At 39.4% G+C, this 72,089-nt stretch overlaps 1 protein-coding gene across 1 annotated transcript; it reads right to left on the bottom strand.

Annotated features, from left to right (window-relative positions):
• Positions 1-41,244: 41,244 nt before the first annotated feature.
• ttc17 (tetratricopeptide repeat domain 17) lies at positions 41,245-71,241 on the bottom strand. The gene is made up of 25 exons (XM_066701017.1): positions 71,034-71,241; positions 69,560-69,649; positions 68,706-68,875; positions 68,225-68,336; positions 66,963-67,094; positions 66,556-66,665; positions 65,457-65,604; positions 64,857-64,996; positions 63,999-64,159; positions 63,177-63,289; positions 62,691-62,837; positions 62,032-62,147; positions 60,907-61,060; positions 57,565-57,642; positions 56,045-56,269; positions 55,500-55,686; positions 52,288-52,437; positions 51,505-51,788; positions 50,840-50,996; positions 49,820-49,940; positions 49,094-49,253; positions 48,603-48,686; positions 47,318-47,437; positions 46,838-46,981; positions 41,245-45,356 (listed from the first exon to the last, which is right to left on the bottom strand). The coding sequence occupies exons 1-25, from the start codon at positions 71,199-71,201 to the stop codon at positions 45,225-45,227; spliced, it is 3,603 nt and encodes a 1,200-aa protein (XP_066557114.1). The 5' UTR covers positions 71,202-71,241; the 3' UTR covers positions 41,245-45,224.
• Positions 71,242-72,089: the final 848 nt, after the last annotated feature.

Here is a 72,089-nt window from a genome sequence, read left to right as displayed (position 1 = left end):
TTGTAATTATGAATTGGTGTTGTAAATTTGCAACCTGACATTTTCTCATACCCAATTCAATGAGCTTTATCACCCAATGTACACATATACAACTAGGTTTGTCAAACAGAATACCATCTGTGTAATTTATATAATATACATATGGATTATATTCCAAACAAGTCTACACAATTTCAAAGTTAAGGATAACTAATCACTTTATAAACCGGTTACAGTGTTTCAAATAAATTAAGCTTATAAAGAATTGTTGCTTAAAATAGTCCTTCAGCATATTTATTGGATGGCATTGGACACAATGGGAATACAAAAAGGTATAGAACTTGGTCAGTGAGAGCTTTTTAAACTATACCTTTTAAATATATACTAGTAGTCAGTTACACATTATTTTATATGTGTTCAGAATTACCTGAAGTTATAAGTGATTTTAATCCCCAGAGAATATGTATCAAATTTACTAGGCCTTCTCTGGCAGGTAAGACCCTTTCAATATTAAGATGAAGTGTCATATTCCTGTGGGCTTAGGAGCATTAGAAAAACTATAGGCTTGTAAACAGAGTGTAGTTCTGAAAAAGTTGGGTTACTAACCTGAGTCCACACAGCAGACTGATTCACATATACACAGATGAACTGGAGCCTCATCCAATTGAAGAATAACTATGCCTGAGATTACAGTTTGCGCAGTTTTGCTTAATATGTATATTGTAATAATGATATTGATAATAATAATAATAATGTGATTCCTGAATCATTAACATAATTTCCAAAAAGGCAGTAGCGATTCTCTTTCATTTAACAGATCTTCCTTTATAGTTCACGAGGGAATATATGTACAAAATAATAATCTATATTTCATTTTTAAGCAGTTTGTGAAAATGTATGTATTTTTTCCTTAGTGCATAGTGTATTTTTAAAGAATAACCTGTTTTATTTTTCTGTGTTTTGATCAATATAATTCAATAGCAGTTCCTGAATCCTAGTCATTATGTGTATATTTCAATATCTTACTAGTACTAATTGAGAGGAAAAGAAAACTTCTTACTCACCATCCACAGTTATGAATGAGATTTATAGTGGGTTCGCTTATCGTATGCTATTTTTGTTGATCACCTTTTTTTTTCAAACTGCCATTTGACGTAGAAACAAATATGCTTAACATATTTTCAATTAAACTCAATTCAGTTCCTCTCCCGGTGTCCTAGTCTACTAAAATACAGACTTCAAACAAAAGAACACGCCCTTTTTTCACAATGCAACCAAAAAGGTCTGTCATTTTCAATAGGTTCCCCTAAAGGCTAACTTAAATTACTGTCTGTTTCAGACATACACCTATTTTAGTTTTTACATTGCATATGTAAGTTTGCAAGCCTGAAATTAATTTGACTTCTTGATCACCTTTTTAAATAGAATGATCTTTTAGACATATACCTCAAGTAGATTTCCAATGATAGTGTTTGGATGTGAGTTAAGTTGTTTGTTTTTCACAGTATTTCTTAAACACCCAAGTTTCAGATCTAAAAAAAAATCCTGCATGGCTTCTAGCTTCATTAACAATGTTTGACATCATGTTTTAAGAAGGATCCTAATTTGTGTAAAAATCTCAATTGATAAAATTACAACCTTTGCACCCACCCTCCCCTCATCTCTCCCCCCCTACTTTACATGAGTAAATTCAGTTTGGTTTGAGGAATTTATGTTTTTGAAAGCCTGGAGTTTTAAAGATTTATTTTCCTACAAGAGCAGAAATGGAAATCAAACACAAGGAAAATAAAACACAGATCAAGATATGTCTATATTACAGCAGTGGTAGAGGGACATACGGATTAAAGCAGCTGTGTTCATTTCTCTTGAATGGTGAAGTCTCTTTGTGTCTCATATTTATTTATTGCAGGAAAGCATTCTTGTATAGGTTGCGATTCTGCCACTAATTCTGTATTAAAAAACATCTGTTGCTGTTTTGGTTTAAGTTGTTCTGTCTATACGGGCTGAAATAAAGACCAAGACAATCCCCAGCCACACTGAAACAACTGCAAGACATTCTGACAGTTTGTTATTTTCTTTGTTTTCCCAAATATTCCTGCAATCTAAACCCACTATGTCACCTTTGATAAACATACAAAACTGATTGCAAAGACTGTGCTCCTACTTCTTAATATGCTTTGAAGGCTCAACTGCTACTGATAAAATTAACAGCTATTCATAAAAATAAATAAATAGTTGCTGATTTAGGTTTTACAGCAAAGAAAAATGTCTGTATATCATAGTAGACACTGTTTTACTTTGCCCTGCTTGCATTAGTGGTCAGCTTTAACTCTTCAAAGGTTGAAATTTCAGTATTTATTCATTTAAAATCAGAGACTAGAGAACACAAAGAAATTACATTATATAAAACCCGAAAAAAACAGCTCATATTTAAATAGGAACATTTTCTCTTTTATGCTTAATAGGTGTAACTGTTTGAAATACTATTAAAGATGTAAGAAAAGGTGAAATTGAGAGGTATACAATTTTATCTGGATTCATATCAGACATTCAGATTTACTGATTACAGACTTTCTTTTCCAGATATTTTAATCCAGATATTCTAACAGTTTTAACCTATTTGCACATAAGGGAGATATATATATATATATATATATATATATATATATATATATATTTCTAAAGGGAATATATATAGATATATTCAGAATATATGGTATGTATGTCATATCCGTCAACTTAGATTTATAAAACACAGAGCTTTAGAGAAATTGATCTCTGTAAAAAAACTATTGAAGAGAAATATCTGTTCATTAATTTATTTGTTTGTTTATCTTATGTGACAGGGTACTTTTTAACCACTTCCTAAACACAAGAGCAGGCAGTATTGCTCTTCGTAAAATGCCTTAATTGGACAGTTTTAAGATCCCTCCACTTCTTATCTGGTCCCTTATTTAAACTTCAGGTCTTGAAAACTGTGTGTTTCCCCATCTAACATTTATCTCACAGCCCAGCATAGCTTACCTATACCCATCTCTAGCTCTATTCTGAATGGGCTAGGCCAAAAGCTCCAGTCACTGCCGTACCAGCTTCTGAAATCATTAGGGTGTGTCTTTGACTCGACAAACAAAATAGCACTCTCTGAATATATTGTACGTTTCTCTCAAGCAATAATCTGAAGACTCCGAACAGGGAATCTCAGTTTGAATCATAGATAGCACATGTATTATTATTATTATTATTATTATTATTATTATTATTATTATTATTATTATTATTATTATTATTGTGCATGGCTTTAATAGTCTTATGACATTCTATATTTTGTTTAATTACATAAAAATAAACTTTTTCACTGCTGTGGTACTTGCAATGCCAACAGTTGTAGTTAACACAATCACCAAGTCAACTGCAAGCGATTTCTACTTACCCTTCAAAAAACAGAGCCTGCTCCAACTCTTACAATACAAGCACTAAAATTCACTTGACGTTTAGTTCTGTTATATACATACTTTTTGCACAACTATGTGTAAGCTGCAAATCTGAAATGAGTTTTAAATCTATACCACACACACTCAAACTCAAAAAAGGGGGGTTAAGGTAGGCTTTTCTACAAACCTCTGCAAAGAGTTTCAGAAAATTCATATTTAGAAGTGAGTTTAATTTATATCCTTTTTTATTTTTTTTGCCATGTTTCTATCCCCCAGTAATTCATAAATATAAAAGGTTAAATTTTACCAAAAATATCCTGCACTGCTCCTAGCTTCTTCAGATGCCTTTTACTTGGGTAGACTCATTTGTGTAGTAATCAGTAGAAGTTGAAATCCTTGTACCCCCCCACCACTAGTAGATCTCCTCGAGTTTACATGACTATATTAACCTTGAAAATAAACTCCAATACATCTTAGCCTTGTGTAACCTAATACAGCCTGCTACACATTTTGAATTTCTTTTAACTCACGTGACACTTCATATTTGTGTTGCTCTAAAATGTTGTGTGAAAGACAATTGTCAGTCTATCATTAATCTTTATGCAATTGAGAGCTACATACCTAACACCTGCGTGACTGTTTATGAAATGATTTGGGTCTTTGTTCTCTACTCTTCTGGAAAGCTTTCCTTCATTTTCATGTAAAATAAATACAAATTAAAACTGTAACATTTCTATTTCATGTAGTAAATATAAAATAAACAGTGAAAACGCTGATGTAATCTGCTGTCAAATATTTTTTAAATGTATTTAAAAGTTTTTGTTTATTTTTTAATTTATTGAGGGTCCATTAGTATAGTGTGATTGCAGAAATACTTTCAAAACTAATCTTTGTCTGTATATAGACACCCCAGAAGAAAATGCACTTTGAATTATGACTAGAATTCTTCCCTGTTTAGTGTGTCATCATGACCACATTCAGTATGGCAAGCCAAATTATCATTTAGAGATATCTTTAATTAATTTAAAGATATCTTCAAATTTTTTGAGACATCTCTAATTAATTTAAAGATATCTTCAAATATTTCCAGATATCTTCAAATAATTCCAAATATCTTTAAATATTTCAAGATATCTTCAAATATTTCAAGATATCTCTAAATAATTAAAATATATCTGCAAATCAATTCGAGATATCTAATTTAAAAGTACATTTAGAGATATCTCTAAATTATTTGCAGATATCTGCAAGTCATTTAGAGATATATTTAAAAAGCACCTTATTTAGATAGCTCTAAATGGTTTGCAGATATCTCTAAATCATTTAAAGAAAATATATTTGAAGATATCTCTAAATGATGAATTGGCTTGGCAAACTTTCTGGGTATAATGTACTCCGCACAAGTTAAGTACATGCGAAGAGCACACACATATAGCACTTAATGCCATGCAGAGTTTAAAGCATGACTAATGCATGCAGCATCCGAACACAAAAGAAAACTGTGCCAGTGTCTGTACAAACTCTTACTTTTACCGTGTCTGAAAACATCAATATTGACAACACAAGCTGTGTTCTCTGTGTATTCAGCAAACCTGTCAATGTTTTAGATGAAATGGGTCAAATTAAGGGAACTGGGTAAATTTGCCTTGATATTTTACATATGAAGAATGTGAGCATGTTTAATATCCAGTAAGTGATACAGAATGAAAATGTGACATACCCCTGAAAATACCAGCTGCCTTATACAGACACAGAAAACTACTTTTTTTTTTCACCTCGTCCCAGCCTGAAAAAAGCCAGATAGAAATCAGAAACTAACCAGTAACATGTTTGTTTCCTGATAATAGTATTAATGGTGTTTGTCTGGGATCTCCTGTGTGTTGTGATTGGTTTATGATCCTCAGACCTTTGATACAGATGCTTGTATGTCCTTTGAAAGTGTATTGTGGTGAGGAAAAAAAATATTATCATAGTTTACCACATTGTCATTGCCCAAACTATAATTTTACCATTTACATATTTACAAAAATAAAGTTTATAAATGTCAAAACACCATAGCAATTCTACAGCTATGTCATAGTACACATAGGTTTGTTGTTGACCTGTCACTACTCACAAGTATTATACTTTTGTTGGCTATTTACAGTACCTGTAACTACTCTTTTTTTGTACACAGTCTAATATTTTCCATGCAGCTAATTCCATACTTACCGCTGGATTTGCCTACTTACTGATTAGTACTATTTGCTTTACTTGCTGTGATTAAACTTCACTTAACCGTGTTTGATCTTTGTCTGTGCATATATATACTGTGCATGTGTTTATAATGCTGTCATTTTACTTACAAATAAAAAGTAAATTAGGTTTGTTTTTAGTATCTTTTTTCAATCTTACAAGTAAACTATGTTGCTGATTACAAGAACGGGACATATAACTTTTTCAAAAACGATTCAAAAACTATTAAACTGTTTAAAAAATAGTTTTTAATTGTTTTTTTATGTATGGATTGTTTTATTCATTTAATTGTGGTTTTGGACAACAGTACTACCATCATCATCTTACTACGTTTTCCCTCACTATTATCCCCTGGTGCGCTTACAGTTTCAATCACATACCGGACGTGTCTATTGAAGTGACACATTGTCTAAATTAACCTCTCCAAAGCAAAACATTTTAGGGAGTGAATGCAAAAGCTGCACTGGGATGGGACCAGAAAGTGAGTTCTTACCTGTGTCCTGCCATTGAGTGTTTCTCTCTGGGTCCCAGCTATCCTTTTTGGTCTAGTGAGACCAGGCTGCTTTTGGACACTTCTCCAATGCGCTTTTGCGAACATCTGGGGATACCAGTTCAACGTCGCCTGCTATTTCTTCCCACCTGAAAGAAACATCGAATCGATTCAAGTTAAAACGTCCCGACTCAAAACAAAATGCTCTAACAAAGATACAGTCACTTTTTTTTCCTGCAGAAGGTGATTAGCACTTTTTAATGCCTTATTTTGAACAGTCCGGGAGTGACCCAAGCGCGTAACCCCTTGTGCCTCTCTGGATGAGACTCGCGTAAAGTCGCCTGCTCAATCCCTTAGCTGCCTCCTTAAAAAAAATAAAACGCGCAGATTTAAGAAATATAATAACTTTCAAACAATTATATCACTCCTTGACATTGCAACATTTGCACAACCGAATTTTTAAATGTAAAACAAGTACTTCGCATCCTGTTTAATGTTGTGTGTAGTATTTGTACCACTGAGGTAAAATACTGAATGAAACAAAGGTCGTCCTCTATAATTTGTATTTTTTCAGTACCTGTCAGTGACATATCCCCCATGGCTTCCTTTCTATTTCCAAATGTAGACCACTTAAAATAACCCAGACATCCAGATTCTTGTTCTTGGTTTTTACTTTCTCAACTATTTTTTAAAGTTTGTAACACAATAAATCAATATTCTGACCCCCATTCCAGATCCGTCTGCCTCTAATTCCCACACAATGTGACACCTTCATAGTTTATCAGTCCTTTGGCATGCCAGATATGACCTGTAATTGTGTTCAAACAAAGTCAAACAAGTCAATCAATGTCACAATCTGACATTTGACCGTATGAGAATAAACTACAACTGTATATCCTCCTGATGCCTCGAAAGTTGTCATAAAACCCGAGTCACGACATTACAGGATAGATGGAACAGGCGATGAAAGACAAAAGAGGAGGAGGGAAAAGGGGAGGAAAAAAGGACTGAAGTTCTATCTTTAAAGGCATTAATACCTTTAACCAGGATTGCAAGTATCAATGGAGAAAACATCATCAAAACAGACGCAGCTTGACAAAAGGTTTATGCTTTGTGTGGGATATCCAGAGAATTAAAAGCTCACGCTATGTTTAAAGAAATCAGTCAGGTCTGCACGCCCATATTTAGAATTGAATTGAAATTTCTTTCAAAACATGTGGAGTAACACTTTTTTAGATCTAAGAATATGTAACACTTTTATATTTTGTTTACCCTTGGTTAGGACTACGTCATTCATTAAAGTGAGATATTTGAACAAACTTTCAAGTTGTTGGTCTGTGTTGCTTTCTCAAGCCTACTTCAAGACTGGATCACCTCAGTGTCGGTGATAATAATATTAATCATCATCATAATCATAATACACACACACACACACACACACATATATATATATATATATATATATATATATATATATATATATATATATATATATATATATATATATATATATATATATACCATAAAACTGATGGCACTAGAGTTAACCTGCATTACTGTAAACTGCATAAGTGTGTTGATTAATGACGTCTATTAATTAATGGGACTACTATTACCAATAGTATTATTATTATTATTATTATTATTATTATTATTATTATTATTATTATTATTATTATAGTTGCTAATGTCGTCAGTGTGATTTAATAATGGGCGACCACTGGCAAAGTGTTCTTCAGTGATCCGGATAGTTACTGTAAATAAAAAACTGTAATGCTATATAACACTTTAAAGGGTGGGGGGGGGGGGGGGGGGGGGGGAGGGGGTTAAGGGTTTGGGGGTAATATGCATTTTGCAAGTCATAACAGTGAAGCCAAACATTAGTAATAGTAGTAGTAGTAGTAGTAGTAGTAGTAGTAGTAGTAGTAGTATGTGTTATGTAGTAGGTGTATGTTTAAATGATGAATGCAAATTGTTGTTTCCACTTCATCAGGCTGTTTGAGTTATATGATGGGGTGACGCAGTGCAAATCAAGTCTTAATCCATTATTTGGGGAAAGTGGTGTGTAAGCGAAGATTCAAATAACATCACTCTATTGCGTGCATGTCCACATAACTTGTTTTCAAAATGTCTGCAACCTTGGACCTTTTAGGCAGACGTCTTGAATAGTAACAGCACTGAGCTATTCGATAATTCAGTTAATGATATTTCCAATTTGCCCAATGTATAAAGACTTAACACAAAAAAAAGACCACGTCAGTATGAAATAAAATCCTAAGAGACGTTTCTCCTTTCAAAACAACAGCTGAGAATGTAAAAAAAAGTACAATTATTCAATGTGCTCAATCTCACAACTTAATGACACATGTGTCAGCCTGTGGATCAGTTATGTTTTACGACTTAAGTCTATTGTATTTACTGCTCCACTCATAAATAAAATGTATAGATCCCCTTTTGGTATTCCCTTCAGTGTGTGTGTTTGTGTGTGTGAGTTAACGTGCATAGTACTCAATACTTTTCACAGTTATTAAGTGCGTAGTAAATTGTAAAAACCGTGTGTGTGTGTCTGTGTGTATATTGTTGTTTCTGTGGATACGTAAATAAATATGTATATTGTATCCCTTAACTAATAGTTTACACGTGTTTTATGACTGAACTTTGTTCAGGTACGCACGTTCAGGATATTGGCCTCTCTTACAAGTTGTCACTAATTATATAAACAATAAATATGCTTCATAGAAGAAATATGACAACTATGTATTGATTTATGAAAAGATTTGTATACATCTTTCTGGTGTAAAATAATTGATCAAATCACAGCATATGGCCAGGTATCAGAATAATGTTAACAGGTTTCTATGGGTAGTTTGTCACAATTAATTGTTTTAGTTTTTTTTTTTTTTTTAATCTTGTCTTTGCTTTCAGTGAAAACGTGATAATATGTGTTAGTTATCATTTTACTATTTTGAACTGCACCACAAATGATTATTAATGGGCTTTGTCTTTTGAAAGGAGTGAGCTTGTATACGTCTAGACTGAAGTAATAGGAGAGTAAAATAATCAATGCTGAAAACTTGAGAAGTAAATCCCTGACTGTTTCTTTTGACATTCGGTGGGTGAGGGGAAAACGTCTGTTGTGTTTTGATCATTTATAAAAAATTACCAGTCGTCCCTTCTTCAAATGAAGCTGGCATTACCTGGACTCTTATGTCAGTTTTGAAACCCCAGGTTGCGTACGTTTTTCACCTTTTTGTCTTTTAAGAAATAAAACTCAGAAAAATATTTTAATGACAGAAGCAAACAAACATGTAAGAAGACAAGTGCATGTATAGTGTCATGTACCTAAAGTCCTGTGTGATCATTGTAATTGTAAAAACAGTTTGGAGGGGAAAAAATGCTTTGTTGTAATTCAGTAGTATACTGCGTGCAGTTATGGCAGCACAGCATCTGGATTTATATCCTGCTTTGAATGACAATATTAAGACTTCCTTGATTCATTGTCTGGTTTAGTATTTATTTACCTTCTCAATATGATATGTATATTAATGTATGGAGATTGGGGCCTGGTGTTGACTTTTATCTCCCTCATTCGGCCAGCCAGTTCTTGGTCGGTTGTGCCTGAAAGTTTAACCATGTACAGGTCTGATTTACTGCTGTACGGGGCTCGTCAAAGGACTGCTGTCAATCTGTCAGTCTGTCATTTAGACTGATTCCACGCTCTCCTGTGTTCAGTTGAAACCTTCCGACCGACGTGAGGCCTCCTTTTGTATATCTGCTGGTTTTAGTTTTTTAGTTTTTATGTTTGTTTGTTTTATTTGATTATATTTGCTTTTATTGTATGCCCTTAAAATGCTGCACATCATTTCCCTTGAGAATATTAAAGGGTCATTCTGAAAGCAGTGTGCAAAAGTGCTGACAAGAAGAAAGTTGGGGACGCCAAGAAATACACCGGAGGGAGCAGACTAAGTGGAGGGGTACTAGAGATTGGGAGGGGTGAGGTAGGTGAGGTTTCATCTTGGGCATTTGGTAAAATGGGAAATTGGATAGGCACTAATAATAATAATAATAATAATAATAATAATAATAATAATAATAATAATAATAATAATAATAATAAACAGTAAGTGGTAAAAACAAAACAAAGAAAACAAAACAAACAAAAACCAAAAAAAAAAAAAAATACAAGAAGCCAGTGAAGCGATCACTCTTCGTGTTCACGTTCGAATCGGCGAATGCGCCCTCCGCAAATGCTTTTTGGGGTAAGGGCTTCCCGGCATGATAGTTATAAACAGCAAGCCCAGACCGCAAAAAGATTCGCGAAGGACATTGACAATCCACATCCAGTCCAGTTCCCCAAAATATCCAAAGGGCACAGGTGTCCAGCAGTCTTCAAAAACGCCCCCGACTTCAATCTATCCAACAAGCGGCAGCTGAGGTGCCGAAGCCTTTTTTGCGCTCGAGTCTCTCCAACTCAGCGCCTTCGACTCGATACAGGGGGTTTCCAAAAAGGCCAGATCCCAATCCTGGTAACTAAGCGCTTCTGTCCACGGTGTTTTACTCCTCTGTGTTATTTCTCTTTCTTTCTTTTTCTTTCTTTTGTTTTGTTAACGCTGATGATGTCGTAAAAGGGATGTACTTTTTAAACACCGATTTATTTTTAAACCAACCCTGTTTTATTGTTGTTGTAGTTAGTATTATTATTGTTGTTATTATTATTGTTATTATTAGTAGTATTATTATGATGATGATGATGATGATGATTATATCCTCTTGGTGTGTCTCGCTGGTACTGCTAGGAGCTGCTGCTGCAGCCTGGTAGCTCTGCGTAAAGAGAAGTGCTCCCCCCTTCAACACTCAATAAATAGGCAACAGCAAGGCATCTCATTGGTGCAAACAAAAAATCGTCATCCACCAATCGGGGCCCTCCTCACATCAGGACCCCCCTTTTTGAAAAAAGGGGAAAAATAGAAAAAAAAATGTATGCTACAATTTGCAATACTGATTACATGAGAAGAAAAATACGGTTGACCACCTGATTTTCTTCTGATCTTTCTCCCCAGCTATAGGATGTTATGCTATATCACTATACAAATGCTAAAAGCAATATCATATACATTAATGATACATATAATCATAATAGCACTATTATTATTGGTAGAAGTATGTATAATAATAATAATAATAATAATAGGCTATATCAGTTTACATAAATCATAAATCTAGGGCTTATTTGTTACTGTTGCATGTACATTGAAACCCTCTTAAAAGTCATACCATATCACCAGTCAACAACTGTATTGCAGCGTTACGCGGCTTCAAAACAAAAATAAACAACATAATAAGCAGCACCGTCGATACTCCAAAACCGGTGTCCAGAGTTCATTAAGGGTCACCCCGACGGCGATACAACACTTCAAGAATCACAGCAAGTAGGACGACTTTGGTATTTCTCATCAAAAGCAAGTTTTACATCAACAACATCAAATGCAACGACAAGGAACGCAGGTCCCGTGCACGCGAAAAGCACATCCCAACTTCACCTCAAATCATTGTCACAACTCCTCCAAAAAGTGCACTTCTCATCCGCGTTGGCACAGCATCATTAACAAGCTCCTTCCGAATGAGTCAAAGGGGGTTGTTTTAAATCCCACTTACCATTTCGATCCATTTCCTAGTTCTTCTCCTTGCAAGACCATGCTTTAGTTTGATGTTTTCTTTTAGTCAGAAAACATTACAAAGCCCGGTGTCCCTTTCTGTGCAATTCTATATAAGTTACTGTACTGAGTGGGAGGGTCACGATCTTGGTAATGCTATATTTCTGGATCACTCCCCATATCCCCTTCTACAACTTAGTGCAAGGGCAATAGAAAAAAAAATCCAGCGCAGATGCCACCCTGATGTCGTTTTGATTGGGTGGTCTTTTCATTTACGGATGTCTCAAGTAAGTCACGATTCTCCCCTCTGTTTCGAATACACTGTGACTGGAGCCCCTGACGCAGCCAACGCGCATTACTCACTTTCACAGTCACGACTTGGAAATCCGTGTTGTTTCCACTCAAATTACACCGCCAGCACTGAATTATTTAAACGCATCCTGACCAGTCTGGATTATGCGTTTTGGCAGAATTGTCAAGCGGTTTATGAGAGGTGAAGGTAGAAAAATGTATTTTTGTAGTCAACACACACACACACACACACACACACACACACAGTAATATAGGGACACACAAAGCACAGACACGTATTGTGACAAACACTGCAATTGAAAACCATAATACATAGTAAGAGCGTTAGCCTCCCACCCCAGTCAAAATGTGATGAGTCTGTAAATACGACCACGAAGCTCCGGTTGAAAACACAAGCAAATATTGCGCAAATAATTACAATTGCAATAATTACAATCTTCGTATTATTTTTCTGATTGTATTGTTATTTTTTGCTTCAAGTGTAATACCCGAACCTTTGTGTGGATTCTATTTTTTCGAATAAACAGCTTACTAGTCATTGGTCGGTTTACGTTACCTTCTAGATTGAATTTGCTTCATAAAGAAAACAAAATGTATCAAGCTTTTCCAGGTTTGCAATGCAATCATGCTGTTCCGACCCTGTCCCTATGTTTTAGTTCATATTAAGATCATATTAAGAAATCATCCACAAAAAACGACTTGCCTGCGTGTATGTGTGTTATTTCTGTGCACCTCGCTATAAAGTTATCAAGAAAGTGCTACAAACGCCAATAAACGACCGACTGGAGAAATAAAACACATTAAAAACTGTACGCTATCATGTTTGACTGTTTTCACTTAAGATCTTCAAACTGTTTATCTTCTAACATTTTAGACGTTGCAGGTGACTTTGTATCTCGTTAATCTGTCAAACTGTCCTTGATGTGGTGGAAGACTGGGGGTCATTCTTAGTGTAGCATCATTGCTTTTACACAACATATTCCATAGCTAACATCTCAGCATCACTGAAGGAAAGGGACGGCTAGCATTTCAACCTCTCTACCAAAGCATGTAGTAAAGACAAGACTAAGAATTGTAAACGAAAGGGATATAAAATGCCGTAGTGTGTGGAAGATGGGAGTACTTACAGAAAAAAAAAAAAAAAAAAAAAAAAAAAAAAAAAAGATGACGTGGGTGGGAGAGTAATCCAAATAAAGCTGCCTATTGCCTCCTTTTCTGAGAATCAACATCATCAGGTAGAAAATGTTCAAAAAGACGCCGGCGGGAAGATCTGGAAAGCAGGATTGAGAGCATAAGATATGCAGTAGGTTACTTTTAATTCGTAGGCACAGTTTAACAGCTATTAATTGGGAGTTTCTAGCACGATGTCGGCTGGACAGCTCCTCTGGTGACAGCCTACTGAAGTGCAGCCCTGGCATCTCACCGAAGTAGGATTTGATAGTTTCCAAATGCGTTGTGCTGCAGAGACTACATGCAATCACTAACCGCCCGTTTCATTTCTTTTCAGCACCATCCACTCCGGACAGCTCCCGGGTTCCCCTCGTTTCGATGTTAGTGAAATATTTAGTTGGTATTTTTTCTCCCTCTTTCCCGTACGGCGTGTCGTATACTGTGTTACGGTTCCACGTCGCCTCGAAAAGGTTGAGTGCTCGTTTGCACTCATCAGAGGGGGTTTCCTTTAGGAAGCTTTAAAATTCTTGCGGAAAAAAATATGAAAAGAGACTCAACAGCGCCGACAGACAAAGGAGTTTGCGGCCGCTATTGATTCACAGATTTGCCGTCAGGGTGATTCCCCATCTGCAACAAAAAAAAAAAAAAAGGAAAAAAAAAAAAGAAAAAAAAGCCCGGTTTGATGTTTAAAATGCATGCATGAAAATTAAACTGCCAAACAGGCTACATTTCCAACATGCACAACGTATTGAAATAAATATAGAAATAGTACGTTACAAAAGCATGCTCAACAATAATATGTTGTATTGGTATAAACATTGCACGTGCATGGATTACTTACCAGTTTGGGGAAACCTCACTGCAACAAGGAAATACAAAAAAAATCTCTCTGTATATATATAGATAGATATATCTATATATATATATCTATATATATATATATACACATATCTCCGCAATTCATTTCCAGCCACAGTTGCAAACATTGCATGCATGTCCAAGTTTTCTTAGAGTCGCGCTCCTTTTTATACAAGTGCAACCCTCTATCTATTTCTGGACCACGATCAAATCCTGATGCTATTTTTAGTAAGCAGGGGAAAAAAACACTCACAAAGGCATCTCGTAGGAACGTTACGTGGAAAGCATTAAATGTACATTAATTTTCCCTCTCTAACTGCACTACAGCATCTGACTTCCTTTAGTTGCATCATTGCAGAGATTTTTTTTTAACCAAACGCCTTCTATTTTTTTCGCTGTCTCGTTTTTCAAAACAGACTACTTGACTTCAGTGATCTCGTTCACTCGTTCTCTCTCCGTCTCTCGCTTTTTTCCGTGAAGTGAAGCTACTGTCCCATTCGAAATTACAACGCAAAACGGTTTAACGTTTAACGGTTCAATGAAATATAGTCGGTGTGAAGAGAGAGGAAAATCCTTTGTTGTTGTGGTTTGTAGGGAACACGTTAAAACAACAATAGATTTTCCCACACAACAGATTTTATTTGTATTTTTCCACCACACATTTATCCATAAATGGCATTGCAAATCTTAAGGTTATATTTCCCATACTATTGTAAAATTTATGGTATAATGCATTTAGCTTACAGAAGGTTGAGAAAAAATAATAATAATTAAACCTTGCTGCCTCGGAAAAAAAGGAAAGATTTTTTTTTCTGCTCAAGGCTGCGTCAGTTACTAGGCATTGACGTCACGTTTAGATTCTCCTACTTTACGCCTATAGTTGATCATAAAAGACGTCTCCACTGGACTCAATGCATTCCCAGCTGTTATGAATTTTGCCCCAAAAACATTGCAGGAGAAAATATGCATTGGGTGGGATGGATAAAACACACAGAGAGAAAAATCTATTAAAAAATATATCATTATAATTATTATTTTTCTGCAACATTTATTCCCCTAAGCTTCACACCACTAAAGGGGAACACATCCCGCCCTCTCTCTCTGTATGTCTTTCTCTGTTCGCCGCACTTGCATTTTGCTGTAGCGAGGTATTATTGATAAAGCTTAGGTTTCATTCTATATATTTGTCAGGCAAACAGCCTCGTCTCATGAAATGACAATAACAGAAGCTTTTGCATTGGCTTTTCTGGTGCCCGTGCCCACGCACAATCCTCGCTCTCCCACGGAATCGACTCAGGCTCCCCATAGAATATCCACAATGCAGCGAATATAACAATAACAACAACATTATTAATATTATAACAATAAAATCGTATAGGTGATCAGAATATTAATAAAACCTATTTTACATGTTTTACTATGGGTATGTGTTTGGCGCCTGATAAATAAATACCACGCTAGATTGTGATACGAATACTGAACGAAGAATATTTATATAGAGAGAGTCACATCCTATGTTATTTGCATTCTCCCAGCCATCCTAGGCAGTCACGAGGAGTGTGAATACGGTTCTTTATTTAGAAAGCACGATTTCTCTGCACACAGGGGAAAACGTTTTCTTGAAATAGACGTTTCAGAAAAAGGGCAGCGCCTGTCGCCATAGGTTGCTGCTATTTTTAAACTAAATGCATGACTGTTCTATATGCCCAGCGCTGCAGGTTGAACATTACTGATTAATGCACACGGTCACTGAGAGAGGGGGGAAAGCAAAACTAGCGTGTACATGTATTTTAATCACACCAGTGCGTTTAAAGATAATCTGGCCGTGTCAGTAGGATATGTATGTCTTGCATATGTGTGTGTGTGTGTCTGTGTGTGTTTGCAGAAATTGCATTTGGATTGTGTATCGTGATGTTATCTCTCTCTCTCTCTCTCTCTCTCTCTCTATATATATATATATATATATATATATATATATATATATATATATATATATATATATATATATATATCACTGCATGTAATATGTTTGTAACTACATGGTTTGTTATAATTGTATTTGAATCATATTTACGCAGTAAGCTCCTATAGAAGGGAACTCCACGCTGTATCTGGCGTTTCTCCATATAGTTTGTGGGTAATGAATTGGGGTAATTCTATGGAGAGTCTGTTGCATAAACAACAAGGCGTTGCCTCAAAAGAAAGCCTATAAATGCCGTTTATTTATGTATGTATTTATCTGGATGTCTTATTTTGACATAAGTATTTAATACCCCACCACCACCACCGCCACAAACATACACACCCCTTCCTCAATTACAATGCCACAAATGAATTGTGGATCACAATCGGTTGTGTTAAGTGGAGGATTTCTGTGTGCTCTTTCTTTCCCTCCCTCCCTCCCTCCCTGCCTCCCTGCCTCTCTCTCTCTCTCTCTCTCTCTGGCTCCGTGTGGCTTCTCTGCTGCAGTGGCGAATCTTTCAATCAGAGGAACGGTAACAAATATCAATGAGCAGGGCACCTCCGGTACTTGCAATGAAAGTAATTTATCGCATGGGGTCGCCAGATGCAGCTGGAGACAGACTGAAAATCCCAAGCAACTTCCACGAGTTTCAATGGAGCTTTCTATGGATTAATGAAAATGTCAGCCAGAGGATGCTTTTTAAAGAGGCAGTATGTTCCATTCAGACCAAATCCGAGCGTCAGTTTCACAATGAAACTCGATTTTCTTCAATGTGAGCAGTGGCTCGTGTGATTTAATCTGCCCTTATGTTTTAAAATGCAAATGCTGACTGTCGCAGCCGGGCACGACGTAGCTTTATCTTGAGGATTTACTGTAGACTCAACACAACAAGCTAAATTGTTTAGTACCTCCCCCCCCTCCCCACCGGAAAATCGTGCGGTTAGATCGTGCATTGACGTTAACTATGGTATCACATTCTTTAAATGCATAGCGCCAGGTTAAAGCTCCGTTAGACGAGCTTTATTTTACCTTTTAAAAGTCGGTTGCCATACGCACACCTTTACAACCTTAAGGCACTATATATATATATATATATTCCAATATAGGTGGAATTGTATTAGTAGTAATAGTAGTAGTAGTAGTGGTGACAGTTGTAGTGGTGGTAGTAGTAGTGAATTAGCGAACTGAGTAAGAGGAATCAAAAATTATGGCAGTGACATAATTTATTTGGAAGCAAATTCAAATAAAATGAACACCATTTAGTCCATCGCAATCATACACAATTAGAAGACCTCTCTAAGTATGCACCATATTCAAATCTCCCCTAGTTGCGTTCTCCAGTAACAATGAACGTTTTCTGCTGTTTAAGTATGGAGGTAAAATGCACCTTTCTTGCTGAACACCAATACGATTTGGCATTGAGTTTGTATTCGTTAATGTTATTTGATGACATTTACCATATGTATTGCAAATTAAATATGCCATGTTCTTCGCAAGTGTAGGCCTTACATGACGCCTATACGTTACCCATTCAGTCACATTGTACAAATATGTACAGACTGTCCAAAACTAGATGTTTTACTATTATTATAGGGCCCTTAAATTAATTAAATACGTTAGTTTGTAACTTCACATAATTTATTATTTAGAACAGGTTTGTTTTAATATACAGTTTATTATCCGTTGAAACAGGGAAATGGCAAGAATTGAATGGTATTTAGATATCAGTTAATTTGAAATCCGCAGTAGGGCTAAGGATTCTCAAAAATGTTTTACAATGGTGTCACGGGCAATTTAGTTGTATGGGGAAACCTCCACATCACGGTTCATTTCTTGAAATGACGGGGAAATCGTCTGTATTTCTTGGGCTCCTGTTTTGTCTGGAGGTGTGTTTTATCATCAACAATATATTGTTAATCAGTAAGACTACTATCAGTAGTAATGTACATGCAGTTACAGAGGACAGAATGCTGCTCCCCAATCTCCCTTGCCTTCTAAAGAAAGCCAGGCGTTGCGTGTCCCAGTGGGCATGCGTGGCGCTTAGACTGACGTCAGAAGACTAAAGAAAAATACGTAATTCCGAGCTAAGTGATAATTGACTGTATCATTGTTATTATTTTTATTAGTAGTAGTATTTAAGTAGTTGATAGTTTTTAATATAATTCTGTCGACGTTATATAGATGTGTAAGGCTTTCAGATATACCATGACAAATTAAACTTCACTGAGGTTGTCCGAATAAAGGCCTTCTCCATATAGAATTGTATGTAAATAAGTACAACATGTATGCACCAATAAAGCACATTATAAAATAAGTGGTACTCATAAAATCACATATGAGGAGTGTTTGTTTGTTTTTGTGGCTCATTTATATAATATACAATATACAATGTGAACAATATCAATACATGAACGAGATGTGGAGAATATAAAGCAGAAGCAATGCTAACAATTTACAGTAGGAGTTCAACCCTCTTACAAGTCCTGGTAAAGGCAAAAACAACATACTATTTCAAGATAAACAGCAACACAAGGACATGCAGACACCAGTGGAAAATAGGAAGAATACTGAAAATAAGATGCATGTCTATACACTGAGAGTTGATGGTGTCTGCAGACTGCTCAGTCATGCTGCTGAAACAGACTCTCTGAGATCCCTTTCACCCCAAGCCTCTTTTCATTGTATTTATCCTGCATTTTGAATGTCGTCAATTTGTTGTTGTATGCTTTTCTGTTGAATAATCTGGTGCCGTTTTCTTTTTTCTTTTTTTTTTTGAGTATCTGTCAAATGTTATGAGCAAATCAACCATTAATAAAGTATATGTGCTCTATATAGACCCAGGAGCAATCAAACACTGATACCAAAGTTAAGTGCTGAACCTACACCTTAATAGTCAATAGGTAGCAAAGGACAGTATAACACCAAGTAATGAAGGATATCAGTTGTACCACCATAAATGCGTGGGTTTTTTGGGTTGGTTAAGTGAGCCTATCAGTAACCCACCACAGTAAGTGCAGTAGTAACAGTACCATCAAAATCCCATTTGGAAACTTAGAAACACTACTCACAGTAGTGGATTTTCCAAAGTGTCTGTAGGAAACAAAAATGCTGGTATCACATGTTCAATGGAAATGGTCAAAAACAGCTTTTATGTTGCATAGGTATAAGTAGGCTGTACGATCAGGAAAACAGATGTCTCTGTCTTCCAGAAGGGCTTTAGTAATGATCCACAGCCAGCAGGATGAACTCATGTATTAGGTGTGGTGGGTGATGGGAAAAAATGTATCCAGTATGGAGAAACTGTGCCAGGCACTCCCATCTACTGGGCAGTGATGGTTATTGGTTAGGGGATACCAAGAGGGCAAAGAGATCATTATTGCTACAGGAACAGTCTTCAAGTGGATAGAGATTAATGGCATTTCACATGCAGGGAGCTTCTTAATCTTGGGACATGGCCAGCACTAGAATCAGTGATGTGCCATGATAGACAAGAAAGCGTGCATTCAGGTGATAATCATCTCTCATTTAAAAAAAGTAAGTCTATAGAGTCTATCACTTCAACAGAGATAAGACATTTCAATTGTGTATTCATTAACAAACAAGGTGCATCACTGTCCCTTTTAATGTCCTACTGATTTCAGTAATAGGCTAGTTACTGATATTGCAAAATCCATTTGGTTTAAACCTTAAGTTTAGGCCTTCTTGCCAGATATGTGCAGTTATGTGAATCCAGAAACTGGCTTATAGTAGAGTTTAAATACATTGCATTTTTCTTTTAAATCCACTACATTTTTCTAATCATGACCAACTCAAGCCCATGTTTCAATTCACTAGGCATGGACAATGCAACATATTGAAATAAACCCAGGGCAAATCAATTCACTGTAGCTTTTTTTGGGAGGCGTTGCCTCTATTGCCTGATACCTGTCAGTTTATATGTTTTAAATGGTTGACATGACAATCCCATGAGTGCATTCTTTGTTAATGGTCATGGCACTCCATCTCACTAGAGATGTGGTCCAATGAATCTATGGTTTGTGCTATTTCGGACCAGGGGTGAGAGGAAATTGTGACACTGAGCTCATGAATGCACAGAGGTTTTATCAGGCCTCTGCTCTGACCACTGGCAGAGGAATCATTAGGTAAGGTTTAGCTGGGATAACAGAGCACTTTGTTTTACTTCTGGAGGGATAAGAAACATCTAAGTACTGCTGGATTTCTTCCTTGGTGGTGATGGCAACTTATTGGAAGACATTTCTACTCTCCATCATAGTGTGTGAGTGGTTGGTTGAAGGAATATGACACAGAATTTAAACATCTCCACTAGCTATCACTATTGAGCATCTGTGAGATGGTGGCACACATGGGCAATGTAGATCACCACCATCAGCTTGCATAGAAGGCTGGAATGCTGGAAAAACAGGGAAAAATAGTCACCTATCCAACATCATGTGAAATCCATCCTGCAGTAAATGTATAGTTTTCCTTTTTGACTATTTTGGGGATTGAAGACAATATTCATTTTGGAGGGTATTTACGTAATGCATGTACATCTTAGGGTCAGTAGAACCAGAAGGTGAACTACTGGTCTGCCATGGTGGGGGTGGGAGGTGTAGTCCTTGTACCAGCCCTGCCACTACCATTTTGAATTTATTTCCACCACCACTTAAAATTAAGGAGAGGATTCTTGTGGTCATTGTGTATATGAACACAATCAAACTTGAGCCAACTGGCACACTGCAGTGAAACTGTGTAATGACATAGACATTAATTAAATGCTAATTGTATTTTTCGTCAGGCAGTTCCCTTTTGGAAGACAGAGGTCTTAAAGTCAAATAAATGTTGGTCCAATGGAAGTGTGGAATCCTCTGAATGATACAATTACAGTGGCTGATTTCAATGAAGCAAGGCTGGGTGACCCAGATGGATATTAAAAGAAAACAATTGGCATGGCTTCCAGAGGAATGCAATGCAACTCTACGTATATGGTTCCAGAGCCCTAACTCTATGCTGCTTTATGACATTTAAGCTCTAGGTGCACCACAGGGTATAAGAGGTTGATTTCATCAGGGTGGTATACAGTGCCAATATCCACCAGACTAAGCCATTCCTTGTTAAGAAGATATATGATTAAACATTGGCATTAGTGGGGGTTTTTTTAAACACATTAGGGGAATCTACAGTATTTCAGTCCTAAGGTACGTACAGGCATTTGCAGGCTTTTTTTTCTCAGAAAGACACCACAAACTCCAAGAGTTGTGGTGAGAAAGTTGTGACTTACTTGTAGAGACTTGGCCTTGACCCTTTGAAAACCTTCACTGTTCTACTCCTTCTTATATTAAAGACAAACAGCCAAGTTACAGGGAAAGTTTAAAAACTATTATTATTGTTGTTGCTTCTTATGTAAAGAAAATTTGTTACACTATGACTAATACACATATATTTACAGCGGTCCATTCAATGAGAATTGACTTTCCACCGTTTGTAAATTGGTGTTTAAGATGAAGCAGAAAAGGAAGTGTGTGAAAGAGCGAATCTCCTAGTGTATTACTTTTGTTTTCCTTGACCTTACCATAACTCTTCTTGTATGGGGGGAGGTCTCCTTCATTGCTACACTGAGAAGTGGACGGAGAGTACTGCGCATGACCTTAGATGACTAGTTTTTTGGCAGCACCACACTGCTGAATAGGTATCGCTGTCCGTGGTGCTGAAATCATCCCCGACCAGGGAAACACAGTTGGTCTTTTAACACGGTAATCGTTTGCAGATACTGCAGTACTTTTCAAGAGTTCCTTTGGTGAAAACGAGACCGAGAAGGTCAACTCTCGTTTGCTTTAAACATCAACCTTAATATATATGAGCATTGTCCTTCAAGGTTCAAGATTGCTTGTACTTCCAAACATTTGTAATATAATAATAATAATGATGATATACACTTTTCGGTTATAATCTCTGGTTATTCTCAGTAACAGTGTTTTTACCTTCCCTTGACAGGTGGTAAGCATTCCATTTTGATCAAACTTTAAATTTTCTTCACTTTTTTTAATACAAACTGAGCTGTTCGTGGTGATCTGTTTAGAGGTGACTGTTTTTTTAAGCTTCTATCTACACTGATGCACAATACGAAGGCAACTCATTGTAGGTCTCATAAACCACAACAGGTGGTGAGCGAATCAACAAGTGTCTCCTTACACAATTTTACGAATTTCAATTTTAATCGAAAATAAAGCTATGTTGCAGAGGTTAAGAGTTTTAGCTATTTGTAGTAAATTGTTCGATAAAATCTTAAGCGTTGTAGTTCTTAAAATGTAAAATGTAACAGTGAAAAAAGAAACCCCACTCTGTGAATACACCCACGCAATTTTGCAACCTACTGTTGGATCGTGCAGAAAACCGTGAAGAACAAAATTTGCATTTTGACCGATTTCAATATGCCTTTTTTTGTGTCTACTCGTGTTTGAGTTTATGCACACACACAAACATGTATATGTATGTGTGTGTGTGTGTGTGTGTGTGTGTGTGTGTGTGTGTATATATGTACACATTTATATATAACGTGTTTTTTTGCCTATATATCTATTTGCCACAACAGCGTGATGCATTTTGTGTTCCTATTAGAATGTTATTGCTGATTCAAAAAGATCTGTTGAATTTGGCAATGTCAGCTTTTTCTGCGCTGTCCTGTGTTTCTACAATATTTAATGCCTCAGATAGTTAATGCATGTTTATCTATATCTATATATATCTATCTATCTATCTATCTATCTATCTATCTATCTATCTATCTATCTATATGTCTATCTGTCTCTGTCTGTCTCTCTTGCTTTATATATATATATATATATATATATATATATATATATATATATATGTGTGTGTGTGTGTGTGTGTGTGTGTGTGTGTGCATATGTACATTGATATACATATAACTGCCACAATATTGTTTACGGTTTCTGCAAACTACGCTTTTCAATACAAATGCAATTATGATGCTTGCTTTTAAAGTGCATTCATAGACTCTGAGGAAATCAAACTTTCAAAACATCAAGTCTCACAACACGGGCTTGTAGAAACATTCATCACCTACCTTAAAAATGCTTCGAATTTCATACACTTGTCTTTTTCCCCCCTTTCTTGTGCATAACGCTTGTTTTGTCTTTACTTTATCGTCTTTGGAGAAAAGTAGAGAGAAAGGATAAAAATGACATTATTTTACTTTTCTAGAGACGAGGAAGAGGGGTCACGTAGTGTCTCTCCGTGAGACAAAACATTTTGTGCAATGCCAGTTGAGAAGCGCGAGAAAAGGGTAAGATATCGAAGACAAATGCTATTGACAGTCGACAAATGAAGACAAGCTGGCTAATAACACAACCAATCGCTCCCAACGTGGATTTGCACACTCAATATACAACGCATCTTTCAGTGTCTGTCTATTTTTAGAGCGGGCTTAAGACTGTAAAGATGCGGCTTTAAAAAAATACACTCCTCCAGTGTTTCGGAAAAGCAAAGGTTTGTAGTTGAAGTGTGAGGGGGAGATTTATGCTTAAAACACCAGTGTAAATGGTCTTTACATAATTAATAGTTATACTGAACATACCTTTTGGGTGTTTCACGTAAATATGGATGACATTAGGTGGGAATGCGATGGTCGCTCGGTTTTTTAAAGCCGAGTATCTAAATGCCCCAGCCCCAGACTCTTGTCTCCGCCGCTAGCTCGCTTCCACCAGTGTGCTATTGACCTGCATTGACGTCATTGCGTCATTAGGTCTCCCTTAGAAACACTGACTTTCAAAAATAGTATCAAATTAATTCAGCTGGCAAGGGGGGTTAGTAGTTAGAATCAGTCATAAAACACTCGGATTTTCATCCCCGAGCCCCGGCTGATGTTCTGGACATCTGACAGAAGTTGGACTACACGGAGAACACCGTCCGCTAAGTGGAAAAAAGCAAGATATAAATGAATTAGATTGCAAGACCAGACTTGCATTTTTGCCACACTCTTGTGCTAAAAATAACCCACAGCCTTAGCTGACTGCAGTGCATTTTCGGAATCTTTCCGTATTTAGCCACCTCTCATCAGAATGACAGAAAGCATCACTGTCCCAGCTCAGGTACAAGTATTGGCACATTATTAAACCAAAAACAAACACACATACACATACATATATAGATATAGATATATAGATATATAGATAGACAGATAGATAGATACAGATAGCCATAAAACAAGACTCACGAAATAAACAAACAAATCCACTCACGCACTCAAGCATGTGCACTTTAGCATAAGCCTTTGTTTTAACACCATTCTGGGGATAAAAAGTACAGACTCGCAGCGTTTTCTGGTTTAGCATTATTTTTGGAAATGTTGATTCATTATGCCATGCTGTGCAATTCAAATATATCAAGAGAAAGCAAAGCACATGCGGGTAATCCGTTTTTTAATCGACATTTCTTTAGTTAGTACTCTTTTATGGCGAACTCCATCTCATAGTGCTTTAACCAGTCGGGTTATACCAGGGCAAAGTGCAGTAATATTACTATTTCCCCATTTTTAAGGAGTGTCATTTTTAAGCAATGTCTTAATATATTTATAATCAGAGAATGACATACAGGAACACATATAGTCATTATCACTAAGTCCAATACTTCATTGTGGTTTGGCATACCAGAGGCTTGGCCCTACCCTCAGCCAGTATACCCTAGCCATGTGCACAGTCATGTGTTGGTGCTGCCTTGGACAAATTAGAGTAGAGGCTGCATTTCACACCAGCTTGGTTTGGTAAAGGAGTGCAGTATTTATTGGATGGAAGCAGTCACGATGGGAGGAGAGAAGGTTGTGACAATAAGGAGCGGGTGGCTTCAATGCAAAATGTGCTTCACCCACAATTATTAAGGGAAAGGCCAACTGATCATGGTGTGGTGTGCAGAGAGGAATAAGGCCTTGGAGAAAGTGTTCTACGCAGACGCTCAAGCTTACATAGATATGACAATTTATTTATTTATTCATTTTACATTTGACTCGTTTCATAGTTTTCCACGCTTCTCAATGCTTCACCTCATTCATAGAACTAAAGGCAGCTGGGAAATATTAGTTAGCCTACTGAAATATATAGTTGCATGTATTTGCCCAGTTTCCTGACCTTTTACCAGGTTTGCACCAAATTATAGATGCTTTATGTCTGTTTTTGTTTTTTTGCATTTCCATTAATCAATTAATGTACAATGAAGATGTTTAAAATGACAACGAGTAGAGGGCTTGGATTTGGTTTGTCTCCGTTTTTGTGTAACTCATAATCTTTATGTGCAGATGCCAAGACTAGTCCATTAGACCGTTACATGTATTGATTGTGTCATCAATGAGAATTATCAATGAGTTTGAATTGTGAATGGTGGAACAGTTTCCTATATGACAGAACAGAGGTAGAGGTAGATTGATTCCCTCGTATTACATGCAGGATTTAGTCCACACAAAAGTCACCTTTATGCAGAAATTTTAACCAAAAGAATTAGGCTACATAAAATTATAAGCATTTAAAAAGGAAACACCCGATGTTCAAAAACACTGACTGAGGTCTCCCAGGTATGCTAAAGATTTACTAAAGGTTATTCTACTTTTAGGTCTTTGGTAATTGTAGTGCTGTCTGTATGTGACTCAATTGCCAAAACAAAGTAGTTTAACCGTAACTGTTAAGCAGTACATTACTGTGAAAATGAATTTGTGGCACTAGCCAATTCATATGATTGCTTTCCTCTGTACCCATCATGCGGTTATAATGGTTATACTGTTTTGTTTTGGTTGGTTAAATCAGTAATATGTTGGAAGCTGATCACCCAAATTATATTGCATGATATTTGGACATTCTCGGCTTAACATTGTTGTGTAGGCTTCATAGCAACAGCTTCAGGTTTCAATCTTGGTTCTCCTTTACCCAAGGTTGTAGATTAAAATCTGAGAAATAACCATGCTTTGACGACACTTAAATACATTTCATTAGAGCTGTGCTACTATCACAAAAAATACAAGACCTGGGTTGACTGTCAGCTGTGAACCAAAGCTGTAGTTCTTGAGGGCCAGCCATGACATTAATTTTAATAATCATTATCTTTTACTGACAGTGTTGTTTGTTGATATCCATTTAGTACACTCATAGACGATTCATACCTGATCTACAAGTTGTTGCAGATTGGATCAACTAGATTTGGGGTTCAGAGGATTTCCTACACTCACATGCAGTTTTAAATGAGTGAGTTAACCAGATGTGTGATAAACTGTTCTTATATGTATAATTGGCAGTTTGAGTATGATCCCACTTGAGTTACTACTGCAGCACAAGAGGTTTTGGCATGTCCTTGAACTTAGCTAGAGGAATAAAAGCCACCTACAGGATAGTCTTTGCAAAAGACAGGAGTGGGCCATAATTTAAGGACAGACGTATTGTAGATTGAGGAATGTAAAGCACTACTGTGGAAGGGTTCCTGGACAGCAAGGCACAAGGAGCGGAATGGGGTGAGCAGCTCTTCAACTGAAGTCACCCATTGCCTTTTGCAAAGATGAGAAGTAATAAAAGATGTAGAGTCTGACCTGAAATGACTGAGAGGGTGTTGATGGAGGGGGCAATGCTTTCGGCTCACAGTTCACTGAAACAGAGACAGTTATAAAAGGAAAAGGAGTGGGTCGTGTGTGATGATGGCACTGACTGGTGCAGCATTTTAATTAATTCAACATAAACAAAAATATAACAATTATCAAATGCATGTTCGGTATTTTTCAGGTTGTTTGAAAAAGGCTGGGCAAAACAATTTTCTGCCCATGCTTACTTTCAATACCACAGTCTGCAATTTATTCCTGCACTATCCATCTTTCTTACTCTAAAATAACGGACTGCATGTGGAGAAAGGCTAATAGTCAAACAAACAACTCCTCCTGTAACAGAAGTTTACAGCTGTCCCAACTGACAGTTACCACCAGCTAAGTCACGCCACTAACCTTAGTCAATTTTTATATAAACAACCAATTACGGAATTAGCAAAGGACGATAAGAAAACTGCAATCCTTCAGCATGAATTCAGAAGGAGGTGTCACACTCCCCACAATAGTCCCATGCAGTCACCCAGCTATCCTGTTGCAGGTACAGCTCAGACAGCTTCAGTGTGAACTATCAACACTATCTCCACCAATGAATGAAGCTCAAGCTAGCCCTGCTCCCCTGATTGAGGAGATGAGAGGTTAGACTAAGTCTTGTTGCCCATCAGTGTTTACCTCTTCCTCTGGGTCAGGTTCAGGCTGGAGCCAGGCTGAAAACAGCATGCAGAATTACAACAGGGGTACATATCGTGGCACACCAGGGGCAACTGCAGGTGACTGGGCACAACAGGGCATTGGGGCATTTGTAAGATCCATGCCCATCCAAAACCATTCTGGTTACTCTTCTGTTTCATAGTGGAATAAGAGGGAGATGGTTTGATACTGAACATGTCTCGTGGGATGTGTATGCAGGGTTACAAGGTTACTGTGCTCCAGATTGAAACAGAAAGTAGAAGATTTCCTGATCTTAAAGCTCAATGACACAGATGTAGTGTTTTCTCTGGTGCAGTGGTTCTCTACTTCTAATCCTGGAGTATCCCACTTCTAAATTAGTTCATTGTAAACTTATATTAAATAATTTTCACTTAATTTGGCCTTAATTCATAATAATTAATAATTTGTTCATTATTGCCCAGTGGTGAGTGTGTATAGTTCAGATTAGGATGTAATTAATTGAGAGCTCACAAAAACCCAAAGACATAGGAGTACTCCAGGACTAAGGTGAGAAACCACTACTCAAGTGGTCGATGACCAGATGTACATACATGGGACTGTATGTGTGGTGTATTCCTTAGCCAATAAGACAAATTAAATTACAGACCAATCAGTCTCACCTGCATTACTTGTAAAAGGCAGCACTGTGGAGTAGTAGTTAGGGTTCTGGACTGTGCTGTTGTACCCTTGAGCAAGGTACTTTGCTTAGATTGCACCAGTAAAATACCCAGCTGTATAAATGGGTACAAATGTAAGTTGCCCTGGATAAGAGTGTCTGCTAAATGACAAATAATGTAATGTAATGTAAAATGTTGGAAAAAATGATTAGACAGAAAATAGAGGAGCGTCTTAATGAAAACCATATTCTTGTAGTCAACATGGGTTTAGATGAGGCAGATAATGTCTTACTAATTTATTAGAATTTTTTGAACATGCAACTGCAGCTGTAGATCATGTGAAAGCATATGATATGATATACTTAGATTTCCAAAAAGCTTTGATAAGGTTCCACACCAAAGACTGATCCTCAAATTGGAAGCTGTAGGCATTCAGGGTAATGTAAGTAGATGGATTATGAACTGGTTGATGTCTAGGAAACAGAGGGTTTCGATTAGAGGAGTCGCTTCTAACTGAGTGAGGTTGTTCGTGGAGTTCCACAGGGATCAGTACTATAATCTATATTATATATATAATCTAATCTATATTAATGATCTGAATTCTGGGATAGTTAGCAAACTTGTCAAATTTGCAGATTATACTAAAATAGGTGGCTCAGCAGATACAATCTTGGCAGCACAGGCTATTCAGAGGGACTTAGATAATATTCAGTTGTGGGCCGACACCTGGCAGATGAAATTCAATGTGGACAAGTGCAAGGTATTACATGCAGGTAACAAAAATGTCCACTATAATTACACTATGGGAGGTACAGATCTAGATGAAGTAACGCATGAGAAAGACCTAGGAGTCTATGTGGACTCCTCACTTTCTCCATCCAAGCAATGTGGGGAAGCAATAAAAAAGGCAACAGAATGCTAGGGTATATTGTCAAAAGTGTAGAATTTAAAACAAGGGCAGTGATGTTCAGACTGTACAATGCACTAGTTAGAGCTCATCTGGATACTGTGGACAGTTCTGGGCTCCACACTTCAAGAAAGATATCGCTGTTCTAGAGGCACCAAACAAGCATGATGGGTTGAATTGGCCTCCTCTCGTTTGTAAACTTTCTTATGTTCTTATTTATTATCCTGCAGCTTTAGCACTAATCAGCCAACCACCCCCACCCACAAATACATTACCATCACTGAACTAGGGAGATGATTCCAGTTTCACTTTCTCATCGTATATAGTTGAGGGGGTGAGCAAATTTCAAAAATATAAATATGAGAATGATGCTATATATGCTACACTGGTAGAGCAGACAAAGTAAGATAGCCATTTGATTCCAATGTATATAGTAGGGCACAACTGCCAATGTATTTTAGACAATCCTATGCAGAGACTCCTGTGAACACTAGAACATTTAGGTGGTTAATTAAATCATTCTAAGCTGTTCAGGTTTGTTATGTTATGTTAATAATAATATTACAGGGTGTTATTCTGCCTGGTATTAAAAATTCTGAAGAAGTTTAAGTTATAGGAAGAAAAGAAGACCCATATAGTTATAGCAACTGTTAAGTACCCACCCTCCAAAAGCATTGTTTTCAATCTACTGTTCGACTGATGATACACATTCATGAATTATATGGTTCAACTTCTCCTGCTGCTATTTTACTTATGTACTCCAGCTTGGAAATCAACAACAGTTTGTGTAGGCTGCTGGATTCACGTGATACAATACACAGAAAACCAAACATAAAAACATCTGACACATTTGATATAAGCGGCCTAAGCCAATGATACTAACTTGGGCATGCTTGTGAAGAATGAAGAACGAACATTGCAGTGCTAACCCAAAGGCTTGGGAGATGTCTTGCAGTGTATCTTGCCATGAGCTGCAGGTGTCTAAAGCGTAGGCAGTGGAAATGAGCTCATCCTGCCATAAAGTGTGCAGAGCTAAAAACTGTCCATCACAACTTGACCATCTTAATAAACTTCCCAAAAAATGAAGTCTTGACTGATAAAAAAAATATATAATATACACATATATATACAGTACTGTGCAAAAGCTTAAGGCAGGTGTGAAAAAATGCTGTAAAGTAAGAATGCTTTCAAAAATGAACATGTTAATAGGTTATATTTATCAATTAACTAAATGCAAAGTGAGTGAACAGAAGAAAAATCTACATCAAATAAATTCTTGGTGTGACCACCCTTTGCCTTCAAAACAGCATCAATTCTTCTAGGTAAACTTGCACACAGTTTTTGAAGGAACTTGGCAGGTAGGTTAGCCCAAACATCTTGGAGAACTAACCACAGTTCTTCTGTGGATTTAGGCAGCCTCAGTTGCTTCTCTCTCTTCATGTAATCCCAGACAGACTCACTGATGTTGAGATCAGGGCTCTGTGGGGGCCATACCATCACTTCCAGGACTCCTTGTTCTTCTTTACGCTGAAGATAGTTCTTAACAACTGTCGCTGTGTGTTTGGAGGTCGTTGTCATGCTGCAGAATAAATCTGGGGCCAATCAGATGCCTCCCTGCATGATGGTACTGCATGATGGATAAGTATCTGCCTGCACATCTCAGCATTGAGACCATTCATTCTGACCAAATCCCCAACTCCATTTGCAGAAATGCAGCCCCAAACTTGCAAGGAACTTCCACTATGCTTCACTGTTGCTTGCAGACACTCATTTGTGTACCGCTCTCCAGCCCTTCGGCGAACAAACTGCCTTCTGCTACAGCCAAATATTTCACATTTTGACTAATCAGTCCAGAGCACCGGCTGCCATTTTTCTGCACCCCAGTTCCTGTGTTTTCGTGCATAGTTGAGTCACTTGGCCTTGTTGCCACGTCAGAGGTATGGCTTTTTGGCTGACCAGACTTCTCCGGACAGTAGATGGGTGTATCAGGGTCCCACTGTTTTCTGCCAATTCTGAGCTGATGGCACTGCTGGACATCTTCAGATTGCGAAGGGAAGTAAGCATGATGTGTCTTTCATCTGCTGCAGTAAGTTTCCTTGGCCGACCACTGCGTCTACGGTCCTCAACGTTGCCCGTTTCTTTGTGCTTCTTCAAAAGAGCTTGGACAGCACATCTGGTAATCCCTGTCTGTCTTGAAATTTGTGCCTGGGAGAGACCTTGCTGATGCAGAATAACTACCTTGTGTCTTGTTGCTGTGCTCAGTCTTGCCATGGTGTATGACTTTTGACAGTAAACTGTCTGCAGCAACCTCACCTTGTTAGCTGAGTTTGACTGTTCCTCACCCAGTTATATTCCTCCTACACAGCTGTTTCTGTTTCAGTAGCTGTAGCACCTGTTTGGTATAATTGTTTAATCATACACCTGACTATATGCCTATAAAATCCCTGACTTTGTGCAAGTGTACCTAGAAGAATTGATGCTGTTTTGAAGGCAAAGGGTGGTCATACAAAATATGGATTTGATGTAGATTTTTCTTCTGTTCACTCACTTTGCATTTAGTTAATTGATAAATATAATCTATTAACATGTCTATTTTTGAAAGCATTCTTACTTTACAGCATTTATTTCATACCTGCCTAAAACATTTGCACAGTAGTGTGTGTATATATATACACCGATCAGCCATAACAGTATGGCAACCTGCCTAATATTGTGTAGGTCCCCCTTTTGCCACCAAAACAGCCCTGACCCGTTGAGGCATGGACTCCACTAGACCTCTGAAGGTGTGCTGTGGTATCTGGCACCAAGACGTTAGCAGCAGATCCTTTAAGTCCTGTAAGTTGCGAGGTGGGGCCTCCATGGATCGGACTTGTGTGTCCAGCACATCCCACAAATGCTCGATTGGACTGAGATCTGGAGAATTTGGAGGCCAAGTCAACACCTTGAACTCGTGATTCATCAGACCAGGCCACCTTCTTCCATTGCTCCGTGGTCCAGTTCTGATGCTCACATGCCCATTGTAGGTGCTTTTGGCAGTGGACAGGGGTCAGCATGGGCACCCTGACTGGTCTGCGGCTATGCAGTCCCATATGCAACAAACTGCGATGTACTGTGTGTTCTGACACCTTTCTATCAGAACCAGCATTCACTTTTTCAGCAGTTTGAGCTACAGTAGCTCGTCTGTTGGATCGGACCACACAGGCCAGCCTTCGCTCCCCATGTGCATCAATGAGCCTTGGCCGCCCATGACCCTGTCAACGATTCACCGCTTTTCCTTCCTTGGACCACTTTTGATAGGTACTGACCACTGCAGACCGGGAACACCCCACAAGAGCTGCAGTTTTGGAGATGCTCTGACCCAGTCGTCTAGCCATCACAATTTGGCCCTTGTCAAAGTCGCTCAGATCCTTACGCTTGCCCATTTTTCCTGCTTCTGACACATCAACTTTGAGGACAAAATGTTCACTTGCTGCCTAATATATCCCACCCACTGAGAGGTGCCATGATAACGAGATTATCAGTGTTATTCACTTCACCTGTCAGTGGTCATAATGTTATGGCTGATCGGTGTATATATATATATATATATATATATATATATATATATATATATATATCACTCAGTGGCCACTTTATTAGACACACCTATCTAGTACCAGGTAGGACCCACTTTTGCAATCAGAACAGTCTGAATTGTTCAAGACATGGATTCAACAAGGTGCTGGAAACATTCCTTAGGGATTTTGGTCCATGCTGACTCAATAGCATCACACACTTCCTGCAGATTTTTCAGCCACACATTCATGCTACAAAGCTCCCATTCCACCTCATGCCAAAGGTGCTCTATTGAATTGAGATCTGGGGACAGTACCGGCCATTGGAGTAAACTGAAGTCACTGTCATGTTCGTGGAACCAGCTTGAGATGATGCGTGCTTTGTGACATGGTGCATTATCCTACTGAAAGTATCAATTTGAAAACTCATAGACTGTGGCCATAAAGGGATGCACATGGTCAGCAACAATGCTTAGGTATGCTATGGCATTCAAATGATGCTCAATGCTTGGTATTTAGGGGCCTAATGTGTGCCAAGAAAACATTACCCACGGCATTACACGACCACCACCAGCCTGTACTGTTGACACAGAAATTGAGATTCAACAGACCAGGCAAAGTTTTTCCAATCTTCAATTGTTAAGTTCTGATGATAACTTTCCCACTGTAGCCTCATCTTCCTGTTCTTAGCAGACAGGAGTGGAACCTGCTGCTGTAGCCCATCCACTTTGGTTCAAAGTAAGTTATACAGTACACAGATCATTCCCAGGCCTAGACAATTGGCTGTGAGCATTTGTTGTTCACGCAACCTACTCCGTTCATTCACAACAAATATTGACTGGTGACTGGGTCTTGCTTCACGCATTGATTTCTTTTCATTAACAAAATTAACTGTGAAATTTTGAACTTTGCCTGTTGTTTACTGGGTTTCGGGTGACTATTATTAATATTATTGTTATTATTAGTATGTTTATTAAGTTTATTACTATTAGTATTTATTTGTTTTCCTTATCTCACGAGTTAAAACGACATGATTGGGCAATAGTAACTGGAAACAGAACACTGTAGATAACTTCCAAAATAAAAAAAGTCATTGAATTGTAAGGGCAATGATGAAGTGGTGTTTTGATTCCAGAGGGAAGCAAACAACATCCTGGAAAGAAACCTTGCTTCTACACGAGTGAAAACACAAGTCTTCCCCTATATGAACAGGGCTGTAGAGGAAGCATCATATCTGATAAATGGCTCCAAAATAGGCCCCAGCCTAAAATTAGTCAATATGCTTGTTGAAATACTCCCAGCCCTCCATTCATAAAGGACCAAAATATTTGTCTAGGTTTTCCTATTCGTGGGTTTAATTTGTTTGATGTCCTCCGGCCCCGGTTTAGGTGACACAGACACATTCTAGGAAACGGCCTCGTGTGTGTTGTTGTTTACTATGGGGAACTGCACGGGGGATTGTTTGAATTTCAAGCTCAGATTGAGAAGTCCTTCCCCTCCCCCCTCTCTGTTTATTTTTCCATCTCTCTTGCCTAAATGATGTCAATGGGAGCCGAGCTAGAGAGCTATTTATAGCGTCGCCCCCTCCCTCGCCGGGCCCACGTGGTTCAGTGCCGGCTGCACAAGAATAACCCAAAGAAGTCGCAGGAATAGGATTGGGCACCTGAATATTTATGAACGGACGGCTGCGCTGCATCTATCACATGTGCCCCCCCTGCGCAACACCCGTCTCTCAGTGTGATTCTCGACTCACAACAACAAGTGATTGAAAGAGCTGATCTCTCGTTTCATTAATTCATTTATTAGCTTTGGTCGGGAGCTCAATGCCCGTGTTTGCAAATACTTCCAGCAACCGCGCATGTTTCCCTCCATGCGATTTTTTTTACATACATATATCGGAGCTGGGGTAACCTCGCCGATAGACTCACGACTCGGTTCCCACTGGAAGTAAACACGTTCATGTATTTAATTTCATGTCAATGCAATAATAATAATAATAATAATAATAATAATAATAATAATAATAAACTCGTGATAGCAGGTTAGCATCGAAATGTCTTGCTGTGTAAGTCCTGATATGTTTGTAAGCGCAGTGAATGCTGCATGATGCTTTTAACCCCTGCCGTGCCGCAGCCGCTGGCTTTCCGTTCACATGTGTGATTACATAATAGAGCTTGAAGTCACACACCCCCCCCCCCCAACAAATAAACGCACGGTTTGCTGCACAAGCGTCTCCGATTCAACCCCCTGAATAGGGCTATTTATATACCATTTCTGATAAACGAGATGATAAAAATATCGAAATCAATTCGGAGGTGTCTAAATAAAAACGAAGCCCCCCACCCCCTCCTTTATATCACAGACGTGCAGACGTGCAGTGGCTTCAAACACAAACAATAAAGCAAAGTAATCTGAGACCAATGCAGGTTGTTTTGTTAAACCTCAGTATGTTTTTGAAAATATAAAGAGCATAACATGCAATACAATAAGGGTTACACTGGAAACATTAAATGTAACGTTTATATAGTTTCCCCGTGCTAATGCCAAATTAAAACCAACTAGACCGTTTAGGCAACGTTTCGATAGGGGACACTATACATTTTATCGTCGAGGTAACTGATAAACGTTGGCAATAATATAGATGATATAGCCTTTCATGTCTTATATGTAAAATATATATATAGTATATCTTGTGCAGGGCCAAATATATATTTTCCAAGATAGTGGTAATGACACGTTATTGTTGTGTGTTTTTCATATACATTGTACCCCCACCCTGGTAAAATATTATTTAAAATTAAAACGAGAAAGTCTATATTTAGGCCCTAGACATTTTTGCTTTTACTGGCTAGAGAACACATCTCAGAAGAATCCCACTGCAATACATATATAATTTATGTTTAAAACAATCTATAAAGGACACGTGTGACTGCAAATTTCAAGAGAGACACTGTGTTTACATCGACTGGCTGCTATATATAGTATCCCTAGTAGTGCTGCTTCTATTTCGAGCATTTTACATGAGGGGGAAAAACACGCCTTTTTATGAAAAGGAGGAAAATAAAAAATAAAAGTTGGCTGCACAGTTCATTAGGGGGGCTTGTGTAACGTTGTTTTTGCACATGGTTCATTGCACTCAAGCGTAAACTAAATTCATATTTTTCTTTTTTTAATACGTGAGGCGCTTAACGTGCCATCTTTCTTCCGTTGTAATCACTGTATTTATTTATATTTGCAAGAACAGAAGCAATGACCAATCTTTGTTCCTACAGCCAATGTGTTTCCTTATCAAGTATCTGTTTTCACCCTTGCGCTCATGAATATATAGCCTAAGTGTGTTGAGCCAATGTTAGCATTATTCTAATAATATTAATCTGTGATATGTTTTTACTACTCTCATCTTACTGTAAATGCCATTATTTTTAAAATTCATACCGTCGATTATTCAGGTTAGTCAAGAAGTCACTGCCGAAATTGTAGCAACAGGCCCATTGCTGTCCACCACTACATCAACAATGTAACTCCTGTTTTTGGAGGATTTGAATTGTAATTGTGTCACAGTCCAGCTTCTGAGCACTGAAGAGGTCAAACATTTATGGAATGAATGGATCTTGTGGCAAATTCCTACAAGAATATGGTTAGTAGGTACTGTTTAAACCATGGCCTTACTTTTTCAATGTAGAATCATTCATTTGAGGCTCCCATCGTCTAAATAAGGTCTTGGCCAAGCTTTTCTGCGGCTGGTGTTTGAAGTAGAGGGAGACTTGCCCAAATCTGACCACTAGTCAGCAAAATTCAGAAAACTTGATTCCTCTCATTTATTAAAATATGTATGGCGATCGATAGTTAATGATAACAATAGTTAAATCTAATAGGATTCCACTGCAGACACTGTGAATGTATCATTTTCAGAAAATATAGGGCACTTACACATATCCTATTTTAGATTTAGGCCTAGACCAAATCAAAAGTACCAGCAAATCGCAACCATCAAAACTGAACTAGATCACTTTTTTATTTGTGAATATCAGAACGTGGTTTCTGTCAATTAATGAAAATGTGATTGGGTCCAGATTTATAATGTTTTGATTTGTCTAGGCCTTATTATCAATGAAGGTTTGCACAAGAGAATTGAACACCAGATTACATTTCCTGCACAAATGTGGGTATGCGAAAGAAAATTAGGCTGGTTTTCAAAATACTAATGGGAAATGTCTAGACTGTGTTTTCCTTGAATTCCATTGGTCCAGTTTGTTTATAGCATGTCTTTCCAGTAATGGTACAGTTTTCACTGTTTCTCAGAGACCCAATCCCTGATGCGAAGTGGAGTCTGCTGTCTTTCTGGGCCTCTACCATCCCCTTTCTCTGCATCTCCTTCCAAAAGACAAAAAGAAGACATTTGAGATATTAAAAAACAAATTGCTTTCTGAGTCAATTTAGGAATTACTATTGATACTCATACTAATAATGATAACTTCAATAATTGTAGGAATAAGAATAAACAGTGGTATAAGGTATGGCTATGGTGTATTGTTGGGGAGACAAAAATGTATTGCATTACTGAATTCCAATTACATTTTTCTATACGATTCCCTTTACACCACTGTAAGAAAAAATTATATAGTTATTGTAGGCATAGTTATTATTATCATCACATATTTAACATTTTAAACAGTGTTGAACATGCTGAAAGTGCAGCATTTGTGAAGAGTGACTGTACTTGGTTTTCAAAATACTGACTTGTTTTTATCTGGTAACATTTGCATTCAACTCCCTTGTCACTTGGACTGTTTAGTTGTTAAAAGTAACTTCCCTCAACAGAGTGGTATACCTGGGCAATATGACAAGGCATTTTAACACAACCATACCTGCCCATCATATTATATCTGGGGACATTTCATTGTTGCAGCTATTTTCCCTCCTCTGACATCATGGTAGTGTGAGGTGTAAACATTTGACGTCTAGACATTTACACCTCACACTACCATGATGTCAGAGGAGGGAAAAAAGCTGCAACAATGAAATGTCCCCAGCTTCATCAGTGCCATTGGGGGGTGCAAATGGATGGTGTTTTCAGACTGTATCGGAAATGTTCAACTTAGTATAGCAGCTCTGAACTGTACCTCAGATGTGTGAAGATGCAGGGAGTGAAGGAAAAGGCAGAGGATCCTAGAGTTTGTGTTAGGGGTCTTCAAATTTTCTGGCAAGTGCTTGTTATTTTTTGATGATTCCCCTTTTCGGTGCAGGAGTCCAGTCTCCGTGGCCATTTCTCCTTTTCGAGGCGAAGCACATTGCAAGCCCGAGGAGTCTCTTCTCTCCGTTCAGCACGGCACAGCCGCCCACCACCACCTCCTCCTCCTCCTCCTCCTCCTCCTCCTCTTCCTTGCGTTATTTTCAGCAGCAGAGTTCCTCTGGGGTGCGCTGGCATGTTTGGGAAATACCTGGTCACGAGCAATCAGCTGGCCAAGCCAAGTAGAGCCCCCTGCAGGGATAAAGCAGGAATTAAGAAAGAAAGAGAGCGAGAGCGAGAAAATCCGTCTTGTTTCCACCCTTGCCGTGAAAAAAAAGAAAAAAAAAAAGAAAAAGTGTAGCAGATGCAATGCAGCCATGGTTACAAAACTGAGAGCTAACAGGCTTCAGGTCCTGAGGCTGCTCGTGAAAACACAGGCAGGGGTAGGAACCATCACCGCCTGTGTTTTAGAGGACTCAACCCTGCCCTCTCACAAATACATACAATCAATCAATCAATCAATCAATCAGTCCACTTCTGCACTTCAGGGCTTGCCAGAACTGAGGTGGAGGTCCCTGGTGTCTCCACAAACCTGGGGACAGATATTCGGCTTCCCAAGGTTTACAGAAAACGTAAGCCCATAAATGTTGCCCGGGAGGCCTCTTTTCCATTCAGGGGGTCCCAAATACAATCAGCTCAGCTCCAGAAAAGCCAGGAGAGGAATCTAGCGAGTCCTGGTTTAACTATGCTTTAAGAACATCCCACCCCCCGCATAATTCACTTTCATGGTGTGGTATAGAAAATGATTTTCTCCACCATCTGAAGTTTGAAACCGTGGTGGCTATTTGCAAACATTTTCATGAAACGAGCCTTGCAATTTAGTGTAGCGCATAGCCCTGATGAAACTATCATAGAAAGAGAGTCCAGACTTTTCCGATCTTAGACACTCAGTGAGTATTTGATAAGGTCCCCACAGAATACATGACTAACACCGGCCATTTATCACAGCAAATCTCACCATTCCCTTGCCATCAAGGACAAATTCAGGCCACCAGGCTGGGCAATGTGACAGTGGGCGTGCCCTGGTACTAACACTGTGCTGGATGTGAAGGGGGCTCTTTGCTTTTAGAAACTCTAGAAACATCAACCTCACAGTTAGATGATTTGTTGAGTGGCACTAACTGGAAGATTCAGAGAAAATTGAATTCCAAGCCCCCAGCTCTTCTTAGTCTGAGCCTAGTACAGACAGGAGCATTTTGGGTTTTGGCCATTACATGTACTGTTTAGAAGCTCTTGATTATCTGCAAATGTTTTGGCAGGTGATTGGCAACTCTAAGCAAAGTGCAGTAGCAAACATTTCATAGTTTTCAGTTTGTAACAAATACAAAATAGATGTCAGTAGCAAATTCTCTAAATATGAATTGGCTATTTTAAGTGTTTGTGTTCGCAAGTTGCGATTTGGAGGAGAGCTTTACAGGTTTGAGAACACCTGAGCCGCAGATCTCGGTGTCCCTATACTGAACCATTTTTTATTAGCTGGTCAACATCGCCATTGATTTCAGGTAATATGTCACTGATTATTTTAAGACCTCTACAAAAACCTGTGGCACGTTGTCTCTCCAGAACCAGGGTTAGATACCATTGAATGCTACAAAACATCTTCACTTTTATGTCATCATATTTTGCCAGCAAAAAGATTACACTTGAGGCACCTAATGACAGCAGCTTGAGATGGTGGATTGCCCAGCATGAAGAGAGTGGACAGCATGACCGATAATTTTGGGGTAAACAGAGAGTGCAACTTACTGGTACGATTTGGGTGTAAAATGCACAAAATGGGGTCAGAAGCAGGAGTATTAACTCTGTCCAGGCTGCAGGAGATTTACAGTTGGTCTGATGCAAGACAAATAAAACACTGTGTCCTCAACTGCAGAACGGTAAATAACTCAAATACTTTCCGATTATTTATTTATTTGTCTGCAGTTACAGTGGACCATGGTTGTCTTGGAGCAAAATCTTTTAGTCTGGTCTGTCTAGACAACAAATAAATAATGAAAAGAAAATTGGAATCAGAAAGTGCAACCCAAAGCTCTTGGATGCCACCTAGTGGACTTGATTGTAATGCATATGGAACTCCCCAAATAAATCCGTGTGGAGATGCAAAGGTTTATTTTTGAGTTCTCAGTGCTTTGGGACAAATAGGAAAACCCTGAATGCCTATAGAAACCACTCTTTGGGGGAGGGGGGGGGAGAATAACTAAATCAGGGAAAAAATGGCTTTAAAAAAAAATGTTCAGTTATTTTTATAATTTTTTTAATGGTATGATTTAAGATCCAGGAAATGAATCCAATTCAGGACAATCTGTTGTGTTGGATGTGATCTTTTCCACATCAAACCTAAAAAACAAAACATTAAGCATGGATGGTCTATCAATGGAGACAAGTCTATTGCCAAGAAAACTCAGATTATCAGATTTTAGTAAGCAAAAGAGCACCAATTAGCAGACAAATAATTTACACCATGGATTACTCCCCCCGCTGAGGATAAAACTGTCTGTTTTTCTTCATAGAATGAACAGCATCTGCAGCTCCTGATGATGATAGTTGAGCTATAACAAGGGAAATGACTTGCACATTCCTGACAATAGGACTGACGCTGTAGTGATTGGAAGGAGCACAAAGAGGACAGGAAGTCGCTCCGGGTAGCACACAGTGGGACTGCAGCAGGACCAGGTCCTGAAACAGAAATGTCTTAGTCACTGAGCAATTTCTTTGTAAAACCTCTAATGAAACGTCACTTATGGAAAAAGCTGACCAAAGTAAATCTGCAGAAGATTTTTGCATTCTCCCCTTGGTTTAACCATGCATGGATTTTGCTTTAGTCTTCTATGGTTAGTTATCACAGTTCCCTACTACTCTCCATGCTTAATTAGTCTCACCTCACATTCCTCAGTTTTACAGGCATTTCCCACAGTATATCCCAAAGTAATCATCAGTAAGAATTTTTTCCACCCATTTAGACAATTAGCAAAATATCATATAAAATAATAAGATAGTGTTTGTCAATAAATTAGTCTGTGGCAGCTCCAGAAATGTGTTCCCAGGGGGCACCTGCATCTCATGAAGGGGGCAAAGGTTGGTGAAATTCAGGATGGTGTGCCCCACAATATAACTCATGTGTTCATGTGTAACAAACATGGGGGGGGGGGGTATAACTTGTGAGGGGGCTAATATCCCTGTGTGGCATCTACAGTGATATTAATGCAGACCAATTATAGACTGCTCAACACGAAGGCTGCTACAATATACAAGGGGAAAAAAGATGAATTAGTTTCTTCTTCAGCCCACAGGAATCTGATATATGGCAAAATTATATATAATGTCATAGGGTTTAAAAGATTTTTCACTATAATGAAAACAGGAAAAGGAAAACAAAGGAATAATTCAAGCAGTTGTTAAGACAAGAGGTTGGCAACTTCTTGAACAAATAGAAAATCCAGCAGTTTTTATAATATGAAAAATAAAATAAAATCACAATGCAATTATTTTACCAGTTAACCTTTAATGGAAAAACAAAACAAAAACAAAAAACACCATTCCTGGTTCCTGGTGTTTGAGTTTATTGATTTTATTTACAAATCCACTATTTCATCTTATTTAGAACTTGCTTTGAAAGTTATATTAAATCAGTTTTATTATTGATAATCCTTTAGTTACATATACAAATATGCACTGTTTTTTTTCTTTTCCAAAACAATTAACAGTCTTATCTGTAATTATATGGTGGCGTTTGTAATGTATTCAGCAGTAAAGAAGGCACCGTGCTTAAACACTCGACTCCAAATAGTTTCTCCCAGAATGTGCAATACACTAGCACCACCTTAAGAACACAGTTGAAAGTACAACGCGACCAGCAGTCTAAAAGAATAAAACCTTTTGCGTCCCATAACAAGACCTGAAATTTGAGACCTCTGATCAATGGAAAAGAAAATAAATTACAGAGAGAAAAGAAGTCAAGTCAGTTTAACAACTTTTAGTGTACTCATTTACTCTGCATGTGTTGTTGCAGGACAGCTACAATGGAAGACAATGGAAATCCTGACATGGGGTCTCAACCCACTTCTGAGATGTGAATATTGCAGGGGAGGTAGGGAATTTTCGATGACAGGTTATTCCAAGTGTTTATTCTTTGCCAAGACAGAGTCAGAATAAACTGCCCTGAATTTGGTACGATTCAATATTGCACCCTTTTAGACAGACGCCACACTGTGCACTTCAATGGTTAGATATGCCATGTGCAACTGGTCAACATATAAAGAGAGGATGCAAGCTCAACACAAAACGAATCTAACTTGGGTGTGTGATAGGTCAGTACATTTTAAATACCCCTTTTTGGTAAAATAAGGAATTTTAACACAGATTCTAGAGTAGCACTCCATGATTAAAAACCATGAACAAGTTACACTGCAGTTGCGACACAGCTACGAAAGTCTGTAGCTCAGATTGCTGGGCAGACACATAATGGTTTTCTTTTTAGAAATGGCACGTATATCAATGGGGTAGAGCTTGTGATAACAAGGCCTGATTTGTCACTATGTTATGGAAAACTCATATTTAGAATGTTTATATTTGTATTCTAAATCTATTACAAATATTTGTAAAAGATACATCACATATAGTGTACATATATGTGTCTTCCATATGGACAGAAACTAAAGCCAATACCCAATCCTAACTTTGCCCTACTGAGAAATTTCAAATGAAAAACCTCTACCAGATCAGTTTCATTCATAGTCAGAAGCCACTTTCTAGCACCTATAAATAAAAGATGCCATAAGGTACAAGTTTGTAATTTGCGTTTTGAGATCTCCCAAGTCAATGTATGCATAACCCTTGGCCAATGCTTTATTACGGGTCACGCTGGCCACAGCTTTAGGACTGTTTTTTGTGGCCCAAAAAACACTGACAGTCTGTCCTAAATCAACAAGATAACTTCTTCACGATACCCTGAGTCCCCATACCCATGCCATTACAGCGTGGGTCAACACTGAAGGAAGGTGTATTAACACGGTTACTTATCTATTGATTTTAATCAGTGGAAAAACTTTTTCCAAATTTGTTAACGTAAAACGTTTCCAAACCTTCAGACTGACACCGTGGAAAGCGGAAAGTGTTTTTAACTCCCAACTGCTATGCTAAAGAGTCCATGTCCCTTCAAGAGCTTGCAGTTCCATATGTTGCAGGTTGCTTTCCGTGAGCACAAACAGATCTTTTAAATCTAATTTGAGAACAGACTTGATGGCTAAATTTAGAATGTTCTCCTGCCAGAAATATGAGTTAAGTTGCATCTTTAAATGTAAAATAAACTGGGATGTTGTGCAAAGAGGACAACATCAGGGGAAAGTATATGTCAAAGCATATTGTATCTTGTATTCCTGTAACCAATGGGATTAAAGCCTAGTTTCTGGGCTGCTCAATTCACACCAGAAAACTTGATCACAAAGCTGGCATTTTGTGAACCCAAACAAAGGTAGAACACAATTAAGTTGGATCTCATAAAAGGTGTCTACAACAATTATTCAGTCAAACCTTGATTTGCTTTCTCAATCTTTTATGGTGAGTGAATGTTGTGAAACAGAACAAAAAAAGACTACTTATTTGTTTATAGTGTAGGTCTGAAAACACATAGAGAGATGTGTTCAAACATTTCCTAGGGCAGAAACAGGAAGGAGCATGCTGCAGACATGTGCAGAGGCTAGGTTAAGGATGTGTCAGAATGTCATCAGGACACACCATAAGAAGAGAAAGAAAAGGAAGCGGTCCATTTGGATTGAGGGCAAGCCTTCAAGAAAGAGTAATGCTTAGCTACAGCCAAATAGGTACAGAGGGGACAATTGGGTCATGATCAGAAGAATTTGAATAGCTTTTGCAGTCCAAAGTGAAATGTGGAGTAGGCCACATAAATTAGTAGACACTTTAGGTGCAGAAGCAGTAAACAAGTACAGAGTTGAGGAGCTTCATGTCAGCCAAGAGTTTGCGAACAAGAGAATTTGAAAATCAGGATTCCAATGATGGGTTATGTGGCCTTCTCTTGCTGGAAAGGTTTCCTTTATTCTTATGCTTAGACCAATCCTTGCTTAAAAGTGTATTGTAGGTTAAAAAAAAAAAAAAAACACAAATTCAAATTGTCCTACAATATCAACATTCGATTTAAAAGCCTTAAAGAGAAAGCAGCACTGGCTAAATAATTGTGGTAGATGCATCTTAATCTAAAATAAGAATTGTGAATTTCATTACTTGAGTTAAATGCAGTTTCTGTAACTGAGGATGTATAATAAAAAATTAAAATAAAATATTCAAGTTATTTCAGCCTCAGTCATCTTCACTGTTCAGTTATATTTCCTGTAAGATTAACTTTTTTTCTGTTTATACAGGTCCCCTTTATGGTCCCCGTTAGTGCAAACAAGTTGATCTGATTTTGAAAACATTTCCAGCAGCAAAATAAAGATTATTTAAAAAAAAAAGTTTGTTGCGGTTTCTTTGTCGGTTCATTTTCCTGAGCACAAATACATTGTGGTAATCAACAGATGCCTTCTGTTTACAGAAACTGACCATCTAACCTCTGATGGTCTGTTCATAATGGTCCTTAAAATAATTATTCTACTTTTACTTAAGACTCTGAAATCAGATGGATCATATTGGAGTCAGAATGATTCATTTGGAGTTTCCAATCTAATTTACAGTATTATAAACAGCAATAATTAAATGGTACCACTGTGACCCCACCTCTGACTATATCATACTAGCGGCCCATTGAACTTAAATACTTGAAAGCTTCAGACAGAGAAGTAGTTACGAGCATGGCAGAAGTGCTGATGGGAAAAACTTGACTAGTGCTTTAAAGTGTGTGGTGTATTTTCTAAATAAGTTTATTTTGCCTGCAACAGATAAGGGGTTATCTGAATTACACCCTTTAATTAGCTGCACTAACTCAGGTTATTAGTTCCATTCCAAGCCCACCCCTGGTGAGAATCTCACAGAGCACGACGACTAGACAGGCCTTTTTGGATGAGTAAACAGAAGGGAAATTTCTACTTTATTGTTTAGTTGGCTTCTGACATCGATTTATCAAACGTTTCAATTAAAACTTTTTTGTTGTTTTTCTTCTTCTTCGCCCCTATGCAATCTGGATTCCTCAAGTGGTGTTGAGCATGTTTTCAAAATCCAATCAAATTTTAAAACTAAAGGTCTGGCACAGGCCAAAATCTAGTCCTCTTAGCATTTTTTCCAGCTCTGCAGCACACACTGGATCTGGCATGGTGCAGACACCTGGAATTGAAATGTCTGGGTGTTTTATTTCAATGATACACCACTCTGGTGGTTTTCAATGAGAATGAGGACACCAACTTTAGTTCCACATGTGTGTATATGCCCTGAAGCAACACCCCGCCCCCCCCCCACCGCTCCCCTTGCCTCCCCAGCCTGGGGCTGTGCCTCTTCGCTGCCCCATTGTCCGGCAGTCCTAGGGGCCACGTCGCTCCTTCTTGGTCAGGAGGTAGCACTGTATGGTCCTCAGTCGGTCTTTGGCCGGGGCAAACTCGGGCTGCAGCTTGAGAGTGGACTCGTACCAGCGCATGGCCTTCTCAAACTCCTCCTGTAAACGTACACAGCCCTGGTATATTACAACTCCCAGCTGCTGTGGAATTAACATTTCCCCCCCCCCCCGACATATCTACACCAGCCTTCTGCACACACTACATCTACTGCTCCTATTCAAGGTTTTATTTTTGTTAGTTGCGATTGCTCACAATAAAACCGTTCTCTTCCCCAAATGTGTGGTTCCTATTGACCATGAAAACAGGGCTAGACTAGTAATGAGCAATGGTGGAATTGGGAAGAAATCACTGGGGGAACCCTATATAGCTGACCAAAGTGATTGTTTAAGAGATTAAGAAGCTATTACAAATATATATTTATTACTAAGTATGGATATAAGGAGAGCAGACAAACTTTAAAGGTTGTTACTGTGAGATATAAATCTTATTACAATAACCAAAAATGTCAATACAGATTAACAAAAAACAGTATTCAACAGACCACGCTATACAGGTACTGAGTGGAATCTGTGCTACCTAGGCTTACAGGGGTCAGCAGGACCAGAAGTGCAAACTCCAAATTGAAATGGGGAAAGTATTTTTTTAATAATAAAATTTACCTGTCTTCAATTAAAGAGACCAGATGTCCCTCGTGTCCAGCTCCTCTTTATTATCAATATGAACAAACTGTGTTCAGGCAAATGTTATCTGTATTTACTCCTTTACACAGATGACAGTCTGATTTAAAACGGATTGCATTTCTAGCCGATTATGTAGTGGTTCACTGCGCATTATGAAATTAAATTAAATATCACAACATCATGTATGTATTGTGCATTTTCATAAAATAATGCCAAATCCTGAATTCATTTCAGTTATTATATTGGGTGCCACTCAAGATCCTATAAATAGGAATGACATCACCCAGAATCATCCTCTGTTCCGGTGTCAACCGGTGGAACAGAGTAACAGATACATTCAAACAAGCAAAGATTTCTAACTTTGTTTCGCAGGCAGTGTAATGACTCTGCCCAACAAAACTCCACATCAAATGGTTGATGTGTTCAATCATTTAGTACATCTGTGTTTGAATATCACAATGTAGTTGACTGAAAGTTGAAGTCCCCTCACCGTTATGGTATGTCTTGAAATTGCTAACCTCGCTGAGGAACGAAATATGACCATGAGCAGATCCTAAGAGTTACGACTAAAATTTTAACCTATTACCCCCCAAAAAATTTAATACTTCAGCACTAATAAATACACTAGATTTCAGAGTAAACACTCAGCTTGAAGCTCATATTTAAAGCCGAAACAGGAAATCTGCTATGTCTCTAATTACTCCCGAAACGTGGTCGGGTTCAAATTTTCATTCCCACCACAGCATTCCTGCCCAATTCCACCACTGGTTAGAAGTGAGAGCACTATTTCTACAGTGTATGCTAGCAAACAAACATGAAGTCAAGAATCACTTATTCCAGGACTGATATAGTTAAGTTAACTGCCCCCCCCTTGAACCCCCTCCTCCCACCAGTCTTACCATGGCGATGTAAACGTTGGCAAGGGTGAAGTGGTTGACTACAAAGTGGGGTGCAATCTCCACTGCCATGCTGGCAACAGTAATGGCATCTTCCCACAGCTTGGCGTTGTGGAATATGTTAGCCAGGCTGATCAAGGGAACATCCTAGAGGAGGGGGAAGCACAAGGAAACCATCAAGACCATGAAATCACTGATGCCCCAAGACACTAATGGATTGTCTCAGTGCACAATGAAACAACTTTACCCAGCTGTGCACAAATGCTGCCATTGTGAGAAAACGTCTGCCACCACCACCATATCCTCCTCCTCTTTTAAATCTGGATATTGTCTTGCCATACCCCAATTTGCAATCTCTAATTGGTCAACACACCCCACTGCTATGACTTCTAGGCTTCTTCAAGAGGAATAACGATGTCTGAAACTCTCAATAAAATGTTAATTAAGTCCTGTTTGAAGTGGCAGTGGAGTGAGGATGCCCACCTTCATGTAATGTGGAGCATAGTTGAGGGCCTGGCGCAGGCAGTCAATGGCTCTCTTTCCTTGGCCCTTGACCCTCCAGTACAGGGCTGCCATGCTGGAAAGCACCCAGGACGTCTGGTTCTGCAGGAGGAAAACAAATTTAGAGCAAGGATCACGATAGGGCCCTCTCAAAGCCAATCTAGAACATAACAGCCAGCAAGCAAGTATGAATAACCATGCCAGCTTCTTTCCACTATTTTCATACGAATTCAAGAAAAAATGCAACCATTCTATTTTCCATTTTCACAGATCAGCTTTACTTAGGACAACACTCAATCTGATTTTTTGTTGTTGTTTAATGTTCTTGAATTCTGATAATTTAATCCAAGGAAACTTAGAAAGTTTAAGAGAAACTGCCCCCATCCAGAAATTACAGCATCATAAAAAGAGGTCCGTGACACGCACATGCTTGTTAGGGATGCAGAGCCTGTTAGAAAAATGTTGATACTTATTACAAATGTTTGGTTTAACTCCCCATTGTAGCTTAAATAATTTTCTTTGGAGAATGTGTTTAAGACCAGATCTTTATATGCCACCCACTTAATTGTTTTAAGGTGGTGCGGTTGTTCTCTTTTCCACGTATTCTATATGCAGTTATAACTGCAAATATTCAGAAACCAATTTGTATTACAAGGAATGGAAAAATTGCTCTGAATATATTTTCCTAGTTAGATTGTCTGTTAATACATATCTGTAACCTAGTGTAGCATTTTTTGTTTTTATTAGGGATGTTGTGCTTCTCAATTTATTTCTTCCCAAATATTATTTTTTCAATTAATATTAAACATTCCAACTGATTCAATACCCCTATTAATCATTATAGTTCATTAATAGTTTTTTCTGCATTACTTAAAGTGGAAAGCTTTACAAAAGCACTGTACTTCATGATAATTGAAAGTAGTCATCTTTAACAGCCAAAGGAGAAGGAGTATTTTGTAGCATTTGAAAACCTGCAATAATTTCTGTAGGTAAGAATCTGAAATACAGGGTAATCAAAAGTCCCTGTGCACCTGCAATAATTAGCCATACAGTTTTCCAAACAGTCTGCATAAACTTGCAGACACATTGTCCACCCATTATTATCCAGCAATATAGAATAAACCAGCTAAATGGAACTGTATTATTAATGACTGCAGGTGCACAGACATTTAGATCACCATTTATATATACTGCCAGTCTCCACCGCTATCAAGACCATCTCCAACCAACCTAAATTAAGTTATCTTTTCGTGAATGGTCGTCATACCTTTTCCAGGACCTTTGCAATGCGTGTTCCCACTTGCTCAAATGACTGGGGTGAGTATTTGTCCTTGCCCAGATTCTGCAGTACCTGGAGGTAAGATCAAAGCTCTAGTCAATTCAGACCATCTCCACCCAACTTCAAAGCTCTAGTCAATCCAGACTGTCTCCACCCAACTTCAATGATACATCAATGAGGTAAATCACAAGAGAACCACTTACATTTTGTCATAGTACATTAGTATCTTATATTTACTTGGGTATTCACACTAGGCAAACAAGCTTAAAATATGTTTTGCCTGCTTATTTCAAGTAATAAATGACTTAGCTTCCAAATGAGAAAATATGAACACCTAAATCTCAGATTCCTCATTTTTCCATATGGTTTGCCATTTTGGGGAAATACAGTGTTCAGTTAATTTCGTTTACATTTGGTCTGGAAAGCATAAGACCAAAGCCATAAGACTTAGGAGGTGTCCGCAGGGTAGGGGAGGGTACCTCTCGGAGCTGGCTCTCTCCAGTGTAGTGGATGCCGCCTCGGTTGGCAACTCCTGACAGGTGGTCCAGGGTGTGCATAGTGGCAGGGAGGTTGGCGTTACACACGGGCTCCACCGCGGGTTCCTGCAGTGGGGTGGCGAAGTCAATGTGCTCTGTGATGCTGTGGAGAGAGAGAGAGAGAAGGAGATTTTCAACTTGACGGACCTGACACAGAAACAAATTTGCATTGACATGCTATATTGTAATACACATCAGAAATCATGGTTAAATCAAGTTCTTAGCTGGAAGTAACATGTCTCTAGCATGATCTGGCAGGTGGAGAGTCAAGCTGCAACAGACTACAACAGGCTGCCAGGTCCGGAGAACGGGCACTGCTTGAACATTGGGAACAATGTGTGACTGGTTCAATTCAATATAATCTTAGATTAATAGAAAATCTAATTATTTTGTGGCTTATCAAATCCCAGGGTTGCCAATTGTTGCAGTAAACCAGCACTTTCCAAACCTAGTCTAACGTAATAATATATAATCTAAGAGGTTTAAGGGGCCTCCTAATGTACCGGCTGAAGATCATGCTAACACGAGAAAAGCCAATAAATGGTTCAGTTATGTCATTAATCGCTAAGTGGAAGAAAAAGCAGAAGGTCTTGAAGATGTGCTGCTGGTTGGAAACCCCTGGTGCAGAGTCAGTGGAGCTGAATGTTACGTGCAGGACAATGGACTCACTCGATATTCTTTGCGGACACAGCCAGCCAGGTGCTAGCCACTGTGGTGAGCTCCACCCGGCGGATGCGCTGGCACTCGTCCGGGCTAGGCCAGCCCAGGCTCAGGTAGTCCCTGCGTTTTCCTGCAAAGATAAACAGTAATGAAAGGCCAACAAGCCTACACAATATAGTAAGTCACTTCAAAGACATCTGACACTTTGATAATTACATAAAAGATCTAATTTAACTGATTTAGTTATGATGATGAACAGAAAGACCTCCTAGAATATATGTATAGAAGTAGGTAATTAAATCATGGTGACATTTTGTAACAATTGTATCTTCGAGAAATAACATTTTTCAAAAATCAAAGTATAATACAGTTTTAAGTGACTAGTTTAAACTACAGCATGGCAAAATTGTTATACTGGGGAAGTTCAGTAGAAGTGTTAGCAGAAATGGCATACAAGTTGCGTAACTGTAACAGAGTTGGGGAAAGTAAGTAGAATTAAATGTAGAACAAAGCGCAGATCAGAAAACATCATCCAAGGTTAACGACAGAGAACGCCATGACGTAGAAAGTCACAGTCCGTTTTGAAAGCCCTGGTATATCTTCTGTAAGGGTCGAGGTTGTGAAACTCCTGGGGGAAGGTGAATGCTCTAGATTTTGTTGCAACACAGTACTCAAACTGCTTGAATTAGAAAATGAATTAATTTGAATACTTCTCTGCAAGTTCCAAAAAATGACAGGGGACTGTACAACAGGGGGTCGCAATCCTAGTTCCTGGAAGGCCACAGTCTCTTCTACTTTTTATTCCATCGGGAGCTCTAAATCACTTCATAAACCTAGTTCATTTATTGTATCCATTTGACATATATCACACTATTGGAACAGCTTTAACTGTACATGGATTAAAATTATGTTTTCATTTCAAGATGAGGCTACCTGTAACACAATCTGCAGCCTGTAGAGAAGTATTTAATTGAAAATCAGCTCATCGGACCAATTAGGTTACTGTGATAAGAAAGAAGCCACGCAGACCTGCAGGTCCTGGGGACTGGATCTTGGGTCCACTGATCTCCAGTGTGGACTGGGAGCTAGGCTCTCCCGGGGGTGGGCCTTCTTCCTCAGCCCGCTCCACCACTGCTTCCAAGTGGTCTACTTTTGGCTTCCTCACCCGCTTCACCTGGAATGTGATCTGAGAAAGAGAGCATGAGTGAGAGAGAGAGAGAGAGAGAGAGTGAGGGAGAGCAGGTGGAAGAGAGTGAGAGAGAGTAGCCAGTGGAAGATCCCAACCCCAACATGGCTGTCTGCTCAGCATATACAGTGACATTAAAATCCTGTTAGACTGGTACTGTGAACAGTTTCCAGAGGTGCAGACGTATTATACAATTTTTGTTTTGCTTGGGGGGGGGGGGTGGGGGGGGGGGCATTTTTTATCTCTCTTTCCTGTGATCAAACCCTGTGGATTTAAACTCCAAATTGGGGGACAAGCACCACATTTCCAGCCCATGTTAAAAGCACATAAGAGCCAACAGGTTATAAAGGGGAATTGTATTATTTCCATCTTTTAAACCAGACTGACACTACACTACTATATTCTACTTCACTTCACCGGCAGTTTCAAGCGGTCTCTCTCTTCTTGGCCAAGCCTGTCCTCGGGAGTTTTCCATGCCACCCCACCCCAGCCAGCAGTGTCCTCGTACCCACTCCGCCCCATCGTCGTCCTCGCAGTTCCCAAAGCAGGGCCCTCCTTGTCCGCTCCTCGACCCATGTTTGAGGACCCTGATGCCCTGCAGGTCCACACGTCTCCCCTTCACGTCCAGCGCCCCCTCAAAGGCCCCCATGAGGTCCTCTTTCAACTGCCACTCCTCTTCCTCCTCCTCCTGCTCCTCCTCCATTGCTTCTACCTCCTCCTCGCCGTCCTCTTCCATGTGCCCCACACTGCGTTGCCCGGCCTCACCAGAGCCATTACTGTCCACGATCACAGCTACAGAGGGGCAGAACAGGGGGAGGGGGAGGGAGAGGGAGAGAGCATTTACTTTCTTCTCTTTACTGTATCTGGCAACATTTTTCATGCCAATAAGGCTTGTTTTGGATTTGAAAGACAGCAGGATCGAGAAGGAAAATGAACACCCATAAACAAGGTGAATAAACATCAGTGGCCGGTGGCATGAAACAAGTAAAATTAAGTTTCCACTCAGTACCACCCATAAGTAATCCTTGAGTTTATGGGTGCTGCAAAAAGCACCTTAACACATTTAAGTCAATAAAAAACATAACGTCCTTTCCCTTATGTTAAGTATGTTATCTTTCCAAAACATGAGCATCCATCTATGTATTCATATTGGTGGAAAATGTAAATAGTGCTCTCTATCTAATGCAAAACATTAAGAGAGACTTGCTGTAATCAATCTTGCCCAGAAAACCTTTTTGACCAATTAAAGGTGAGAGAAGGATACGGGGGAGGGGGGTGAAGACAGCCTTACTCTCAAACTGCAAGATGTTTCCCACAGCACTGGGATGGAAATCCCTGGACCCTTCAGCCTCCTTCTTGTCATGGCCATCTCCAGGGGAATCAGTCCCCTCAGACTGCAGCTCAGTAAACTCAATCTCCTCAGTGCAGCGATAGGGGCCAGCTATGAAGAGAGGTGGGGGACAAATAAAAGAAAAAACACTGAGTGACACCAACACATATCAGCAAACTTCACAGACACAGGCCAAGAACAGCACGGACTCGATGGTCTGTCAGAATTGCGTCTGCAGCCTAATTAATGTATGAAAACAGAGATCAAGGTAATACACAAAGTGTACTGTTATATAACATTGTAACTTATTTACTTTGGTTACCCATACTTAGTGCTTCAGGTTTTCCATTTTTAATTTTATGATCATGTGGTATCCCTTTAATGATTTTGAGACAATTCACATCCTTAATTTAACTTGGAAAAGGCACTGAATGAGCAAAGTTGCTTCTATTTACTTTCATGTCTTGAGTAAGTGTTTGGGCATTTAGTTCTCATACATTTCCTGATTTAGGCCTAAAGCTTTGCAAATTGCAAATATGAACACTTTGCCATTTTAAATTATTTTCAGAAGCCAATTTCTAATACTTCTAGTTAGAACTGTGTGTGATTTGCAGGCAGACAAAAGTTAATGTTTTCATCTCCAATGGCCACTTTCGTCATTGTGTCTTGTTCTCAACTGCAATTTATTATTAATCATTATTCATTTTCTCCTATTGACAATGCAGAGGATTCTATACCAGAAGAGAAGATTTTAAAGTAAAACGAAAAATGTAATCTCTACCAGAATTGTATCACAGACTCCCTACATGTACGCTTAATCCTGTATTCGCTTTGACCTCTTTATTTCCTCTTTACAGGAAATAGACAACACTGAAAAACAACCTTCATTTCTTGCTATCAAATTTATTTTACAATCGTGTAAACTGAAGTGGTCTTTCAATTCTCCCTACTTGGGATAACTGTACCGATCCGCTGTGACCTAATACTATCCTTAGATCTCCAGACGTGAGGGATATCATAAGAGTAGGCTGACTTGCACTCGGCCAATCTGCTGTCAGCTCTCCTTGCTGCCAGGCAGACTCTGATGCTGTAGAGCACGGCACTGCCTTTCAATTCAGCTCACACACCACCTTCCCTTGCTCCCTCTCATCCCTGCCGCTGATTTCGCACCATTTTCAAAAATGAATTTACTTCAGCTGTGCCGTGTGCGTAATCCACCCCTACCATAATCCCTCCCTCCACCTACAGTACACCACTCCGGGTGATTACACTAGCTAAAATTAGCAGTGACATCAAAACCCCATTTTACCTCAGAAACACAGCCATACTGAAAAGAACCTTTCAGTTTGTGTGTCTCTGAACTCCCCCCCTGCCCCCCTCCCTCTTCCTCAAGGCCCCTTCCAAACTGATGCCAGCCAATGAGCAGCAGAGAACTGGTAGCCCATAATGCTCAGAGAGGAAGAGAGAGCATCTCTGGCCAGACACTTACAGCACGAGTGAGAGACTGAACTGCAGCTGCACAGCTACACACGTACAAAAGGGCCCCAGATCATTGTACGTTTTCCTCATACACAATTTGCTAAATAGTGTCTTCTGTCTGCCTGTTTAAGAAAAAACTAGCTCATAGCACCACTTAGATTAGGTTTCCAAAACAAAACCAATTTGTTCATTTTTCGCTCAGCCCTTTAAGATCAGAGATTAATTAACCAAATTATCATTTAACCCCACAATGTGAACTGCAGATCTAAAGTTGAAGCACAAATATGATGCAAATATGCTACCAAAGAGACGGGCATCTTTGTATTGCTATTCAGTAAGGAACTCCCTAAAAATAATATAAACAGGGAAATACTACAGTCTTAATAGAGCATATCCTCTCTTGAAATTTAGCACTGAAACGGAAGTACTTCTGAAGTGGAATCGCTGTTGAGTTTACAAAACATGCCCAACATTTAATGATCAGCCACACATCTATTCCAGTAGAAAAGAGAAACGGTATAAATAAATAATGGGACAGTGTTCACACAGGTACATCTGTAGCAGATAGTGCTTTGTGTGTAAAATAAGGATCTTTTTTTTTCTAAATAAGGCCAGAGCTATTTTAAATCTCCTCAATTATTAAGTGGTTGACTCCCTCAACTTCAAAGCATTCCCTTTCCACTCCCTTGACATACGTGTAGTGGGGGAGGTGGGCCGGAGTGGGTGGTAGAAACCGAAAGAAGGCCGAGGAATGGGGAATAAATAAATAAATATGAAAGGGAAAAAAATGAAAGAGTGATGCAAAACAGCACTGAAGGAAGAAAAAGCCAGTGCTACGTCGGCACTGAGTGAAGTTATATCTGGAGCAAAGTCCCTTGGCCCTGTGCTAAAATTAGCAGATTTTCAACAGCAGAAGATAAAAGGGACTGGGGAATGCAGAGGAAAAGCTTAATATAGATCAGGAGGGAGAGAGGGAGGACTAATGCTAGATCTCAATGCAGAGTTCAGTTTTAACTCTGATCCAAGAAGGAAAGGGTGTGTGTGTGTGTGTGTGGGGGGGGGGGGGGGGGCTTGTTTCAGACACATGCTTCAAACAGGTATTTTAATAATATAATTTTTAATATTCAGTACACCCTTGTCCCCTTTCATTCAAATAACATTTGCATAGCCAGCAAATGAATACAAATCCCACATTAAACAGAAGGCAATTCTTAACCAGGAGTAGCTGCAGGAGCTTTCAACACCCTGTGCAAGTTCCCTAGGTCTTTGGAAAGCATCCCCTGACATTCCCCTTATTTTACACTGCACACATGTGGACATAGTCTTTTTAATACACTAAATACTACTTGGTTTATAACTACAGTAAAATAAACGGTATTTGAAACAAGTTCTTTCTACAGTTTGAGTTTTATAAATCACTCACTGTTCTTATTTGGCCCCTTCTGAGATTAACGCAGTATGCATTTTGGCTAAACAGGCAGTATTATTGCTCAAATACTATTACAAATATAATTGTGTGTGTGTGTGTGTGTGTGTGTGTGTGAGAGAGAGAGAGCGAGAGAGAGAGAGAGAGAGAGAGAGATAACAAATTTTGTCATGCAAATGCTTTAAATCATAGTGAGTTAGTCTTGTTTTCCTAAGTGAATACCAATACCCAGTGTAGGCATGGTTCATATTTAGCAGCCACTACTTACCCAGGCAGGGTGGCTGGGTGAGGTTATACAGGAAGGGGTAAAACTGGAGACAACGGATGAGTCTGAGGTTGCTCTCACACTGTAGGCAGCGAGAGGGGAGTGATAGGGCCTGGCGAAACACAGCGAGCGCGCCACTCATGTTCCCCAGAGCCACATACACATTCCCAAGGCTCAGGAGGGTCAAAGGCTGGGAGAGAAAGAGAGAGAAAGACTTTAAAACATTCTCCATTATTATCATCATTTTCTTAGCAATGCGCTCTTACCTAGTGCGACTTGCAGTTGTCAAGAAATGTACATATTTCACAAAAACATCAGTCCTCAGTGAAATAAATTCAGCTCAGGTCTGGTACAAACTAGAGTGCGAGATTCATTATGAATAAATTTAAAGAAGCAGATACACAGAGCAATTTCAAGTGAATGCAAAAACTCAGATAAGCACCAGTAGGAAGTAGGGAAGTGTAAGGTGAATAAAATGCATTCTGGTTTGTGCTTGACTGCCATGTTGTGTAAGACAGCAATGCTATGGTATGGTTGCAACCTGATACCTCTGAGCGGTTGATGGCCAATGCATTCTCCAGGATTCGGCCTGCCTCCTGATACAGCCCATAATGCAGCAGGAGGTTGCCTGCATTCACCAATGGGATATCGAGGTGCTCCAGAGGGGCAGAGTTGAGGGCATGGCGCAGACAGGAGAGGGCGGAGCTGGCGTTGCCCCTAGCTCTCCAGAACAGCGCTGCCTCATTAAGCAGCAGCCACTTGGGAGCGCTTGACTGCAGGGGGGGGGAGCAAGAAAACAAAATATCTGTTACAGGCCACTGCAAAACCAACAGCCTCCAATCCTGATCCTAGAGAAGAAATAAAGTTTCAAAGGGCACCCTTAAGATGACTAGTTTCTGATGACCAAGAACACATTCTAATTATTGATTAATTAAGCAAGTGTGGACTTTGAAGACTGATGGGGATTGAAGTGTTCCTTCCAAATGATCTCTTCAGTACTAAACAGCTTAACTGGTCAGAATTCAAACCCTTTTCATCCAAATTCCACAAGGTACAGGACGACCAAATCTGTACTCTCAGATGCGACTGCAACCAGAATTCCCCAAGAATAAGTTATCTTATAGCAAACCCTTGAGCAATTAGATACTATAAATTTACGACACTTCCCATTAAGCAACAACTACTTCCAAGAGCTGTTGCTCAAACCTGATTCTACAGAGCCCCGGTAAAAGTACCATAGATCATCCCAATACGACAATTATTAAAGGGTGAGAAAATAAGTCAGTTTCTAATGAATTAACCAGTCACAGTAATTAAGATAAAACTGGTACTTGAGGTCTGTGGGGAATTTGGGGGTTTCTCCCAAAGCTCTCGAATTAATGAATGTACACAAATACATGCTTCACGGAGCAGGCTGAAACAATGTCAGTGTAAACTGATGATTTCAGAGAGACCTCTAAAACTCGCTTAGACAGGCAATCTTTAGGAAAGGGGTTGGTTGCCACCATCAACCCTGTCATACAGCTGTGGATCCCAACCCAAGTCAGGGATGCTCGCTCTTGTCTGTTGGATTTCATTCCAGCTAAAAGTCCAATTGAACTCAAGAGTTCAGCTTTGTCAGATGTTTTCAGCACTTAACCAGGTAGAGAGCGTTTAGGTAATTTGTTGAAAACAAGGCTGGAAGGAAGACTAGCAGACACAGGGATCCTGCAGGGCCAGGGGTAGGGAACCACAGTCATAAGAGTATTACCAAACATTATGAGGACAGTCATGGCAGGCCGATTGGTTGAAAAAGCATCACTGTTGGGAATATAATTTTCAATGACAAGAACAGGTCACTGACCTAGAAACTGCATTCGCTTGACTTGAAGTACTGCAAGAGCATTTTGTAGAATTTGGTAAGTTTCCATGACCAAGAAAGGTTACACAAGAGCAAACTGCTACTGTGCCAAGTGCCTTGCCCTTGAGTGTCCACTGGCATCCTGCACTCAGGAAGTTTGGAGCCATGATGCGAGTTGACTGGCTGCTACGTTAAGGACAGGGAGAGATTCAGAAGGGTCTTCCTCACCTTGTTCAAAGCCCGAGAGATGAGCCCTCCTATTTGCTCCTGGCTAAGGCCGTGACTGCCACTGCGGGAGAACAGCATCTGAGGGGCACAAATGGCAGATCAGTTTGACACCTGGGAGGATGTGCACACAATAGCAGTGCAATAAAACCATGTCCTAATGACACAGTCAAACTCTCTCACAGTGGGCTCAAATCACTGAAGATGGGTTTCATAGATTTCGCTCTTGGCTTCTACAGAAGACACACCTGTGCAGACTGTACCTGTAATACCTCAATCAACTACTAGACATTACAGCACTGTTACTTGTATGTGCTTTCTTGCTGCACTGATACGCTCCCTTCTGCTCCTGATTACATATTTATTTCTAGCCCTTTTTAATCCCCTTACTGTAACTGCTTCTGGAAGAATTATACCCGTGTCTGCTCTACCACTCTGAGCATATCAGGGATGCAACTTCATACTGCATCTTGTACTTGTTATAGCTCACATCTACTAGATCAAATGCTTATTATAATATTTTGCACTTACTGTATTTTGTAATGCTTTGGAAAAGTGATGCTTGTGGAAACTAAGGTCGCCATTGGTAATGGCTTCTATCAATATATAAATTAATGAATAAATACTTAACAGCCCAACTTATGGAACCTTACCAGGTCCTTTGCTGAAGGTTCCAAGAGAAGCCCCTTGTATATAGCTTGGCTGTTCTTGACATACTCCCAACTCTTTACATTCAGATAGGTCTCCTTATTCTTGAATCCTACTGAATTGGGTTTGTATTGGTGGCCTTTTTGGTGGTAACGATTACATTTGATGTAAACTGGATTGGATTTTAAATACTATAATCAAAATCATATTTGTTCTTCTTCCCTGGTCAGTTTGCAAATCTAACCTACTCTTATGCAGCATGCCTTTATATGCCTGGACTAACCTGGGATCCCTAATGATAACAGACAAACAATATTTCACTAGGACACAAACCGTTTTATGACTGCTTGGGTATTCTTTAATTTATTTTTTTAAACAGCTCCCATTTCAACATCCACTGTACGGAGTTTTCTTAGAACAGAAAGTAATTTTTTTCTGTTTTAAATGGGTCCTTTCAAGGGATCTTAAAATCTACTCAATGAATAGGCATGTTGAAAGCAAAGTTTCTCCAGAGGACTCTACATCAATTTGTTTTTATACAAAAGCCCTAAAAGTTAATGGAATATTATTATGTGATATTATTACGCACGATAAGGACATTCCCTACCCACTGACATCTCGAAAGTCCATTACATGATACACGACGCAATCAAAAGCGAGATCTGCCTATAATTTTAATGGTAGGTGTATTTTAACAGTGAGAGACGGAATAACAGCAAAAAAATCCAGAAAAACGCATTTCAAAAAAGTTATACATTGATTTGCATGTTAATGAGGGAAATAAGTATTTGACCCCTTCGACTTAGTACTTGGTGGCAAAACCCTTGTTGGCAATCACAGAGGTCAGACACTTCTTGTAGTTGGCCACCAGGTTTGCACACATCTCAGGAGGGATTTTGTCCCACTCCTCTTTGCAGATCCTCTCCAAGTCATTAGGGTTTCGAGGCTGACGTTTGGCAACTCGAACCATCAGCTCCCTCCACAGATTTTCTATGGGATTTAAGTCTGGAGACTGGCTAGGCCACTACAGGACCTTAATGTGCTTCTTCTTGAGCCACTCCTTTGTTGCCTTGGCTGTGTGTTTTGGGTCATTGTCATGCGGAATACCCATCCACGACCCATTTTCAATGCCCTGGCTGAGGGAAGGAGGTTCTCACCCAAGATTGGATGGTACATGGCCCCGTCCATCGTACGTTTGATGTGGTGCAGTTGTGCTGTTCCCTTAGCAGAAAAACACCCCCAAAGCATAATGTTTCCACCTCCATGTTTGACAGTGGGGATGGTGTTCTTGGGGTCATAGGCAGCATTTCTCCTCCTCCAAACACGGCAAGTTGAGTTGATGCCAAAGAGCTTGATTTTGGTCTCATCTGACCACAACACTTTCACCCATTCTCCTCTGAATCATTCAGATGTTCACTGGCAAACTTCAGACGGGCCTGTACATGTGCTTTCTTGAGCACGGGGACCTTGCGGGCGCTGCAGGATTTCAGTCCTTCACGTCGTAGTGTGTTACCAGTTGTTTTCTTGGTGACTATGGTCCCAGCTGCCTTAAGATCATTAACAAGATCCTCCCGTGTAGTTCTGGGCTGATTCCTCACCGTTCTCATGATCATTGAAACTCCACAAGGTGAAATCTTGCATTGAGCCCCAGACCGAGGGAGACTGACAGTTATTTTGTGTTTCTTCCATTTGCGAATAATCGCACCAACTGTTGTCACCTTCTCACCAAGCTGCTTGGCGATGGTCTTGTAGCCTATTCCAGCCTTGTGTAGGTCTACAATCTTGTCCCCGACATCCTTGGACAGCTCTTTGGTCTTGGCCATGGTGGAGAGTTTGGAATCTGATTGATTGATTGCTTCTGTGGACAGGTGCCTTTTATACAGGTAACGAGCTGAGATTAGGAGCACGCCCTTTAAGAGGGTGCTCCTAATCTCAGCTCGTTACCTGTATAAAAGACACCTGGGAGCCAGAAATCTTGCTGATTGATAGGGGATCAAATACTTATTTCACTCATTAACATGCAAATCAATTTATAACTTTTTTGAAATGTGTTTTTCTGGATTTTTTTGTTGTTATTCCGTCTCTCACTGTTAAAATACACATACCATTAAAATTATAGACTGATCATTTCTTTGTCAGTGGGCAAAGGTACAAAATCACCAGGGGATTAAATACTTTTCTCCTTCACTGTATACTATGAGATTCCATATACAAGTTATGTCACGATTGATCCCTCTGTGCAGGTTATGATGTGAATTTCCAATGGCACAAGTAGCTCTACAAAAGGAACTACAGGGGGAAAATATTTTGATAGAGAACAATAGAGAAGCACTAGTTTGACAAGCCCTGTCTGAGAACAATCTAGATTCATGTTATGAAACCCGGCCTGCAGAGACCCAATCCTTCAGGTTTGACAGCCATCTTCAACTCGGTGGCGGAAATCATGTTAAATCTTGACAAATTAAAGCAATACCAGCTTCTTCTGTACAAGACAGTTTGGTTAGGATGTAGAAGCAGAAGACCAGAGAGGATAGGGACCATTGATTAGGAGTCAAACATGGGGAATTTTTGTCCTGGAGGCTGCAAACCTGCCAGCTTTTGCAAATCTCTTGAAACCCCCAGCTGATCACAAGCTGGAGACCACCGTTAACTGGTTCAGTTTAGCAAATGAATGGTTGAACAATGAATGAGACCGACCTGTGTGGCATGATCATCAGGGAGCTCTCTGCCCTCTAGGGTCCTCCCAAAAGAGGCTGTGTTCCCCCCTGAGGCAGACAGGTTGTCGGGGCCACAGTCTGGGGGCTGCAGGGAGGCTGCAAGTGGGGCATCCTGGTACAGCTCACTTTGGATCCTGTAGATTTCAGCCAGAACAGACGTCAAAATCAATGCTGAACTATTTCATAAAAAATGGACGCATCAAACTTCATCTTTGATAATTTATTTCCCCTGCTCCCTTGAAAACCTTTACTTATATTTGTTTAAGGGACTGTAATAAAACTAAAAAGATGTGTTTCTTGCTGTTTGAGTTTAGGATTCTCAACCAACGCATCATTTTAAGTGAGGAATTTGCTTTTAAAAAGGTACATGCCTCCTTTATGCATTTAGAGAAAGGGTCTCTGTTAAAGGTCTCCTCTTTGTTAAACCAGGAGAGAAGAATAAGAGGACAACAATGAACCACCCCCAACCCCCCTTCAACGGAGGCTAAAATGGGTAACCGAAAATATGAAACACCCAGAAGAGCTGAGTTGTGATTAAATTCATCCATCGGTTCTGTTTAAATTAAAAGACAAAACAGAACAGGAGGCTCCATGAGGTTATCAAGGGAAACAAATCTGACCTCATTTGTAATTAGCAGCCTTTTTTCAGTTTAATCAAGAAATTGAATCGGGTCACAAGAAGTTTAAAATGGATGCCACGTGATGTAAAATAATAGTATACATGAAGAAGTCTGGTCTAGGTATTAGGGCTGGCAATGTTTTACATCTGCAGACTCTGTTGTGGTCTCAAAATATATGTCAGCATTTAAACTGTCAAAGGGAGAAAAAGGTTGAGAGGCCTAGTCCTATAACAAAAGACTAACGTTCTAGGAATACAGGCATATTGTACTTTGAACAGATTGTACTACTGCACTTTTGTAATGCTTTAAATGTATTTTGTATTTATTATATTACTGAACTTTTGAAATGCTGAAAAATATTTGTGTAAACTGTAAGTTGCTATGGATAAGGGTGTCTAAGCAATAAAAGATGTCCAAGGCTGTTCTACACGGATGCGACGTGAATCTGTTCCTGCAGTGCCACAGTCGCCCAGTCCTCCTCTCACCCGAAGCCACGACTCTCTGGAGGCAGGAAGTAGGTTGGGAGTTCCTCTGGCGGGGGCATAGTGGGGTACGCCTCTGCACAGTCTGCCCTCTTGGGCCACAGGATGTCCCGACTGTCCTGTGAAGAGGAACCCATCAGGTCAAAGCTAAAAGCTACTAAATATTATTATGAATAAACTGATTTTGTTCAAATAAAGATAGCACTGTTTATGACTATTAAGATAAACTGGAGAAATAACTTCACTGTGAATGGATTCATGTGCTACATATGTTTAAAATCGGGCAGCATACTTGTCTCGACCATTCAGATCAGACTTCATGTCGAATGAAAACTTGGCCACGGCAACTGGTCTGCATTTGCTCTATTAAATCCCATTTTATTTATCAGTTTAAACCAGTTTGCACCTACTTCTGCCTTTCGATTAAGCAAACTATTTAATCTGTAGAGCACTGTTATCTTTCACCTTAATATCACCTTAAAAACTGATGGATTGACCTTAAATGTCATTCACTGCAACACGTACATCATTTTTCATAGTGCTGTTGTGCTATTTGTGGATGTGTCCCACTTTGTATATTATATGTTGAAAAGCCATGTATGTAGTCCAGGATAATGAAGCCTGATAAAGAATTTAAGAATAGTATTGAGGAGTATTCTCACCATGAAGGAGGTGGGCTCTTTGCCCCAGAAGGAGCCCAGGGAGGAGGCACCAGAGATGGAGGGGAAAGGCTCTTGGCTTTGGCTCTGATTGAGGGCTGGCTCAGAGCTCAGAGCCATGCTGTTGGCTATAGAGACATCCTCGCCAAACTGGGGTGGAGAGGAGGACCGGAGAGTAAAAGAGAGAAAAGGAAGACAAAAGCAGGTCGCTCAACTCAATAATAAAATGCAAGCGTTTCCAAGTGTGTGAACGGATGGGTTTAAAAGCGACTGATGAAACCTGTGGGATCAGGGGTCTCTCCGGCAGCACTGGCAGATAACATGCTTCTATATTATAACTACGCATTAATAATGAAATGTGTTTAATTGTCTGGTTTGGGTTGGGTCATTAGAAGTTGGGGAAAGGAAGGGGCCTGGTATCATCTTGCTTAACCTATCTAGGTATATCCCATAAAAATGCCAATATCTGCCCCACAGCAGCACGCTCACCTGTATGTAGTGCACACTCTCGAACAGGTCTCCGCGGTGATAGCGCACAGGCAGGTCGAAGGGGCAATACAGACTGCGCTGCTGTTTCCCCAGGCGACACATCTGGTGATTCCCTGAAAGCAAAAATATAGCCGCTACAGCCACACCATTGCTTATCCCATGATGCTCCATCATGGTTCTCATATGTAAAGAGGCAGTATGTAGAACAGCAGTCCAGGAGAGAAACAAGGTCATGCTCCATTGTGATTATTTAGACTGCATTACTTCATTAATTGTCATCCATCCTTCTACTATTTTATATATTGAGCTTATACAGATGGACAAGTGTGTGGTGGGCTATGCACTCCTAAGCAGAGAGTCGAGGGTTCAAGCCCAGGTGGGGCACACTGCTGTTCTACCCTTGAGCAATGTACTGTACTGTACTCCAGTAAAAACCCATATACAAATGGGTAATTGTATGTAAAAAATATTGTGTTATATATAGTAGCAATTGTAAGTCGCCCTGGATAAGGAAAATAATTTAAAAATTCAAGTTATAAAAGGGATGGAAAAAAGACAGCAAACTCTATTCTACCAAACAACACAAGGATGTCAGAATTATGTCCTTTAAAGCACAGCCACTAAAACTTTCATCGGTGGTGTCCCCAACCTGTAATGCTGAAGGCCTGCACTGTCTTTGGATCACACCTGAGCAATTATTTACCACTCAAATAATTACAGTCCTTATGGAACCAATCTAGCTGTGCGTATTAGGAATTTTAAGAGAGCTGGAAGACATGCTGGATCCTTATTCATGTGTACGATGGGTTTGTTCAAACTCACCCAGCTGGGCCTCCTTTGCCATGTGTGTCTCGTGAATGATGTTGCGCAGGATCTGCTCCTCCTGGATGAGCTTGTGCTTGTCCAGGACCTCCTGCTGCCGCAGATAGTGGTCATGCTGCTTCTGGTACTCCTTCAGCTCATTCAGTGTGCGCTGCAGGGACCTGGGGAAGAGAGATTCACAAACAAAGACATGAAATCAAATGTCCACAGTCTGTGGAATGACTCCAGGTATTTAGTAAATAAAATATACAACACAGGAGCAACAAAAAAAGTGAGAGAGAGACTGAATAGTGTCTTCAGTGTATGTCTGTATTGCCCCTGAATATTCGGCTTGAACTTGCTTTTAACTGAGCTAATATCTCATAAATAAAAGGGATCTCATAAATAAAAAAGAACCCATTAAAAGGTGTTTATTGCAAGACCTGCCTTCTACAGGTTAATTTCCCTGATAGTGGCTAGAGGTTGTTCAAATGTGTATTTTGGACCAGAGGCAGAACAATAAAAGGTACTCCAGTTTTAATGCACAACAAGTGGCACAACATTATTAAAGAGTTAGTTATACCAAAGACCTGCCCTGGATAAGTGCATTGAAAGGTGAAGCACTTCCTCATCAGATAATCTCTCCATGTCAAGTCTGCCCAATTAAAAATGGCACGTGTGTAATGCACAATATTCCCACCCTTTATTTGAAACAATGTTAATGAAATTTAACGCATACAAATATGTAGAAGCTGAAAAAAACAAAAAACATTCAATGAAATGACTCCTCCCACACCACCATACTTCTAAACTAGGACTGTGTGCTTAACATGGTAGATTGATTCCCATTGAAAGGGTAACAGCCGTGGTCTTCAGTACCTGTGCTGGGCCTCCAGTCTCTGCTCCAGTTTCTGCTGACACAGCACAGCGTGTTTGCGGCGCAAGGCCTGCTCAAACCCTGCTTGGGCCTGCAGAGCATGGTCATAGCACAGCACTGAATGGTTATACTCTCCCAGCATCTATGGAAACAGAGAAAGAGATTACAATTTACAGAATATATCCTACAATTTGCAACTTAAATTTCCAGCAGTGAGGACACACACAAGATTTGTTTGTAGTCACAGAGTAGTTTCTTGTCAATATAAGAGCACAGCTACACATTTAAATAGTAAAATAATACATGGTTAATTTGTGGCAATAAAAGTGGAAAAAATGAACAACTGCTTTAACTTTAAAGTTAGTTATAATTAAAGCAAGTTTAAAAGACTTTATATGGCCAGTTCTGCAGTTTGACATCAGAATCATTTAGAAGTAAAATAATCTTGAGTAATTAGCAAGTCAACAGCTGTAAAAATTTAATATAACAATTTTAAGATTAAAATGATAAAAGAATGACATTAACAAAATAATTGAGAGATCCTGTTGGAAGAAGCAGAAAACGGCCCCTGCAGGGAGGGGGTGAGATGCACGGATACACACAGCGTAGATGTTGCCCAGAGTGTAGTGACTCGTCAGGAAGTCTGAGGTGATGTCAAGGGCAGCATGGACCAAGATGGCAGCGTCGGCAGAGAAGTGGGCGCGATGCAGCACGTTGGCCATATTCACCAAAGCGATGTCTTTATGTTGCCTGCCAGTGGACACACAGGTGTGAGGAACACTGGTGCACACACCTTGCAGGCAGTCAACACTACTACAGGTAACGTCCACGTTATGCACAGTCAGGAGTTACAACATGTACAGCAGGGCAGCACCACTGAAATGGAGCTCTAGATATCTGCAGACAAAAACCATCCAGTGTTTTCAGTGTCACTTTCCACTTATATTCATGAGTAAATAGTGGTTGGGAAATGCTACTTAAAGGGAACATGGATTAAAACACTTTCTGAAAATGAATGAATGTGCATCTAAATCGCAATTGTAATGTGAATATTTCACCAACAGAGGCCACTGTCCCCTTTCACAGCACTCTGGAGGAAGTCTGATATCCTGTGGCTCCATTGTCAAACACTTCTGATTACACTTGATAAATTTGCATCCAACAAGATTACTGTTCTTTGTAAAGAGTCTTAAAAGTTTAAAAGAAAATACAGGCAGGAATGCAGCAGGGAAGCATCACTGTAATGTGAATGGCTGTTCTGTCAAATCACTTTAGTGCTTATGCCTATAGATAAGAAAAACAAACTAAACTAGTAAAACAAGAAACGTTTCATAGGACACAGATATACTTGTCCAATATTGCTTAGCCAATAAGTCCCTCACATAAAAACTGTAGAGATGGACGTAAAAAGAAAGACAACATCCCCTCAATTTTGTTAAATCTCCCAAAACGCACATGTAATCAATATGTCAAATACAGACACTGGGGCACTGTCTGGTGGAATTAAAGTTAAACAACAAATTTTAATAATCTCGCAAATCCATACAAAGTAACGAGGATGGGGTTTGTTCTACCAAAATCCTTGATGCTGTTATCCTTGTAATGGTGTGTATATGCAGTGAATTGTATGTAACGGTTTCAAAAATTTGCCTGGGCTGGGCTTGGCGTTGCAATCTGTGCCCTCTGTGCCCACTGGCGTACCTGGGGGAGAAGTGCAGCGCCCGCACGGCACACTCCACCACATGCCGCGGTTCATTCTTCATCCGCCAGTAAAAGGAGGCCAGGTTATACAGCACCCAGGATGAGGAGTTCTATGCAGAGACACAGGCATTCAGGACAGGAACACGCATACAAGGGACACAGAGACATAACAGAGGGAGACACAGAGACAGACAGACAGACGGGGGGGGGAGACAGAATGACAGAATAAGTGTCTCTCTCCTCCCTTGGAAGATCCCATTTACACCTGGGAAGAGCATAGCCAACATTGAGACCTGCTCAATCCAGGCCAGGAGGACACCTGCTGAACATCTTGGAGCACAACTGTTTAAATCTTAAAGACATTCATAGGCCTGACATGATGACACAGTTCTAGACTCAGTGCTTACCCGCAGAAGGGCTTCGTGGATCTGGTGTCCCACCTCGTCCATGCTCCTGCCCAGCTTCCGGGACAGAGAGCTGAAAATGGGGTCCTCCTTTGACAAGAGGGGGGAGGTCAGGTTCACTCTCTCCTGCACGCCCTGCAGAGGAAAAGGGGAGGCAACATTCATCCTCCCGCTCAGTTTCCCACGAATGTCACATTTATACTCTGGCTTCAAGTTACTATCACAGTATTAGTTTAGTAATCTTTACAGCTGCAGAAGTTATAGAAAATTAGAATGTCAGAATCGCTCCAAACAGGAATTGTATCTTGTGGGTTTTTTTCCCCAGTGATGATTCTCATTAGAACGTCCCATTCAGCATCAGAACACACATTTATTACACTTGACTAAAATACAACAAACCAATATTACCAATATCCCTTGGTACTTAGTTAGACAGGAATGGTTATACCGTATTACAGAGAAGTGCAGCTCCACCTTTTAAGGGATGGATATTAGGACTCATTTTTTATTGTATGAGCAAACCGTAATAACATATCTGCAGTTTTTTTTTTCTTTTCATGTCTGATGCTGATAAGAGCTAGTTTGACAAACCCTGACGTAGCACTACTTTTGGACTTTCAAATGTTATCATAAGTAAAGAAGTCCAAGACTAGATCTAATTGAGATATTTGAAACCACTGATTAATTGTCAAAATCTTATTTTCTAGCACTGGTTCTTAACATTAAAATACAATTAAGTTATACTTTTTCCATCATGCATATTTAAATTGTTTCATGTAAAGTTAAGCACTAAAGCCATTTTACCCTTTGTTCTCATTCAAGAGAGAAACTTCACTTTTAAGCAGCATTGGTTAGAGGGGGGGGAGCAGCCAAGGTGGGGCAGCCCGATTAGGGAAAGGAGAGCAGTCAGTTTCTTGCCCCCCTGACAAAGTTAATCACCAAGCTTAAAGCTGACACTGTTCAAAGAGTGTCTGGTATAACTTGGCCTTATCAGTCATACAGGGGTCAAAGATTGTGCAGAAGCCCAATATGTCCAGCCCAGATTTGAAAGTGCTGTGGTCAAACTAGACAACTCCACTGATTGAAGGTTCCAACTGTAACACCAGCAGGGCTCTGTGCAACCTGTTCAACATTGAGATGTTATGATGAGAATGGATTTATGATGGATCAGTAGGAGTGTACATATACTTAGAAAGTTACAAAGTTCCTGTGTATTTATTCATGGGCCTGGGCATGCTCTGACATAGGCTGCAGCATGTACTGACCCTCAGGTGCTGAAAAGCATGGATACTGTAGGGAAGATCCAGGATCTTTGTGCAGTCTGGTTTCTCCAGGTCTGGAGGTAGTGGAGATATGGGGTCCACGTAGTCTTCAGGACTGCAAATAATGCAAACGGCTTCACTCTATTATCAAGTTTAAAAGAGCCAGCGCCACAGACATATGTCACAGACAGTCACAGTCTTTCGCATAAGCACTAAATGACTGGGTTTACATGCTACTTTAGATGTCATGATGAGGTATTTATGGTGATTATGGTTAATACAACAGGAAAGAAAAACACATCTATAACTGCATTCCAGACTTACCACCACCAAAGATGTCATGGATAATTTTTTTTACACACATAAGGAAATAAAGGAATGAGGAAACTAAGACCTGAGTTCTGCTTTCTCTGCTAGTCTGGTTTCAAGACCGTTATGAGGGATTTAAGCAAAGGCAGCTAGGTGTAGGAATCCATGCCCTTACCGAATGTCTTTACTCTCCAGTGAGATGAAGGTGCCATCATAGAGGTCCAGGTCTCCCAGAGGAACCTTGGCAGTGATGCAGTCCGCATCCTCTTTATAGTGCCTCTGCTCCAGCCCAGTATCACGATCCTCATTCTCTTCTATGTGGATCTTCTGGGCCACCAGTTGTTTCTACAGGGTTAGATTTTGGGTTAAATACAAAGTCAACACAGCACTTTCATACAAAGCCCCAGAGATGACGCAGATTTAAAAAAAAAAACTCGATTGGAGATAATATAGGGCATAATTAATCAGTTAGGTGCACTTTCTGATGAATGCAGACACATTGTTTGTATAAGAGAACCGAAGTACATCTCATTCTGTACAGGTGCCCATTATTTTAAAATGAGCAGCCTTGACACATCTAAAAATAAATTAAAATGCCAAGAACAGAATGAAAGAGGCAGAGAAAAGCAGCACTCAGTGAATCATGACTAAGTGTTTTTCAGGCACACACACTTATACAACTCTCTCTAAACCAGACACAAGCTGATACAAGCTGCAAAACTAGATAATTCCACCATTATTGGGAAAGGGGTTTGCTCATTTTAAATTGGCTGGTCTTTCTACATTGTTTGGAATTTAGAGTGTTACTTTAACTTATTAATCTAAGGAGACGAATGAAAAAGCCCAGAAACTCATCATAAAAAACACTTTTGTGCCTTTATAAGACAATTATTATTTTGTGTACTACAGCGGATTCAGTCAATAAAAGTTGACCATAACCAACATAAGTGCCCTGGGACAATAGAGCCTGCCTGTCAGACAGAGGAAATTAATTAAAACGCATTACTCATCCATTCGGCTAACTCTCACCTCTAACTCCTTGAGGTAGTTCACTCTTGTCTCCTGTCTCATGAAAATCACAAGGTCATGTGGGTGTTTCAAATTCAGCGGGGAATCCACCTGTAAAAATCAAACTCAAATGACCTCCACTCCCTTTAGAAGGACGAACCAAAGCACAAAACCTTTTCCCCAGAATTACTGATCCTACCATTTAAGGGTGTGAGAAAAACAAACTGGCGAAATTCAAAACAAAAAAAATATGATTGTTATTGTGGCATTTAGGAAATTCTCATTAGATTGTGTAAGGCTGATTTTTGGTAATTCCATTTTTTTATATATTTTTTAAAAAGGACCTTGCACTGATCAGTCATGTTATCCTGAGGCCCAGAGAGGAATTTATCATCAACCTAGTGCTTGCCTGACACCGATAGTTGATAACACGTAGCCTTCTACCTAGCCTATAACAGCGTTCCAAGTGGACTTTCGAAAGTGTATAGATACCACTGGGACTACATTTCCCAGCAGGTCAAACACCTTTCCATCTAAACACAGATACAGAAAGCTGTTTATCTTGTGATACTCACGATTAAATGTAAAGATTCAGGTTGATTTTGCTGGAAGTGTGTGTGTGTCGTTTGCTTGTTTTATTTTAAAACTTCACCTTGCAGTCAGACAGGTGCATTGGGGGAGAGACATCACCAAAACAAATGTCTTAATTTGTTCGGTTTATGTATATTAAAAATGATCAATAAAAAGCTTTATGAAACAGTTTGGAATATAATTACCATCATACTTATATCAGTATTTATTATTTTTTGGTTTTGATAATAATAATAATAATAATAATAATAATAATAATAATAATAAATTAGACGTATGGATTTTGTATGTTACATTTATAACAACTTATCTTGCTAAATTAAATACGGTATTTAAATCAAATATTTGATTTGTTATGGGGTGGCATCTATAAAACCTTTTTATTATATAGAGCAGGCACAAACACTAATAGGAAGGCATTTAAATCTCTACAGATGTGGGACTGTTCAGCAGTGTGAACAATCCCTTGGTGACTTTGAGGGGTTAATAAGCGCTGGACAACTGCTTGATACTCAGCTTCCACTATAAACTATATTCATACTGAAAACAGAAATAAGCTGCCACTCCAAGCTATCGATCCATCGGTGGACGTGGTTAAAGAGTAGACACCAATACAAACAGTTACTTTTTTCTGTCATGTAGTTAATCATATGAGACATTAAGCAAACAGTATTGCAGCGATACTGATAGCCACGTTAAAGGGAAGTATTTTCATACATAAATCACAATACAGGGTCTGTATTAGATGAGCTATGCGACTTTCTTGTCAGTTGTCATCAGTACTGCCACTGGATTATGCGATGCTCTCCCTCAATGACGAAATACATCCACTGCATAGGTCCGTCGTACTGAGGGACTCGGTGTGTAACTGACTGTGTGTGTGTAAACAGGCCGCTTGGTTTACCTGCTGTTGAATCTTGCCGTCCTCAGTCACAATCCAGTGTGTGGTGCCACTGCCTGGCTCGGCAAAAATCACACAGAGAAGCACACAGACCCACCCGAGAAATGCAACTCGTCTCGGGACACTGATACATAACTGTAACTGCAACCCGCTCCTCTTGTAATCCGCCATCTTTCTTCTCCGCCAACAATATTTAGCTACCGGAAGCGGAAGTTTACACCTGCTGGAAAGCGAGGGCAGCGTGCCAGAGCTCCGCCATGTTGGAAAGGGGCATGTGCGTCTCACTAGTGCGGGGTGGGTTCCTCTCTCTGTGTTCACTGAACTGTAGCGATGTGACACTGGCGGAGGCATAATCTCAGATCACCCTGATTTCTCTTGTCAGGTCGATGGTGTTTAAACGTTGTTTCACATTTTCGCTTTCAATACATACACGTTGAGACTGTGAAAACACTGGTTTGATTTCGCCTATCCCGAAATCACAAAATCTGAACACAGGCAAACATTACAACCTGTTACTAAGCTGTAGTGCGAGTGATCACGTTGTTAAGTGTAACCATGCAACTCATAAAGTGCTCGTGGAGACTGTTAAATAAGACCCCGTTCACACTTATTAGGCCGGCCCTGGGCGCCTTAAATTTACTCCGGCTTTTTCCAGACACCCCGTTCACACTTGCGGGTTTAGGAGCCTCAGTGCGTCACATATGGGGGCGAAAAGCGGCCTAAACGAAATGCATGCCGGGAATAAACAAATGCGCTCAAACGAACCAGTGATGCAGGACATTAGCTCTGCTTACAGTGTATGCGCTGTGTGTATAATCACAACTTATTAACATCGATTGACTATTGTTCGGTTCTATATTGTATTTGAAAGTAATCTCAACCCTTTACAGCCGAAGCTTTCTATAATAATTACAAATGTGCTGCTTCAATGGGAATCTAATGTATATATTTCCCTTTTCAAATGTCTATCTTCGGTTCTGCAAGTTTAAAAGTGCTGTTATACAATCCACCCGAAAGCGAAGCACCTTTATTAGGACATCAGCATTAAATCACAAGAAA

This window comes from Amia ocellicauda, chromosome 4, assembly GCF_036373705.1.
Source record: "Amia ocellicauda isolate fAmiCal2 chromosome 4, fAmiCal2.hap1, whole genome shotgun sequence".
In the NCBI taxonomy this organism is placed as follows: Eukaryota; Metazoa; Chordata; class Actinopteri; order Amiiformes; family Amiidae; genus Amia; species Amia ocellicauda.
This window is presented reverse-complemented; position numbering and strand designations above follow the sequence as displayed.

Coding starts and splice junctions, on each gene's coding strand:
- ttc17 (XM_066701017.1), bottom strand. CDS start 71,201: ATGGCGGATTACAAGAGGAGCGGGTTGCAGTTACAGTTATGTATCAGT. Junction 64,160..64,856: donor AGACTGGAGGCCCAGCACAG/GTACTGAAGACC, acceptor TCTCTTCCCCAG/GTCCCTGCAGCGCACACTGA. Junction 48,687..49,093: donor GAGAGAGCCAGCTCCGAGAG/GTACCCTCCCCT, acceptor TCTTACCTCCAG/GTACTGCAGAATCTGGGCAA.